This window comes from Alnus glutinosa, chromosome 1 (assembly GCF_958979055.1).
Source record: "Alnus glutinosa chromosome 1, dhAlnGlut1.1, whole genome shotgun sequence".
Taxonomy (NCBI): Eukaryota; Viridiplantae; Streptophyta; class Magnoliopsida; order Fagales; family Betulaceae; genus Alnus; species Alnus glutinosa.
The window spans coordinates 33,736,712-33,808,800 of NC_084886.1; the positions used below are offsets into that span (position 1 = coordinate 33,736,712).

The following is a 72,089-nucleotide window of genomic DNA, read 5'->3' on the forward strand; positions in this document are numbered from 1 at the left end:
GTCAGAGAAGGAAAGATGTACCTTTAGGGGAGTCGTGGATAGTGCACATTTTTCATCGCATGAAAAAAGAAACTATCCTACTTTTGCATATACAGGAAAACACTTAGCAGATATAGTCATAAACTCTCAATTATATCTAAGCAGAGTAGATTAATACACAAAGAATTGAGATATTAGGTGAAAACACATGCAATATCTGATATGCCAAGAAAAAAAAATATCCTGCAAATTCTCCCAATTTTTTATTTTTTTTTTAAAAAATAATGCAATATGGAAATGACGTCATATGCAAGGCAAGATCAAACCTAATGATGCCAATACAGAAAAACAGTCGCTCGACCTGCTTTTTCTGTCTTCCCCAAAAAGTACCTACAAAATTCTCTCAAGAGAAATAGGGGGCAAAAACAAAACTGGTTCCTAGATTGCATACAAAATACAACAAGAAGATAAGCAATCAAACCTGATGCCGTAGGATTAGGAACCAAATCCTAGGCATGAACACCTGATCCTGCTAGGCGCGTCTGTTCCCCTTCATGGGGTGACTGTCCTTCTTGACCCAAGTCTGCCTTCCTGTGGGTGGTTGCTGGCAGGACTTCATCATCCACTCCATCATGCTCTGCATCCAGATAGGTGGCTCATTGTGGTACTGATCTTCTTCCACCTTCTGAGGCCTTCTAAACTGCTTGGATTTGTTCTTGGAGTTGCCACTGTGATTGACTGGTACAAATTGCTGCTGAGGCCACTGATCCTGAGATGCCTGGTATCGCGGTGCTTGAGACCAAAGAGCTTGATATCTTGGTGCTTGATGATTAGGAGCCTGATACCATGGAGTCTGAAACTGGGCCATAGGTCTAGTGCCATACCCGAGACCAGTTTTGTCGGTTGGGCTCTTCTGTATAGACAGCATACGAGTCAGCTTTTCATCAGTGACTCTTTCTAGTGGGAGCTGCGTCTCTAGTAGCTTTTCCTCGAGCTCTTGAATTCTATGCAACAACGTACTTTTCTCAGTTTGCAAGCTGTTCAAATCATGAAAGTGCTGCTTACGACCTTCCCTCAGCTTCTCATACTCTATGTAGAGTGTCTTGTAAGCCTCCTTGAGCTCTTCCCCATTATCACTATGCTCCGAATAATAAGAGTCTTCCTCCTCAACGTGTGGGGCTACAAAGGCCAGAAATTTCTCAAACTCTGGAGCTTCTTCTTCTAACTCATCACTTAGAGTCACATTGTAAGCTTCCCCCTTGCCCTTCTTAAGATTTCCGTAATCGGCTCGAATATGCCCAAAACCTGAGCATTCAAAACATCTGGGCCCTCTGGGATCCTTCTTTTCTTCTTCCCCAGGTTCAGCTTCTCTGGGAGCTTTCTTCACCTTTTCAGAAAACTTCTTTTTGAATCAGTCGTCTCTCATAAGTCTTCTGAAATTCTTGGCTAACATAGCCACAACTTTTTCTTCCTCCTCAGAGTCATCTTCAGATGAAGCTTCTACCTTCTTCTTGGAAGCCTTTAGGGCAATGGTCTTCAGCTTCTTGATCGGGGGCAGAGACAGCTCATACGTTTGAAGAGATCCCACCAACTCTTCAATTTTCATCTCTTCTAGATCTTTGCTTTCTTCAATGGTGGTCACCTTGATCTTGAAACGCTCAGGTAAAGATCTTAGAATTTTTCGGATGAGTTTTACATCTGAGACAGGCTTCCCAAGACTCACCATGGAGTTTCTCAGGTCACTCATCTTGGAGTAAAACTCTCCAAATATCTCCTCTTCTAACATCTTAATCTCTTCAAATTTTGAAATCAACATTTGAAGTTTGGCAGATTTTACAAGTTTAGTGCCTTCATATGTTGTTTCCAAAATTTGCCATGCTTCTTTGGCTGATTCGCAATTTGAAATTTTTGCAAATTCAGATGTGAAAGTGCTTGGCACAGAGCATGGAGGGCTTTATCATTTGAAAGACGTGCATTTTTCTGAAGGACTAGTTTGAGTGTTGCATCCTCTGGTTTAGTCCAACCAATTTCAACAATACTCCAACAGTCAATAGATTTCAGAAAGAACCGCATACGTGCCTTCCAATAGCCATAGTTCGTACCATCAAAGGCAGGAACATAATTAAGAGTTTGAGACATTTTAACAGAAAGAAGTCAAAATAATAACACTCAAGAATTGAATCTAAGTAGAGTGTACCAAGCTCTGATACCAATTGAAAAATGAAATTGACTTCTAAAATAAATGCCAGTGTGTGCTTAAAGTGTTAACAAAAATAACAATGCTGAAAATAAGTAACACAAGAATTTTTGTTAACGAAGTGGAAACTCAAGATGAGAAAAACCACTCCGGGGCAGCCAAACCCAAGATATCCACTATTCAGAAGACAAGACTAGATACAAGATAGTAACACTCACATACCCCTGATGCAGTGGTCGTACCTTGCTCTCTAACATGTAACCCAACACGAATGCCTCCCAACCAGGTCTCCTACCTGAAGGGGTCTTCAATGGAATCCTTTATTTTAGGGCCAACCCCTAAAATAGACTTCAAGTTTAGCACAGCAACATCACACATAGCAATTGCTCTAAAGAGAACAAATCAGCTCAATATCCTCACAAATAACTCTCTAAGCTCTAGTGGAATTCAATACCGGAAATTCTTGCAGTTCTCAATGCCCAGAGGCCTCTATTTATAGGCTGAGGGTTCAAATGGGAGACTGCCTTGATAAAGCTGGGCCCCGTCTGGACGGTGGTCATGGGCCATCTAGACGGACAACTGTGCGACAGAAATTTTGAGATTTTCGCTGAAAATCTTTCATGTTTGAGAGCCGCGTTCGGACGGTGAGGCACTGTCGTCCGGGCGGTCGCACGTCCGCTGCAAGTATATAGGGCTTCGTGCGTCTGGACCAAGGGGATGAACGTCCGGATGGTTGATCTTTTACACGCAATTTCCATATATGTTGGACGCGTGTCCGGACCATGGCAGACTGGCGTCCGGACGGGAATCCACGTCGTTCGGACGGTTGCAGCAATCTTCCCTTATTTGAACTTGGAAAGAAATCTGAAGCTAGTCGATCACTGAGAGTAGTCCGGACGGGTTGCTGAGACGTCTAGACGGATGCAAGCTGGAACAGAAGCTTCTCGATGCAGAGGAAGGTCCGGATGATAATCGACGTCGTCCGGACGAATGATGCTTTGTCTGTCGGGCTTCCGAACGGTATGGCACGTCATCCGGACGGCTGGAACTATGGACAGATGAGCGTTCGGACGGGATGGCAAGTCGTCCGGACGGCTGGCAGGGAACCGATTTTTCTTGACTTGCAAACAGTGCAGAATCTCTGGAACACTTCTGAATAGTGGAATCCCTATTAAAAAGCATCTTTACATACAAGTGATTTTGTCCAATCAGAATGTAGCCAATCACAAACTAACACTCTAAAATACTTATTAAGTGCTTTGACTGAAAGACTTATGTTTAAATATTATGTCACTGCGTTTCAATGTTTGAACATAAAGCTTAAATGTCAAAAAACTTATAAGTGATCACCTTTTAATATTAATGACTAAAAACGATGAATGAATGGATGTAAAAATAAACTGTTTTAATATTGGAAAAAGGACTGATGAATATATTATCTTCTTTGTATATATTTATTTTTGACAGAAAATGAGCTAAGTAATTACACTAAGGAGAGTAAGTATGGATGTACTTACTGAGGAATGGTTCTACGTTTCATTAGGACTGTGTGGTGTGCGTTCATTGCATGTGGTTGTTCATGCATTGCATGTTGTGTCCAATTAATATAACGGCTGATGAGATAGACATCAACAAGCTGATGTAGTAGCAAGTGGAAGGAAGGCTAGTCAGTGGACCCAGGGAGTTCATAGTGACCTAGGGGAGTCCAAAGTCCTAATATATAACTAATGCTGGGACCGGTAGGATTCTAGTAAAAACAGGTAAGACTTTAAGTGTGAGGCAAAGGACATGAACAGGTTCGAATACCTAAGAACGAGAGGTCTGAAGTAAGATGATCATAAAACACAAACTAAATGGTTACTACAATGCATATTCATACAACCCTTGCATTTATATTATTTATGAATTGTTATTAATCTGATGGTAACTTAGTTATGAAAATGGATGACTCACTTGTTTGTCTATGTAAATATGATCACGTCATATTTGCATAGTTATTGATGCAAATCTGGAGAATGAAGGCAAGGACCCATATTCCAATTTGATGGTTTTTGAAACCATTATCAAACTATTATGTGCTAGCTTAGAAATTACTAGTTGTATTTATGTGTGTCTTGTTTTATGGTATGTGAATATTTATAACAATGTCATGTTTGACATGTTTTATGTTATATGCTTATATGCAGTCTGTAGCACTAATTTTGATGCACCTAGTGTGCATATAGCATGTAAAGATAAACCTAAGTAACTTTTAATAAACTACTGAGGTATTTTAGTCAGCTCTAATGTGTTATGCTATCAATTCCTAAGTCTTTAGAAGAAAAAAATATATTTCGCTACGAGAGTTTATCTCTGATGTAGTAATGTCACGTGAAAACCGGAGGTTTCTACTTACGAATTTGCAAGCTCAAATTTAGGGCGTTACAAATACGGTTGGTCATCCAGTGACAACCGGATGACATCCCACAAACCGAAAGCCAACCGATAAGACGGAGACAAAGGCGAGTCTCTTCGGTATACCAGAGGAAATCAAAGATGTCGCAGTCTGGGGGGTCACAGCCAGTTGAAGTTGATACACAGTCACAACCACAATAGCTGAGTACAACTCAGTAGCGATCCAGTTCTAAATTCTATCTAGTTGTAATTTTTTTGATACATTAACACACTGTTGGTGTAATATGTTTTTATGATGGTGTAAACAATCTGGGTTAATTACTGTTTGGTGCAGAAGACCTTTAACTTTTTGACATTTCTGGGTTAGTTATTGTGATACCATTTTCTTAATGAACATGTAACTTTTTGTTGATGAACAGGTCACTTTATTGATGAACACATTTTGTTGTGATACCATTTTTATTGTGCTGACAATCTTATTGTGATACCATTTTATTGTTGTGCTGACAATCTGGATTACTTAGTTTTGTTGTGCGCATTAACACATTTTTTTGTGATACCATTTTTGTTGTACACACATTCGGGGTTATTTGTAAAAATATAGTAAAATTTAGGTACCAAAACTAGTACAATGACGAAACCTAAGTACTATGTGTGATACAATTCTAAAATCCAGGTACCAATAGTGATACTTAATTAATTCACACCAGTACCAAAACCGTAACTTTTGGACATTTTTTTGTGATGGCGTAAGTGAAATATTGATGGGGTACCATTTGTGAAAATACAGTAAAACTTAGGTACCAAAAACGGTACAATGATAAAACCTAAGTACTAATTGTGATACAATTCTAAAAACTAGGTACCAATAGTGATACTTATTTTATTCACACCGGTACCAAAATCGTAACTTTTGGACATTGATAAACCACATTGAATAAAATTAGTGCACAAAACCTAAACTAAACTTTTGGACATTTTGTGGACATACATCGTCAAATATTGATGGGGTACCATTTGTGAAAATACATTGAAACTTAGGTACCAAAAGTGGTACCTTGATAAAACCTAAGTACTATTTGTGTTACAATTCGAAAACGTAGGTACCAATAGTGATATTTATTTAATTCAGACCGGTACCAAAACAGTAACTTTAATAAACCACATTGAAAAAATTAGTGCCCAACTTAGGTACTAAAGTTACATAATTCCCATACATATACAAATCTCTTTTACAATTCATTTCATAAGTGCAATACAACCAATTAACAACATGGTAAGCCATGATAGGAACAAAGCATACATCAAAAATTTCTCTCTTACCCTATAGTTGACATTTTCCTTCTCTAGATAATTGATGATTTCTATGCGTTTATCATCCCTCTTCTGCAATTGCCTAACCCTTTCCATACAACTCTCCCTTTCATTCTCCAAGTCTTTCATCCTTGCCACCAAGTTACCATTTCATCCTCCAGGTCATTAACTTTCTTCATAATTTCTTATAAGACCTCCTCACCCCTTGCACAAGTTAGGTTATCCTTCCATTTGAAAAATTTGCATGCAGCTTTTGTCTGTATGTTGAAGTATATTAATAACTGACCTTAAACCCTACAGGAAGTACTTCAATCATAAAAAATGCTTACTCTTGAATTGTAGGTGGCACAACCCTAAAATCTTCTTCCAGGGTTATCCGTAGTCCAAGAGGTCTTCAAAGGTGCGGGTAAATCACAGTGACAATAATAGGACCCCTTTCCACGGGTCACCGACGAAGATCCAGAAGATGACTAAATCCAAAGAACAAACCGAACATTAATCTAAATCCAAAATGAAAACATGTTTTTTTAAAAACAAAAAATAAAAAAATTATCTACATTATCTAAATCCAAATGAAACAAATTTAAACAACCAACCATCTCTAAACCACGAGAAACTTCATTCCCTTTCCAATCTCGTAGGCGACTTGATACTATCTCCTCCAGAACAGCTGGAATCTTCCATGGGGAGCTAAAAATCGTCCTGATCTGCTGCAGATTCGGCATTTCGTTTGGGAAGAAACAGTCGTACAGGAGCTGGTTAGGAGTCGACAATTTTCAACATTTTTGGGTAATATCGTCCACGAGAAGCTAAATTCAGCATGATCTTGCGAAGATTCAGATTTGGGGCTGGGGAAGAACGGTCAACCGGAGCACTAGATCTAGTTATTGTTGGTTCTACAATTTGGGGGAAATGGCCGATGAACCCTAGATTTGGGATAGTGGCCGATTTTCTCAATGTTCAAATTATGTTAGGTCTTTGTAATCGTTTAATAAGTTTAATCCACGGTAAATAATTTTTGAAACAAAATGTTGTTTAATTAAACCTTTTTAATACAGAAATAATCGGACATATGTGGCATTACTTATACTGAGATAGCAGTTACGTAGCATCTGGTGTGGCCAGGAGGACAAGTGTCGCATTAATAAGGCACCATGTGGCAATGATGTGGCGGGACGTTAATTTTAGGACAAAAAATCTAACAGAGATACCAAATGAGTTTTTACCCCTAACTCATGTACCACTTATGATACAAATGAAAATTCAGATACTAAATTTAAAAACGTTTAAAACTCAAGTACCAATGGGGTATTTAACAATTTTAACAACACCACTCAGTAATTACAATACCATGAATAAGGGCAGAGTATCTTTCATTTATATTTGCTCAAATGATTGCTGGATTGCTGCCTTTACTAGATAATGGACTACTATATATGCTTCTCTTTTGACGTGCCTCACATATCGAAGACTTTTGAGCATCTTCTTCGCATCAACAATCAATTGCCCATATCGACTCTAAAATTGTCCTTCCTTCTGCAAGGCATGTGCTATCTCCAATGCATCATCCTCCAGTATGATATTCTGCATTTTCAAATCTCTGCTAAATTCTACATCCTTCTTTTCCATATATGCCTCTGCTACAAATAAGGGTTAGAAGAGCACATGATTGCCAATACATTCCCTCTTTGTTGTGTTTCACACATTTGGGAATCTGACAGCATTAAAAACCAAACAAACAAACAAAACAAAACCGCAGTTGCGGTCATCGAAGCTTTATTCAAATTTCCACTTCAGTTCATGCTATAAATTAATATACAAAAAAAAAAAAAAAAAAAAAGAAAAGAAAAGAAAAAAGAATCCCATAAAAAGGAAAACCAATGGAAATAAAACTAAGATATTACAATCATTTGAATTGCTATTCACAACATACCAAATTCTAGATGAAACACAATGGAACAAGTCAACTTCGTCAAGGACACCCTGATGCCCCCAATGAGTCAATTGTATTGTTAGCTACACCTTCACAAGGCCCTGTACACAGACTCCCCTAATTTCTCCTTCCAATAATTTGTTCCGAGCAAAAGATCATATGTATACAATTTATCCAATGAATGCCTTTGAGCCAAACATTCCAAGCTAGAAGCTAATTAGATACCTAAAAACTGGAAGGAAGCACGTAATTCTTGAAGCAAACATTAAACTCAAGACGATTCGCGCTTCATCCAGCAGCAACCTCCATAACTATTACTCGATGTTTGTTTCCTCAAAACGAAAATGAAATTCTTAATTGCTTGAACTATCTTTGGGTTTTCTGCTCTTTCATCTCCATCTCCTTTACACTGTCTACTATGTATTGGATCTTCTTTGATAGGCTCTCATTGTGCTCCTCAATGTGGTCGAATATCATGTCCAGATGCCTTTTATAGGTTGCAGCTCGCTTTTTCTCTATGGCCAGTTGCTGGGATAGTTCCCGAATCTTATCATGTTCATTCTGTAAAAGCAAAATACATAAAAGGTTTAGTTATGATAAACTAAAATCTGGTGACTTCAAGGAGAAAGACAAGGAAATATAGCATCCATACAATCCATGCTGTTCATTTCATTCAAAATGAGTATTATGTATTCATGATTCAATGAGTTTGCTTTTTTTTTTTTTTTTTTTTTCTTCTGGTAAGTGAGCTTAACTTTTTAATGCATGATCTCCAATTTCTTACCTCCAATTGGGGCAACAACTCCATCTCAGGCATGGATTTGTGCCTTCAAAAGTTGAAATACCAACAAAAGTCACAGATTGCAGTAAGATAATTAATTAGTAATTCATGTTATCATAAATTTTCTAGCCAGTTTAGGCAAACACAAGAAAAATGTCCATAACGCATCAATTTAACATGTTTATATAAGAAAACTATAATAAAGACGAGAATTTGATTTTAATCTAGTCCCCTTATAAGTCATCTCAGTAACTGTAATAACTATCTTAAGATGCCCCACAACCTTTTATTCAATCTCCATCAAACATGTTATCCTGGAAAATTCAGATTTATAAAACCTAAAAGCCCTATAAGCATAAACAGGATACTAATAAAAGTGCCTTAGATGACAATTCTGAAATTCAAAGCAAAATTTATTGAATATAATTGGACTTTGAATGAATCCCCAAGGCTTGTACTGACCTATGTATTAATACTTAGGTTTCCAATGCAAATCCCACTCTGCTGTACTTTTAAGTTCAACCAATAACCATATAAAGAGCCTTCAAAGCAAATAACAAAAAATCCCACGTCCCTATGATACCTATTACATGTATATACATTTTTTTACAAGTATTATACTACAAAGGATATGCTACACTATGCGAAACAGAAATCCAATTATCAGGCTCAATAAAATCAACTTCAGTTCTTCATCCAACCAAAGAAATCCTTATAACTCATTATGAGGAATAATTTTTTTTTGATAATAGGGGTATCCGGGGCTTCGCCCAGACTAGATATCCGGGACACCGTGCAAAGCGCCTCCTTTATATGGGTCGGGTAAAACTCAGACGTGGCCCTAAAGAATTGTTTGCACTCAAAGGTAGTCTAACCTTAGACCTGATGCTTTATAAGGCACCATGGCCAAGTGACTTACCACTCAGGCCAACCAAAGAAATCCTTATAAATCATTATGAGGAATAATGATAACACAATGTCAGCTACGACAACAAAACATTAAGTTATCAACAACAAATTCAAGTTTAGATCTCAGATCTCAACTTGCATGACTGTTACCTTATTTATATTACATACATTACATGGACAGACTGATGTAAAGTCAGAATTTTGTTAATGAATTAATCAATGGCAATAATCTTTGAAAACACTTAAATTATTTTGTTTTGAAAATTTTCCATGAAACAGGTTCTTGGGAAAAACAAACTGAAGAATAACCAACTAAGAAGAAAATATGTGATAATTACCCTCCTAGAGTGGCAACTCTATTAGTTGACCACTATAGGTATATGAATTTATTATTATTATTATTATTATTATTATTTATAAGTAATGTGTATTCAATCAAAGCGCAGAAGGGCACAACCCTAGTACATAGGAAGTATACAAAAGAACTCATAAATCATAGATAAAGAAGAATATAATTATAAGAACTTCGAAAAATTAGAAGCAGGCACACTATGCCATGCCACTCTCCATATATACATGGTGTGTAGCATCGTCTTCTTTAATTTTAACAATCCATTCTTACGATCGTCAAGGCTCCTTGCATTCCGCTCTCTCCAAAGACACCACATCAAACACAAAGGAACCAGCCTCCATATGTTCAAAACATTACGGTTGCCCAATTGTCCCCTCCAACTCCCCAACAAATCGCTCACCTTGCGAGGCATAACCCAAGCAATGCCAAACAACTAAAAAATCGCATTCCACAACTCTGTGGCAACCTCACAATGAATGAGTAAATGATCTACAGACTCCACAAATCTTGCACAGACAACACCACTCCATCACAATAATATTCATCTTTCGTAAATTATCCAAAGTTAATATTTTCCCTAAAGTCATCGTTCACACAAGAACGCCACTCTTGGGGGAGCCTTAACTTTTCAAATACTATACCAAGAAAAAATGAAAATTCCAGGATTATATAATACTTAATAGTAAGACATCACTTCACATTATTTCCTTTTAGATGGAATCCAACAAATTGTATCCTTACCCCCATGCCTTACTCTTTGAGAATACAACTCAAAGAACTTAGAGACCACTTCTAGCTCCCAATCGTGTACATGGTTAATAAATATAATATTCCAATGAATGTTTCCATTATGGAACATCATATTTTCCGCCATCCATGCATCCTTACCACATGCAATAGTGAACAATTTGGGAAATAAGACCTTCAACGATTGTACTAAGACCATCAAGATCCTAACAAGTCCAACCACTCAACTGTAATGTAACACACCTTTTCTTAACCTCCTCAAGCCTTGTCCTTACCAGTCTTCTTCTAGTTGTTGTAGCAATCCCATAATCTTTTTGGGGCAATTAGCAATCCTAGCTTAATCCAAATTACTTCTTACCTGGGTATTTCATACACTTTTATTTCTCGACATGGGATGCACTCTTGGTCCATTAGGTCATATTTTCGGAGTTATTATGTTTTTGGGATTTTATGTGTGGATCATGTTAGTTATTTAGTTTGGGCTTAGTAGTCAAAACACAGGGTCCAAAACTTATTCAGAGTCCAAATGTTATTAAGGTTAAGTTTAGTTTTCTATAAACATTCACATAACATTGTCAATTGAAAAGATGACAAATTTTATGAAACTTTGCAGCAATTATGCTCTTAAGTTTTGTATGATGTAATCCTCCTCCGAGGTATGATATCAAGAAAACTCTAGGTGCGATGCTTAAGAAAATTCAGTGTGATAGCACACTACATTTCTACGGTGCGCTTCTTTGTTTTGGTTAATGGATCTCTATCCGGTTTCTTCAATAGTTTTCGTGGGCTAAGACAGGGCGATCTTCTATCTCCCCTTTTGTTTGTAGTGGTCATGGAGGCTTTGAGCAAAATGTTTTCTGTTACTGTTGACAGAGGTCGTCTTAGGCTTTTCACACTCCCACTCTAGATGGACATGTTACCTCCTTAGAACACCATCCTCTCCTTAACTATCATACTTAGATTCTATCACTAGTCTCTACAAAGCCTCACTCTTTGTAGCATAACGCCATAACCATTTACTCAGAAGGGCTCGATTAAACTGAATTAGGTTTCTAAACCTTAAACCACCTAATTTCATTGAAGTACAAATTCTTGACCAATTCACTAAATGGAACTTAAAACTCATTACCAATTTCCCTCCCATAAAAAAGTTTCTCTAAAGCTTTTCGAGCCTATTAGCCACTCCCACTTAAATAGGGAAAAGAAACAAATAATAAGTAGGCAAATTGCAAAGGGTGCTTTTTATCAAAGTCAATCTACCTCCCTTAGACAAATAAAGCCTTTTGCACCTTACGTTTTTTTAATAAAACGTTTTCTTACTTATCAAAAAAATAAATAAATAAAGCATTTTCCAACTAGCCAATCGACGTTCCATTTTTCAATTATGCCACTCCAAACAGATTTAACCTTGTAAGAAGCAACCAATGGCAAACCCAAGTACTTCATCGGCAAAGAAGAAACTCTACAACCAAGAACACGGGCCAAAAAAGTCAGAGTTCTTCAAAGCTTGCCTCACAAAAAATCAAAGTATCATCTACAAACAATAAATGGGACACTAACAACTCTTCATTATTCCTCGACCCCACCAAAAACCCAAACAAAAGTCCCCTATCCATTGTGGTAGTCATCATCCTACTCGGTGCTTCTATAACAACTGCAAACAATAATGGCAATAACGGATCCCCTTATCATCCACGAGAACTACTATAGAATCTAGACGGAGAACCATTAATAAGAATGGAAAACCACACCATAGAAATACAATGTGCTCCCCAAATCCATATCTCTTTCAACAAATATATCAAGAGCTCCCAATTAACATGATATACACCTTCTCCAAGTTCAATTTACACAACACTGTAGGATTCCCATATCTAATCTGAGTATCCAAACATTCATTAGCCACCAGAACTGAATTTAGAATTTGTCTAACTCTGATGGATTTTAGCATGTTTGCCAAAACCTGGGAGACAATTTTATATACTCTACCCACTAACCTAATGTCTACAACATCGGCCTTTTTTGGGATAAGGGATACAAAAGTTGCATATTTTTTATGAATAAAAATTTTATTAAAAAAAAGGGGCAAATCCCTCGTACATGAAGAGTATACAAGAGAGTTGACGCCTTAGCTGCTACTAAAATTTAGAAAACAGTTCGTTGGGGTGGGGCTTTTGTCAGCAGTTCGGTGGGATCCCACTGGGTGTAGCTTTGGTTTTTTTCTTGGGTTTGTGTTGGTTTTGTTTGGTTGTTTATGGGTTTCATCTGTATTTGGGTTTTGGTTTTGTTGTGAATTTTGTGTGTTGTGGGTGATCGGGTTCTTGTGGGTTTTTTTTTTTTTGGGTTCTTGATTGTGGTCTAGTGGGTTTGCTCCTTGTGGGTTTTTTTGGGTTCTCGTTTGTGAGTTAGTTGAGTAATTCATTTGTATACTTCCTATGTATTTTGGGGCGCCTTATGCTTTTTAATAAAGTTTTCTTAATTAAAAAAAAAAAAAAAAAAAATCTAGAAAAAAAATCAGATCTATCAGATTCCCCAAGGGATAATTGGGAACACATACAATAACCGAATCCAAAAGAGATCTCAGAAATGAGGATTTAAGAAAAAGCACATTGGTTTCGCTATCCTCAAAGAGCCGATGATTCATTTCTCTACAAAAGTTGCATTTAAACTCTTCCCAAACTTTCGTCAACTATGAAATGCCTAAAAACTACCAAAATGTCCTCTTTCAAAACCTCTCAGCACTTTCGAAAAAAGACCATAGAGAAACCATCAGGACCTAAAGCCTTTTTACCATTCAAATCCCTTACCACTTCCCACACCTCATTCTTCTCAAACACCATTTCCAACCAATCACTCTCATCTGCATCGATGGATATACATGAAAGGCCATCCAGTTTTGGTCGCCATAAACTCTTGTAAAATTGCATTATATTACTCCTTTATTTCTCTAGAGTCAGAAGTTATAGACCCATTGATAACTAAAAAATCCACTGAGTTATTTTTTCTATAAGAATTAGCCACCCAATGGAAAAAATTAATGTTTTTATCCCCCTCTCTCAACCACAAGGCCCTTGACTTTTGCCTCCAACTCACTCCCTCAGGAAGGATGAATCTCTCCAATTTCATAGAAATATTTTCCTTCCTCAACCTTTCAACCTCAGTTAAAGGTTGTCCCTTTGCAATAGAATCCAACTCCCGGATACCATCCATAAGATCTTTCTTTTTGCTCCCTACATTACCAAAACACTTTCTCATTCCATTTCTTTAAATCCGACTTCAAAGCTTTCAACTTACACACCAATACATAACTAGGAGATCATTGAAAACCATAAGACAACTACCATGTTGTCATGACATTTGAAATTAGGAACTGATTGATTGCACAAGAAATAATAGTGGTATATGCTCTCAGGTATTAGCCAGGGCAAGAGAGCCCTACTTGCATCAAGTGGAAACAGGTGTAGTCCAAGCCCTAGTACTAGACTCAAGTAACAGGTTAGAGCAATTATGTCAACTAGGTTGCTAATCAAAAACCGTGTATGAGTCCTTTACGCTATGATCTATCAAATTAAAATTGCTAATCTTCCTTCTGGAATGATTGCTTCTATCTACTGTTTGTATCAGGGAAGGACTTATCAAAAAAAAGTTTGTATCAGGGAAGGTAAAGATCGAGTTCCTAACCAAGAGAGGCAATGATAACTGAGAGGATCTTTTCTTTGGGATAATAAATGATAAATGAGAGGATCACAATTGAAATTCCCTTGCTCTTCATCAATGGCTCTCTTGAATATTTATACTTATAAAAAAAAAATGGCTCTCTTGAATATTTATGTACTTCAAATTTGTCAAAATTCTAGTTTCTACCTCCGAAAAGATTTCCTAGTTCAGATGTATTTCTTCCTTTCTCTTTGCTCAATTATCTGTATTTCTTCATGTACTGCTAAACAACTTCCTTTCTAGAATAGGCATAACAATGGCAATCAAAGAAGTGCATGGAGTAAGAACAATCTTCTTCTTTTTCTTTTTTCTTTTTTCTTTTTTTTTTTTTATGACGAGGAAATTATAGTCACAAGTGATCCAGAAAAAAACTACGGAATAGATAATGCATCCAGTCTTGATCAGTTGATCTTAACCACATTTTCTATCTTTTATACACTGATATAAAATGTGTCCTCCCGTAAATGAACCAGATACTCACGGAAAAACATAAATAATATTATAATAGTGTTCAAAACTATATGGATGCAATCTGAAGCTTGTTATTCAAGAAACAGAGTTAAACATGGTTTCAGGTAGGAATGGACCTAGGGGGCCACCCCCCCCCCCCCCCCCCCCCCCAAAGGTCTGTCCCTGGCAGCAAAGGTGATTGGCTGAGAGAATCTTGCAAGCTGATAACCCACCTATAGGTAGCAGCCTCCTTGAACTTGATCACCCCTTTTAGTTCAGGGCTTGTCTACTTTCCTCACAATTTCCTAGTCACAAAAGAGGGTCTATGATGGTTTCGTGGCCAAGAGAGGTCAGTTCTGTCCTTGCCTACTGTTCATGGAGTAAAGTAACAATTAGCCATCTTCATCCTCTGGCAATAAAATGGTTAGCAACACTTCATAATCCCAAAAATCTGCATATAATAGCAGTAGGGGGGCCTAGCCCCTAAAGGTCCATCATTGTAAAATCAAACTACTCTTCTCCTTCTCTCTCTCTTTTTTTTTTTTTCTTTTTTCTTTTCAATAAGTAGAATGAAATTATTTAAAAAAAAAAAAAAAAAAAAAGTTCTTAATAATTTGCCCTTGACTCTCTAGACTAAGCATATATCTACTTTCATAGAAAGAAAAAGTAATTTCACCCTCTTCACCCTAGGTCCCCTTTCCTTTTTTCCCTTTAAAAAATTATGAATGAATTTACAGATAAGGAAAAATAAGAATTCTTCTGAAAAATGAAAGAGAAATAAATCATTTTGATGAACATGTCTTAAATACTTTCTGCCATTTTTCTTTGTCAGTACCAATCAGAAATTTAACTAGTCCCCCATTTTGGCACAAGGAAAAATACATTAAAAAATATGTATTTATTAATGCCAAAAATCTTGGTCCAACACAAGCGCAATGTAAACCTCGGTTTATTTACACTTTGCTATGTTATGGACCATATATATGCTACATACATTTTGCCTACTCCGGATGATCTTTACCAATCAATGGTTACAAAAAAACATATGGAGATATCATCACTCACCAAGAACACTGCTCACATATTCTCCAGGACAGACCTACGGGGGGACCAAGGGGACTTTATTTTAGAAGTATATTAGATCCCCCTAGAAAAATATCCTGATTCGATCCCTGGTTTCAGGATATTGTAGCTTGGTGTAAATTCATAAACTCAATTATTTTAAAGGCCTTTGCAACCATAATGCGTAACATCTTTAAAACGTAATGTTTAAAAAAAAAAAAAAACTCAAAGAGACTTCTTGGGCTAAGTTTGAATTTTTGTATTTTAAATTTTGCTATCATTTCATTTGAAGGTAAAACGCAGCAGAGTTTACAACTTAAATTATGCCACCTTTTTTTTCACAAGTACAAAATTATTTCATTCCTTTGCCTAAACTTGGCTCAACATATAAGACCAAGACATCTCAAGAAAATCCAGTCACACTTGGGATTCCCCAAATTTTCCATTAAGATAGAACGACACTGGTCAACTATTTTGCTAAAGAATAGCGAATGACACTGATGACAAAAGTTGGTCTCTCTACATATCAAACATAAGACTAAATAATAGAAATCAGAACATAACGAATACCAATTCTAAATTAAGATAGAACGAGGACTGACCGGATATTGATCATAAATGCAATCCCTTCGACCTTTTCCAGGTGTCAATGGATGAGAATGCTCCTTTACAAATTTTGTAACAACCCATTTACCAGAACTTACTTTCCTCACCAAAATCATTGCTCTGCAACCGACCCTTGTCTCTGCCCTTTGCCTCACAATTTTTTCACGCTTGTCAGGCATTCTATATCCCTCCTTGTTACAAACAAGTGCCCGACCAATAGCAGATCCGTCACGCCTCGATCGAGAAAGTTTGCTTACACGGATAACAAATCCCAGGCGTGTGGCATATGCATTATAAAATGCATGTGCAGCTGCTTCAGATTCAAACTCCTGACCCACATAGGGCTCATCTGATGGAACCATTGATACTGAAGGAATTGCAGCAAGAACCAAGTCCGATCCAGAAGAGTCTTGATTCATTTTCTCATCCCGATCCGGTGCAAATGCCCCTTCAACAGAACTTCCACCAGTTCCGTTTTCATCACCGACCCTACGATCCTCCACCCCAGCAGAATTTCCAACCATCTCACCATTAATATCGTCATCAACACCAAACTCCACTGCAGTAAGAAAATTTTTTATGATTTTTCTGCATCCAGGTGATATTTCACAAACCAAGACAGAATCTGGCTCCCTCTCAGGTAGCCAGGCAGAATGAGGAAAGAACCTGTAAACAAGTATGACTTCATGCATGCATTTTCTCCCGTTCATGCTTTCATGAAGAAAAAAAAAATGGAAAAGAAAACCTGCCCTACTCATCTGAACAGGGCCCAGAAAATGTACAGAACCAACCAGATTTCTTTTTCAGATTTTATCTTTTGAAACAAAACCTTGCATAACAAGCATTAGAAATTCATTCGTATTTTCTTTTCCTCTGGTTCCTAAGAAACCAAAAGATCATAATTACGAATTTCTTTTTTTCCTTTTCTTTTTTAGTTTGCTGCATGATGTACCATAGCACAGAGGCTTTATAAACTAAAACGAAAGACAGGCTTCAGAACTTATTTAACAAAAACAAAGACAGCCAAATAATTGTCACAATTCATTTGAGTTGAATTCTCTTTGAGTTATTTATTTTTTTCCTTTCAGGTACAACATTCAAAAAATGAAAGATACAAATTCGTGCTTCATTTTTTCTGATTTTTTAGAACAAAATCAAGTATCAAGTTCACAACTTACGAGCCACCACCATACCAAAAAAAAAAATGAAAAACCAATGATATCTTATCGATACTAAACTCCAACCACTGACTGATCATTTTTACCAGATAAATTCCAGAAAACTAAATTATTTGTTTGATATGTCAATTTGATTCTCAACCAAGAAAAAAAGAAAAGAAAAGAAATAGAAGATACAATCAAATTAACTACTAAATTACCAAATTCAAAATTTCTTTCAACTTTTCTTTTCCTACATACACTGAGCCACGAAACAGAGCCTTAATTCAAATTTTTTCCCGTGACCCAACTGAAGTGTACTATCCAAAATACAAAAAACCTGATCAAAAATTAATGGTATAACTATAGTTGCCAAAAAGAGGGTGGGAGAAATTGAAATATGAAATTTTCACCCCCTAAAAAACAGAAAGTTCAATTTTCAGCTTGCTTTCCGTTTCAATATATTTGTTTGGAACCAAACAGAGGATTCATCAACAATCTACGGTTAAAAAATGATAACGAATTGGTCCAATTTGCTCTGAATAAAACAACCATTTATTAACCGCCAAAAAAAAAAAAAAAGAACAAAAAACCCTAAATCTCAAACAAAAAATTGTCTAATTAAAAGAATAAAATATTAATCCATAAAAATAAATTATTAAAACATAAAACTTACTGAAAATTCTCGACGATCCTGGTTCAACGAGACAGAGACTCAGAAAGAGAGAGAGCGAGAGAGAGAGTTGGGCTTCGGAACCCCAGAGAGTGAGAGAGAGAGAGAAAAAGGAGCGGTTCAGGCTGTAAATATGGGGTCTCAAGAGTTGGTGACGTGCCGAAAATCTATTGGCTTTCTTAGAAAATAAAAAGTCAATATCTCAAGTCAAAACTATGGTTCACCGCCGCGTGTCCAGTTGAGTGGACTTGGGCTCGTGGGATTATTGCTGGGATTTGTAACCCGCCCGGTCCACGACAGGCTGAACCGGTTTAGGAGTATAATAGAGTTTTTCTCTGGGCGTGTACGTGATTATGGCGAAAGCCTTGTTTCCTAAGCTCCGTAGAGCTGCTTCACTGCTCAGAGTCTCATCTCCCAACTCGTTTCTCGTCAGGTACTCTCTCTATCTCTCTGTTTCGCATCCAGGGCAATTTTCAAGAAATTTTTTTATTTTTTTATTTTTGGTATTTCTTTTGGTCTGTTTCTTCTTCTTCCAAACGCCATTAAACCCTTTAATGGTTGTGGGAAAATTGACCTGGGTGATGGATAAATCATTGCCCCCTTTGCCCCTTACTACACGTTATGGTTTTCACTATTCTGCTTTAGGCTTTGAAGTTTCACGCTTTCCTGCTAATTTTTTGTCTCCTTTCCAGGTCGACTTTGGAAGCCCAAGAATCAATTTTTAGTGTAACCAAGCACTTTCTTCCACTCAACCAGCCAAGTCCTTCGTGGGTTTCCAGGAACTTGAGCCATGGTTCGGTGAATCTTGTGATATCACAAGGAAATCCCAGGTTTGAAACGCATGAGGTGAATCCTCCGAAGAAGCACAAATGGCTGACCAAGAAGAGGCTGAAGATGCAGAGGATGAGGGAGAAGCAGAAGAGAAAAGCGGCCAATAAGAGAGACCCGCGTTGTCTCGGCGTCAAGGGGAAGAAGAAGAGGAAGTTTTCCAATGCTGAGGAGAGAATTAAGTACAAGCTTGAAAAGGTGATAAGTCTAATCATGACATAATGTTTTTGCTGCAGAAAACCTTTTATTATTATTATTATTATAATTTTACTGAATTTATGGTATCTCGGTTGTTTATATTGAAGCCTGAATCATATGCTTGTTGTGTCATCATAATTTTATTTCTAATTTTGAATTTCTCTGCAACTTCATGCTTTTGGGTTATATCCTTACCATGACTTCGGGAAAAAGTGATAATCCTTGCTTGGGTGCTACATGGTTTATTTAGGAAGAAATATAGTAGAACCTTTTTTTGTACCACCCCAATCCCATATTGGAAAGATGAGTAAACCATATAGAGGGAGTGGTTTATAAAGACATTTATGGGTGGTAAGTCTCATATTGCTTACTTACTAGATGAAACTAGACTTTATAAGTAATTTTAGGAAAAGTTTGAATTGACTAGTCATTTTAAGCTGATAATGCAGATGAAGCTGGCGCTTTTCCCTGGGCCATTACAAATGGTATCAAAGCCACCTAGTAATGCCATATGGTATTGTTAGCGCCGCATGACATGGCCTCGACGAGGACGGCAGAGGTTTAAGGGGGGCATTTCTAACACCCCGATCCCATATTGGGAAGATTAGTCATATAAAGGGGGTAATGTATAAAGACTCATGGGTGTTAAGTCCCACATTGCTTACTTACTCGGTAAAACTGGACTTCATAAGTGATTTTGTGGAATATCCAAATTGACTAGTCATTTTAGGGTGATAGCGTAGATGTAACTAGCTCTTTTTCCTGAGCCATTACATTTTCCTTTCCGTGGTAAGTTTTGAAGGAGAGTGGAATAATTGTGTAGATTTAGGATATTAGTGGCCAAGAAAAATAGTCTTTTTGACTGGGAACAGTCTAGTGGTCCTCTTCTGTCCAGCAAGACATCCAATATGTACTTGTTGGACACCCTAGTTTTAGCCATTTCACCAGTATCCTTTTTTAATTTGTTTGTTGGGTTGGATGTGCATTTGAGGAGTCTTAAACTCAAGTTTTAAAGTCAAATTTACTAAGTTAATTTTTTATTTTTTATTTTTTTTATAAGTAAATTTACTAAGTTAAATTATGTTAGTCACTCCCCAGATTGTTGTGCTTAATATCACACAAAAAACATTATCACAATTTTCATTTTTCCCAAAAACTAAAAAGGTGGGACTCTTATCCAGAGAGCATTTTCTGTCTTTAAGTTGCGGCTTAAAGAAAGAAATCTACTGATAGTGTGTATCTAAAGATGGTTTGTTTGCATGGATTTTGGTATGTTTCATACAAAGGTTGATTTCTTAGCCTAGAAAGGACCTTCATCCATGGATTTTTTTTGGAGAAATTTATCCTGTATTAGGATTTAGACGCCTATGCAATGTCTTCTATCTTTGTATTCTTTCTTGGTTTTTCAGTATCTGTACTCTCCCTGTTCTTAATATTTTTTATTTCTTGTAATGGAGAATATAAAGAAAGAGTAGGGGAAATCAATGGTGAGCTAGATCAATTAGTTTTAGGAAATAGATAATAATACCATCTTTTTCAAATGACAAATTCCAGGAGAAGAAATAATACTATAATTTCATTGTGAATGCAATTGTTTAGAAATTGCAAGAAACAATAACCAGGAATGAAAAATAGAGGAAATGAGTTTTTTCAAACTTAAATGAGTTCCGAGGATATGACTTGATTCTCAATTTTCTTGTATGTTGCTATAGTCTTATTCTTCCCATTGATCTTAATGTCAGCTTTGGTTGATTCTTTTCACTTCAGGCCAAGATTAAGGAAGCTTTGCTGATTGAAAGACTGAAGCGGTATGAAGTTCCTAAAGCTCAAGGTCCTGTGGTAAAACCCCATGACCTGAGTGGTGAGGAGCGGTTTTATATGAAAAAAATGGCCCAAAAGAGGTCTAATTATGTACCGATTGGCAGAAGAGGAATATTTGGAGGTGTTATTCTTAATATGCATATGCATTGGAAGAAACATGAAACTGTTAAGGTCATTTGCAAGCCTTGTAAACCTGGGCAAGTACATGAGTATGCACATGAAATTGCTAGATTGAGTGGTGGGATCCCCATTCAGATTGTGGGAGATGACACCATAATATTTTATCGAGGAAAGGACTACATTCAGCCACAAGTTATGTCACCTATAGATACATTATCCAAGAAAAAGGTGTGTTTTCCAACTTCCAATCTTCTCAGATGTTTTGTTTCTTTATTTTCTCAATTATATACTGTAGCACACTTTTAGCTGTCTTCCTTTTAGTTCCGATCCATGTGACCAGGAAACTCTACTGTAGCTATATCAAACAATACTTGTCATGCATGTATCATTACAAACAATTTGGGTTTAGTGGCACATTCTGCCACTCCAATCTAGAGAGCCATGTATACTAGTATTTTGTCAAATTGTAAATCTTTACTGTTCACATCCTTTTTGTTGTCTCGTTGCCTTTGAGAACCTTTCTTCTACATACAAAAGTGCACTCTCTCCTACAGCCATGGGTGTATGATAGTTATTTTGTATACATTACTTGAACCACACATGTGCATTGATTTATTAATCATGTGGAGGAGTCTAGTACTAGCTATGACATTTAGTTTTATTATGACTTTTTTAAGGCCCCTCAATGGTTCTCAAAATTCTTTAACTTCTTAAGCTACAAGTTTTGTTACCTATGCAACCTTGGGAATGATCTAGTTGATTGCTCTGTCATGTTTTGTTGTTGACTTTAGATGTTACTGAGTGATCCTTTACTATTTTTACTTTTATTAAAAAATTAAATTGTGGATCCCAAAGGGTTGGCTCAAGTGGTAAGGGCCTTGGTCTTTGTGGTAGTTCCATAAGGTCTAAGGTTCGAATCCCTTTGGGTGCAAACAATTCTTTAGGGCCCGCTCGACGGCGAAGCTGGAGTATTACCCGATCTATGTGGAGGGAGTGCTTTACACGGGTCCATGGTTTACCTGAAAGGGGTGGGTACATAAAACGGTCATGCCTTGGAGGGGTTCCTTGTCATAAAAAAAAATTAAATTGTGCATTCATGTTCATTTAACACAACTATTTTCTAAGCACGGTGAGGTTTAAATCTTCAGACTTATTAGCCTGAAATCTGAATGATCTAGAATTCCAATCCAATTCCTTATATCAACTAATGGGGGCACCAGGATGGAAGAGATAAACCACCCTTCTTACTTTTTTCTCTCCATCTCCAGAAAGCACAATGCTTTGTCCTTCAGTCCAAGACGTGTATTCTCCTTTCAATTAGAGTGATTATTAATATTAGGCTCATCCGGTGACTTATCAAACAAAAAACAAAAATTAGGCTCATCCAGTGGGGGTACAAAGAGAAGTATAGTCAGTCAAATATAGTTTTAGTTAATTCCTCGATCCTCGATTACTTACCATAACAATCAATCAGAATTATTGAGTAGGTTATAAATGTTACTCCTTCCATCCTACAAGAGGAAGTTTGTAAAACGATATACATTTTATTGAAGCAAAATAAACATAACAAACTTCCAAAAATTCTCTTCGGTTGACTATGTGTTTTCAGAACTATCCCTTTCATCTGTTACTATTTCAGTTGTAAGGTTATCCCATGACATGACCTTTCAGGATAAAAGTGAATTGGCCCCAGGTTTGTTCTGCCATTCTATTTGTAAGCTTCGTTGCCCGAACATGATTGGTGCTGACCACACTAGGTGCTCCCATGGTAGCAAGAGAGGCCAAGAATATTCTTATGTTAATTTCGCTGCACTAAAATGCTTGCCATTTACAAACTTTTATACATCATGGGATAGAGTGTAGCTTCACAAAATAAATAGGTAAATAATAACAACTTCAATTCTTTTGCTTACTGAAGACTATTTTGAAGTCCTACAATGCTTTTGTTCAAGGTAGGCAAATCCTTATTCTATTCTTATTGCAAATGAATCTCTGGATAGTAGAATCAGATATGGTGAGCCTCTACAAACTGGATATTGAGAAGGCATATGATCATGCTGATTGGGATTTCTTATTTTACTTGTTGAGGAGGTGTAGTTTTAGGGAGAAATGGTGCTCTTGGATAGCACATTGTATTTCTTTGGTGCGTTTTTCCGTTTTGGTGAATGGAATTTTTAGTAGCTCCTGTGGTTTGAAATATGGTTTAACGACTAAGGTAAAAGCGTTAGTCACATTTGCTCTATCACCCAAAATGACTAGTCAATTTGGAGCTTCCCTAGAATTATTTATAAAGTTCAATTTCACCTAATAAGGAATGTGGAACTTAGTACCCATGAGTCTCTTTATAAACCATCAAACTCTATGTGGGCTTCTTATCTTTCCAATATGGGACTAAGGTGTTAAAAACTCCCCCTCAAACCCCTAACGTTCTTGTCAGGACACGTCATGCAGTGGTCTCGTACCACATCGCGTTACTAGGTAGCTCTAATACTATTTGTAACGACCCAGAGAAAAGTTTAACCACATCTATGCTATCACCCCAATATGAATAGTCAATTTGGAGCTTCTCTATAATCATTTATAAAGTTCAGTTTCACCTAGTAACTTAGTACCAACGAATGTCTCTTTATAAACCACCTACTCTATATGGGCTTCTCATCTTCCTAATATGGGACTAGGGTATTACACAGGGTGATCCTTTGTTGCCTTTTCTCTTTGTTATTGTAATGGAGGCATTAAGTAGAATGCTTTCTGCAGCTGTTACTAGGGGATTCCTCTCAGGCTTTTTTGTCGGTTCTAGGCACTCTGGTGTAGTTGACATCTCACATCTGTTGTTTGCAGATAGTTTGGTTTTTGTGGGGCTAAGTCTGACCACCTTAGCTTTCTGTGTACTTTATTTGTATTTTTCAAATATGTCTCTGATTTGAAGATTAATCTGGCTAAGTCGAAATTGGTTCCGATGGGTATTGTGGATAATGTGGATGGGTTGGCGGGCATTGTGGGCTGCAAGGTTTCTCCGCCATGTCAGGAATATGGAGTACATTCACAAGAGTCAGTAATTTTTCGAAGGTGAACTTGAGCACGATGATTCCTTTTCCAATGACTTTGGTTCGAATGTTGTAACCCATTTTCACCTCAATCGCATCATCAATCACTTCATAAGTCTTATAAAGTCTTCTATCCTTCGAGATATGGATAGTAGCCCTAGTGTCAAGCCACCATCCATTCTCGAATGTCACGTGATTGGCTTTAGTCACGTTCGTTCACAACATTCACTTCTTTTCTATACCGACATTGATAGGAGTGATACACATGTTTATTGCACACAAAACAAAGTTCGTTCTTTTTATTATTTTGGAATTTGGGACTAGGACCATTTTTCTTTTTATTGTTCATGCCTTGAAATTTATTCTTCTGATTATTCTTGTCAACATCTACGACGTTCAATTTAGATTTTACATCAAAGGAATCATTTCTATCTCTATTCCTAGAATCTTCTTCAATGCGTAAATGGCGTTGAAGAGATTTTAAAGAATATTTTCTATTATCATGTTTGAACTTTTTCTTGTAGTCATTCCAAGATTAAGGCAATTTGTTTATAATTGCTCAAACAAAGAAACGTTCAGTAATTTCAACTCACATTATTTTAAGATCTCCAATGATAAGCAATATTTCATAAACTTGGGCTAAAACTAGCTTATTGTTAGACATCTTAAAATCCATAAAATTAGAAATGATAGAAACTTCAATACCTGCCTCTTCGATTTTGTACTTAGTCTCCATGTTTTTCCAAAGTTCTTTTGCTGATGAAGATGTCTAGTACAGATCATAGATGGAATTTGATAGGGTGTTGAGGATGTCTTTTGCAAAGGAAATGGTCCTCCTTTCGCTTCCTCTGCTTGACCTTTAGCTCGTCATCGTCTTCTGGAGTGGGCTTTGGATTTTCCTCCAAATCATCCTCAAGAATGTAAGCAAGCTTTAGTGTAGTGAGGAAGGAGAACATCTTTTGTTGCCAATGAGTGAAGTTTTGTCTATCTAAGTGGTCAAGACGAACGAAATCTTGGTTCATCACTTTAATTGATGACAATGCCTCCATAATAACAAAGCACATTCTAAATTGTTGAAATATTATGAATTAAGGAGGAAAATATGAAGTCAAAATAAAATTGGGACTTCAAGGCTCGATCACAACGACGATAGCTTTAGAATATGTTTTTTCCCCTTTCTAAGTTCTAAGGGATTTGACAAAATAGTTCACAAGATACGATGAAGCCCAAATGTTACTCTAGAATAGCACTTTCTAGAGTAACAAGAAAACATCCTTGTGGAGATAATATTACAAAAGAGATATGTAGGAGAATAGAAAGAAGTTATGAGATTTTTTTGTCTTTGCATATGACCAAAGGGTCATATTTATAGTGATTTTGGACGCATCCAATGGTCCAAAATCGTTTGATCCACTGGTCACGAATTGTAACCGCCAAATCCAATTTAATAGACACTTCAAATAGCGTATTAAACTCTTCCAATGGATAGAAAACGTTCAGGTTTTCTTTCATTTCGCACTTGAAACAACTAGATTGATCGACCGAGCCTAAGGCTTTGTCGACCAAGCTTCTCTTGAGCCTTCTACCAAGGCTCTAAGGTTTTTGTATGAAGCCGTAATGCATTGAGCTCAGTCGACGAGAGTAGTCTTAGTCAACTTTTTAATTTCCAAAATAAATTAGAGCTCCTCAATTGCTCCTTGCTTTGATGTGCATGTGCAAAGTGCAAAATGCGCCTTAAAGCGCCCAAAGCCCATTGCTCGTGCGCCTGTTGCGTACACGGGCGGCTAGCTCGCTTCTCACTAAATTTATTGTGAAGTGTGGAGGATTCCTTATAAACTAGTTGACATCTTTGTATTTTTATTTTTTTTTATTAGTTATTTCAATTCAATTCATTAAAGGCGCAGAGAGGCGCAACTCTAATACATGGGAAGAATACAAAAGTGCCCCTAAAAGGATGGAACAGAGAATAAATTTAAAAAGTCTACATAAGTAAAAACATTCAAGCAATGAAGGGACGCTATCCAAATATATAATGTATTGAGCAAACGCTTCCGTATCTCCACCATTGATGTCTCTACATCTTCAAAGAGCCGCGCATTCCGCTCCTGCCAAATACACCACACTAAACACAGAGGAACTAACCGCCAAGCTTCTTTAGCAGGAACATACCCAACCGACGCACCCCAACTAATCAACAACTCAAGCACCGTTCGCAGCATAACCTACTCAACCCCAAATAAAGTAAAAATGTAACTCCACAGATCACGGGCAACTTCACAGTGAAGCAACAAATGATCAATAGTCTCCCCACTCTTTTTACACATGCAACACCACTCAATCACTACGACATTCCTCTTACGCAAATTGTCATGCGTCAAAATTTTACCTAAAGCTACTAGCCATACAAAGAAAGCCACCATTGTCGGAGCTTTAACACGCCAGATACTCTTCTACGGAAATGATGGGCCATCTTTCCTAATAAGCACTTCATAATAGGACCTCACTTCAAATAAACCCCTTTTGGGTTCCAAACTAACTTGTCACCCTCTCCATGTCAAACCGGAGTGGAGTAAAGCTGCTCGAAGAAAGAAAGAACAGTTCGCGGCATAATCTTTGTATTTAGTTAATGTGGGACAAAACTTTTCTTCCTACACTTCAAAATTTTGGTTTTCCCTAAAAAAAAATTGGATTGACTTGAGAGATGTAAATCTTTCAATTAATTGCACATAAAACTTATAGATATAAAATGGATGTCATAATTATTTGAAATACCCATAAATCAATAATTTTATTTATTTATTTTAATTAATTGATTATGGGGCTTTAGGTGCTATAAGGCGCACTTTGTACATGCGCGTTGGAGCGAGGAGCAATTGATTAAGGCTAGTTTCGGTCGACTGAGCTTGACGCATCACGGCTCCTTATAAAAACCCGAGAGCCTCGGTAGAAGGCTTGGGAGAAGCTTGGTCTACCGAGACTAAGGCTCAGTCGACCGAATTATTCGTTTCTAGTTGAAAATTAAAGAAAATTTGAGCAATTTCTAATCGTTGGATTAGTTTAATAAAGTGTATTAAATTGGATTTGGTGGTTACGATTTGTGACCATTGGATCAAACAATTTTGGACCATTGGATGTGTCCAAAATCACTCTAAATTTGACCTTTTGGTCATAAGCAAAGACACATTATCTCATAGCTTCTTTTTTCTTTTTCTTTTTTATAAGTAATAATCAGTCTTATTAAAAGCGTAAAGGCTCCCCTAAGTACACCGGAAGTATACAAAAGGAAACACCTAACTAGAAAAAGAAAAACAAACAAGAAAATCGACAAAACTAAGCGACAATGGGGACACAAAAGCCACTATCCAAAGATACAAAGTATGAAAAAACAAACCTAAAATATCCTCCAAGGATCTCTCCAAATCCTTAAAACACCTATTATTTCTTTCCTTCATAGCTTCTTTCTATTCTCCTATATATCTCTTTTGTGCTATTCTCTCCATAAGGGTGTTTTCTTGTCACTCTAGAAAGTGTTATTCTAGAGTAACATTGGACTTCATTGTATCCTGGGAATTATCTTGTCAAATCCCTTAACACTTAGAAAGGTGACAAAATGCGTTCTAAAGATATCGCCATTGAGATCGAGCCTTGAAGTCCCAATTTTATCTTGCCTCAATATTTTCCTCTTTAATTCATAATATTTCCAACAGTTTAGAACATATTTTATTCCTATGGAGGCATTTTCTTCAATTAAAGTGCCGAACCAAGACTTCGTTCGTCATGATCGCTTTGACGAACAAAACTTCACTCGTTGGCAACAAAAGATGTTCTTCCTCACCACACTGAAACTTGCTTAAATTCATGACAATGATTTAGGGGAAATTCCGGAACCCACTCCAAAAAGACAATGACGAGCTAAAGGAGAAGCTGAAGGAAGATGATTTCCTTTGGCAATGGACACATCCTCAACGCTCTGTCAAATTTCATCTATAATTTGTACCAGACATTTTCATCGGCAAAAGATCTTTGGAAAAGCTTGGAGCCTAAGCACAAAATCGAAGAGGTAGGTATTGAAGTGTCTAATATTTCTAATTTTAAAATGTCTAACGATCAGCTAGTTTTAACCCAAGTTTATGAAATATTGCTTATCGTTGGAGATCTTAAAACAATGTAGTTGAAATTGCTGAGCGTTTCTTAGTTTGAGCAATTATAAACAAAGTGCCTTAATCTGGAATGACTACAAGAAAAAGCTCAAACATGATAATAGAAAATATTCTTTAAATCTCTTCAATGACATTTATGCATTGAAGAAGATTCTAGGAATAGAGATAAAAATGATTCTTCTTATGTAAAATCTAGAGTGAACGTCATAGACTTTACCAAGAATAATCAGAAGAATAAATTTCAGGACAAGAACGATAAAAAGTTAAAGAAAAATGGCCCTAATCCCCAAATACCAAAACAATAAAAATAAAGAACATTGTTTCGTGTACAGCAAGCACGTGCATCGCTCCTGTCAATGTTGGTATAGGAAAGAAGCAGCGAATGCCGTGAACGAAGAGCTTGTTGCAATGGTAACTGAAGCCAATCGCATGACCACCGAGAGTGGATAGTGGCTCGACACTGAGGCTACTATCCATATCTTAAAGGATAGAAGTCCTTTTAAGACTTATGAAGTGATTGGTGATGGGACTGAGGTGAAAATGGGTAACAACATTTGAACCAAAGTCATTGGAAAAGGAACCATTGTGCTTAAGTTCACCTCCGGAAAAGCATTGATTCTTGTGAATGTACTCCGTGTACTTGACATGGCAAAGAATATAATGTCCGATGATATTTTGAACAACAGAGGCGTGATCAAATTGAATGTAAAGGAAGAAAATTCACTTTACATTGTGTCCTCTTTAAATTTATGGCATGCTAAAGATTTTTTTTTTTGATAGGTAATAGCAATTTATTGAAAAGCGCTAAGGGGCGCAACCCTTATACACGGGAAGTATACAAGAGAGCCCTTAAGCGGGTCGAACAGAAAGTAAATTTAAGAAGTCTACAAAAGTAAAGACACTCAAACTACGATAAGGCGCTATCCAAGAGTATAAAGTGTTGAGCAGCCGCTTCCTTAGCTCCACCATAGGTGTCTCTACATCTTCAAACAGACGAGCATTCCGCTCCCTCCAAATACACCACAACAAGCATAGAGGAGCTAACCGCCAAACCTCTTTCGCCTGCCGACTCCCAATAGCCGCTCCCCAACTAATCAATAACTCCAACACCGAATGTGGCATAACCCACTCAACCCCAAATAAATTAAGAACGTAGCTCCACAGGGCCCGAGCTACCTCACAATGAAGCAACAAGTGATCAATAGACTCCCCACTTTTCTTGCAAAGACAACACCACTCCATTACTATAACATTCCTCTTTCGCAAGTTATCATGAGTCAAAATTTTGCCCAAAGCTGCTGACCATACGAAGAAAGCCACCCTAGATGGAGCCTTAACACGCCAAATATTTTTCCAAGGAAAAGAAGGAAGAGAAGGGCCATCTTCCCTACAGAGCTCTACATAGAAGGAACTCACCTCAAATAAACCTTTTTTAGAGGGATTCCACACTAATCTGTCACCCTCACCATGCCGAATCGAAGTAGAATATAATCGGTCGAAGAGAGAGAGAACCATATCCATCTCCCAATCCTGGATATGTCTAGTGAAAAGAACATTCCACTGAACTACACCATTAAGGACCACCAAATTATCCGCAACCATCGCGTCTTTGTTCCTTACAATACAAAAGAGAGCTGGAAAGCATTGCTTCAAGGAACTATCCCCACACCAGCGGTCATGCCAAAAACTAATATTAGCTCCACTCCCCACTTCAAAACGAACAAAATTGCGGAAATCCTCCCACCCCCTCCTAATATGTTTCCATACACCCACTCCAAAGGAACCCAAGACCTCTTTCGAGCACCACCCGCCCTTGAGACTTTGAAATTTGGTATCAATCACCAAACGCCATAAAGCCTCCCTCTCCCTACCATATCTCCATAACCATTTACCCAAGAGCGCTCGATTGAATTGGATGAGATTGTGAACTCCCAACCCACCTGCGAATAAAGGTGTACAAATCTTCTTCCAACTCACTAGATGGAACTTTTTCTCATCACCAATGCCTCCCCAAAGAAAATCCTTTTGGATTTTATCAAGACGATTAGCCACCCTCACTGGCATAGGAAACAAAGATAGGTAATAAGTTGGAATGTTGGAGAGCGAACTTTTGATAAGAGTCAACCGGGCACCCTTCGACAAGTACATCCGCTTCCAACCTGCCAACCTCCTTTCCATTTTTTCAATAACACCATTCCAAATAGAATTAGACTTGTAAGAAGCACCCAACGGCAAACCCAAGTAAGACATAGGCATAGAGGCAACCCTACATCCAAGAAGATTGGCCAACCTTTCAACCTCCTCTACCCCACCAATTGGGACAATTTTTGATTTTCCTAGATTAATTCTCAACCCAGAAGCAGCCTCGAATCCTAAGAAGATACATCTCAGGTGGCGAATTTGTTCTTCTTGGGCACCACAAAAGATCAAAGTATCATCAGCGAACAGCAGGTGGTTCACAACAAGTGCCTCTGAATCACTGGAACCCACTGAGAACCCTGTCAAATTACCCTGGTCCAATGCGGCAGTCAACATCCGACTCAACGCCTCCATAACCACCACAAACAACAACGGAGAAAGAGGATCTCCTTGACGCAATCCCCGAGAGCTATTAAAGAAACCCGAAGGGGTTCCATTAACAAGAATGGAGAATCTCACCGTTGAAATACAAAAACGTATCCAATCCCTCCATTTTTCCCTCAAACCGCATCTTTGAAGCAAATATAGCAAGAAATCCCAATTCACATGATCATAAGCCTTCTCCAAATCTAGCTTACACAGGAGTCCAGGTTCCCCCGATCGAATATGACTATCCACACATTCATTTGCAATAAGCACAGAGTCTAAAATTTGTCGACCTCCGATAAACGCATTCTGAGTGTTGGAGATAATCTTGCCCACAACGGACTTAAATCTGTTGGCAAGAACCTTAGAGATAATCTTGTAAACCCCCCCAACCAAACTAATAGGGCGAAAATCTCTGACATCCATGGCACCAGTCTTCTTAGGAATCAAAGAGACAAAAGTAGCATTCAAGCTCTTTTCAAACTTTCCACGAGAATGAAATTCTGCAAAAACATCCATAATGTCAGTTTTTATAAAATCCCAGCACTTCTGAAAGAAAGCCGCAGTGAAACCGTCAGGACCCGGCGCCTTGTCACCATTCATATCCCTGATTACCTCCCACACCTCCTTCTCCTCAAAAGCTCTTTCTAACCAAATGCTCTCCTCCGCCTCAATGGATAAAAAAGATAGGCCCTCCACCCTAGGCCGCCACGAGCAATTCTCCAAGTACAAATTACTGTAGAAATGAACTAAGTGCTCCTTAATCTCCACAGGATTTCTGGAAGTTATACCATTAATACTCATAGAGTCCACATGGTTGAATTTACGATGTGAGTTGGCCACCCTGTGAAAGAATTTTGTGTTCTTATCCCCCTCCTTTAACCACAAAGCTCTAGACTTTTGCCTCCAGCTTGTTTCCTCAAAAAGAAGGGTCTTCTCCATCTCTCTCGCCATATCTACCCTTCGGACTTTATCATCCTCCTCTAGGCCACGTTGTTCTTCGATTAACTCCAGCTCTCGAATGCCCTCCAGTAATTCTTTCTTCTTTTTCCCTAAATCACCAAACACTTCTTCATTCCATTTCTTCAAATCAGCCTTCAAGGCCTTCAGTTTATTGGCCAAAACAAAGCTAGGAAGACCCGAAAACTCGTACGACATCCACCACTTTTTCACCCAAAGAAAAGGGATAGACTATTTTGACACATATGCTCTTGTTGCACGTATATCCACTTATTAGAGTTTTAATTTCTCTTGCTACTCTTAATCATTTAGTTCACCAAATAGATGTAAAAATGGCGTTTTTGATTGGTGATCTAGATGAAGAGATTTATATTGGACAACCTAAAGGATTTGTTTTGCCAGGTCATGAAAAGAAAGTTTGTAAATTGATCAAGTTTTTATATAGTTTAAAACATGCTCCTAAACATTGGCATGAGGAATTTGATAAAATAGTTTTAGCTCATGGATTTAGAGTGAATGATGCAGATAAATGTGTATTATAAATCTAGTGCGATTATTTGTTTGTATGTGGATGAACTGTTAATATTTGGCAGTAACTTTCAATGTGTAGAAGAAACTAAAAAGTTTCTTTCTTCTAACTTTGGCATGAAGGATGTGGGAGAGACTGATGTGATCGTAGGGATCAATATTGTGAGAATAGTTTATGTTTTATCCTTGACACAATCTCATTACATTGAGAAAGTGATCAAGAAGTATGATCATGAAGACTAAAAGCCAGTCTCAACTCCATATGATCCTATTCTAAAGTTAAGAGAAAATACAGGAAGATGTAAATCACAACTAGAGTATGCTAATGCGATTAGGGGTCTAATGTATGCTATGCATTGCACTAGACCCTATAAAGCATTTGCTATTGGAATGCTAAATAGATTTACTAGCAATCCAAGTAAAGAACATTGGGATGCCATCTCTAGAGTTCTAAGATACTTGAAGGGGCCTATGAATTATGGTATTCATTATTAATGAGAACTTGTTGTATTAGAAGGATACAATGATGCTAGTTGGAATAATGTAGAATCAAATTTGAAGTCTAAAGTGGATGGATCTTTACATTAGAAGGAGTTGTGATCTCATAGGGATCAAAGAAGCAAACTTGTATAATTAATTCCACAATGGAATCTGAGTTTATTGCTTTAGCAGTTGCATGTAAAGAAGCAGAATGGCTTTGGAATTTGTTGGTAGGCGTACCACTTTGGAGAAAGCCATTTCTTGCTTTGACGATTTATTGTGATAGTGGAGCAACCTTGCGAGTAGCAAGCAAGACATACAACAATAAATCAAGGCATATTAGCCTGAAGCACAATTATGTACATGAGTTACTCAATAATGGAGTAATCACAGTTGAATATGTGAAATCAATTTATGTAACGACCTAGAGAAAAGCGCTAGCAATATCTGAGCTATCACCCCAAAATGACTAGTTAAATTAGAGCCTCCCTAGAATTCCTTATAAAGTCCAGATTAACCTAATAACTAGGCATTGTGCAGTTCTACAATAGTTTGTTTTCCGAGCGACACAATTGGAGGCCTAGATTTGGATACCCTTTCTTTTCAATCCATTGGGGAGGAAGAAGCCATCTGGTTGGAAAGACCTTTCAAGGAAGATGAGGTATTTGAGGTGATAAAAGCTATGAATAGTGATAAGGCCATGGGCATTGATGGTTTTACTATGGTGTTTTTCCAAACTTGTTTGGTTTTACTATGGCATTTTTCCAAACTTGTTTGGAGGTTCTTAAAGTAGATATCATGAGTGGTTTTCATGAGTTTCACGCTAAAGGTTTGTTTGGAGAAAAAAAAAAAAAAAACTCCAATGCCACCTTTATTACTTTTATTTCGAAGAAACATGGAGCCGTTGATATTAGAGACTTTCAACCTATTAGCTTAGTGGGTGGAGTGTACAAAATTACTGCTAAAGTCCTAGCGAACAGGTTGAAAATGGAAGTGGAGAAGAAGCTTGGGGCTATGGATCTTAAAGATTTTCAGCCTATTAGTCTTGTAAGTGGCGTTTACAAGATCATTGCAAAAGTTCTTGCTAATAGACTCAAAAGGGTTGTGGAGAAGATCATCTCGAATCCCCAAAATGCTTTTGTGATAGGAAGGCAAATTCTTGATTTTGTTCTTATAGCTAATGAGTGTTTGGATAGTCGCATCAAATCAGGTGATCCAGGGTTACTTTGTAAACTAGATATTGAGAAGGCTTATGATCATGTTAACTGGGATTTCTTATTTTATATGTTGAGAAGATGTGGCTTCGGGGAGAGATAGTGTTCTTGGATAGTGCATTGGTGAATGGCACCCCTTCTGGGTTTTTCAGCAGCTCTCGTGCTCTTAGACAGGGTGACCCTCTGTCGCTTCTCTTGTTTGTCATAGTGATGGAGGCCCTTAGTAAGTTGTTCCCTATTATTGTTCAAAGGGGTTTCCTCTCTGGCTTCTCTATGGGCACTGGCAGCAATGGAATGATTAACATTTCTCATATGTTATTCACAGACAATACTTTAGTTTTTTGAGGGGCTAATCCTGATCATCTTCTCTATCTTCGTATGTTATTACTGTCCTTTGAAGCTGTTTCAGGTTTGAAGATTAATTTGGACAAGTCAGTTTTGGTTTCTGTGGGTCATGTGGATAATATGGATGATTTGGCTGGCATATTGGGCTGTGGAGTTTCTTCTCTTCCTTTGAAGTACCTTGGACTTCCGTTGGGAGCCCCTTTTAAGGCTAAGTCCAGCTTGGATGAGGTAGTTGGTAAGATTGAGAGGCGGTTGGCTAGCTGGAAGCGGTTGTATTTGTCGAAGGGTGGCAAAGTTACCCTTATAAAAAGCACTCTCTCTAATCTTCCTACGTACTTCCTTTCTCTATTCCCTATTCCCTCTAGTGTTGCTAGTCGCATAGAGAAGTTGCATTGAGATTTCTTGTGGGGAGGTATAGGTGAAGAATTTAAATTCCATCTGGTTAATTGGTCCAAGGTTTGTTCTCCTATTTCTAATGGTGGTTTGGGCATTCGGAATTTGAGGATCTTCAATAAGGCTCTTTTAGGGAAGTGGTTGCGGCGTTATGCCCATGAGAGAGAGGCTTGGTGGAAAACTGTTGTGGATGCAAAGTATGGTTCTACTAGGGCTGGTTGGTGTTCTTTAGACCCCCTTGGGTCACACTGAGTGGTGCTTTGGAAGAATATTAGGAAGGGGTGGAGTTTGCTTTGTAGCCATACCAGACTCATTTTGGGAAATGGGTCTAGGATCCGTTTCTGAGACAATGTGTGGTGTGGCGAGGTGCCCCTTAAGGTAGCTTTCCCAGTTTTGTATGACATAGCGTGTGACAAGGATGCACTTGTTGCAAACCATTTGGTTGTGGGGAGCGGATCCTATCAGTGGGATGTTAGATTCTTTCGAGCGGCCCACGACTGGGAGGTGGATATTTTGGCCTCCTTTTTCTCTTTGTTGTACTCAACTAGAGTGGATGGTGATAGGGAAGACCGGCTCTGGCGGTCTCCTTCTCATAAAGGGAAATTTGATGTTAGATCTTTCTACAAGGTTCTTGCTTGCAAAGAGGATATTCATTTTCCCTGGAAAAGTAAATGGCGGACCGAGGTTCCTTTGAAAGTGGCTTTCTTCGCTTGGACGGCAGCGCAAGGAAAGATCCTCACCTTGGACAATCTCAGAAAGAAGCGTGTCATCGTGATTGATAGATGTTGTATGTGCAAAATGAATGGGGAGTCTGTGGACCATCTTCTTCTCCATTGCGAGGTTGCATCCGCTCTATTGAACGCTATCTTCAGTTGCTTCAGTCTGTCTTGGGTTATGCCTCTTCAGGTGGTAGATTTATTTACTTGCTGGTGGACGGATGGTCGCTCCCAGAGTGCGGTCGTGTGGAAGATGGTCCCTTGTGGCCTTTTGTGGTGCCTGTGGAGGGAACGCAATGATAAACAGTTCGAGGACAAAGAAAGAACTATTGAGGAACTCATTTCCTTTTTCTTTCATTCTTTGTACTCTTGGTCGGCTGCGTTTCTCGCTCCTTTAGTGTTTAGTTTTAACGATTTCCTTGTTTTGTTTTCTTCTTCCTCTTAGATGCCTTTCTTGTATACTTCTTGTGTACTTGATTGCGCTTTGTGCTTTTTATTGATATTTCTCGTACTTATAAAAAAAATAAAAAATTAAAAAAAAAATTCTAGATTTTGTTCTCATTACCAATGAGTGCCTTAATAGCAGGATTAGATCTAGTGATCTAAGTGTGCTATGTAAGCTGAATATTGAAAAGACTTATGATCACGTAAATTGGGATTTTTTGCTGTATATGCTGAGGAAATGTGGTTTTGGGAAGAATGGTGTTATTGGATAGTGCATTTTATCTCTTCGTGCACTTTGCTGTTTTGGTGAACAGCAATCTGATGGGCTTCTTTAGTAGTTCCCATGATTTGAGATAGGGAGACCCTTTGTCTCCCTTGGTGTTCATTATTATTATAAAGGCATTAAGTAGAATGATTTCTGCTATGGTAAACGGGGGTCTATTTTCAGGCTTTTCGGTGGGATCCAAGAATGTTGGCGCCCTCAACATTTCCTACCTTTGTTTGTGAATGATACTTTGATTTTTTGCAAGGAAAATCCAGATCATCTTTGCAATTTGCATTGTTTGTTCCTTTGCTTTGAAGCGGTTTCAAGGTTGAGGATTAATCTGGCTAAATTAGAGTTGGTCCCTGTTGGCAAATGTCAACAATGTGGAAGGTTTGGCTAGCATTTTGGGTTGTAGGGTCTCATCTCTACCTATGAAATATCTATAGGCACAACTGCAGAAAATTCATAACAAAATTGGGAAATCCATGTAAAATTAAGCTTAAGAGACATTCTCCTCCTTCAGTTTCGCGAGCTCTTGCCTTACCAGTCCAGCCCTCTGCATATAAATATTTAATAGATCCATCAGAATAGAGAGTTCAAAAAAGGCTAATGGTTTCAAAGCTAAAATGAATAGCAAATAAGTAATCATCCAAAATGTATCTATCATGGGAAAGAATGCAAAAGGAAGAAGGCCAAAAGTAATAATGAGACAGCATAATCTATATAGGATGACATTATTAAGAAAATAGAGCGTTGTTTTGCAAGAACGAAGATGATGTATTTGACAAAGGGTGGGAGGGTGACCTTGATGAAAAGTACTTTATCTAACTTGCCTACTTCATGTCTCTTTTTCTTCTCACGGTTGGTGTTGCCAACTGAATTGAGAAGTTACAGCAATACTTTTTGTGGGTTGGTATCGGTGATAAGTTCAAATTTTATTTGGTTAGCTAGCTTAAAGTGTGTTCTCCGGTCTCTGAAGAAGGGTTGGGGGTCCGTAATTTACTTTTGTTCAAGCGAGCGTTGTTGGGGAAGTGACTTTGGCATTATGTTTATGTTCATGAGAGAGAGGCCTTATGGAAGGTGGTTGTGGATTCTAAATATGGCAGCATGTGGGATGGGTGGTGTTCTAATAAGGTTCATGGGGTGTATGGGGTGGGCTATGGAACAATATCAAAAGGGGTTGGGTGGAGTTTTCTAATCATACTAGATATGAGGTCGATGATGGCTCCAAAGTTAGATTTTGGTATGACATGTGATGTGGGAATCATGCCCTCTAGGCAACTTGCCGGACTTGTTCAGTTTAGCCCATTGCAAGGATGCTTCAATGGTAGATCTTTTGGAGTTTTCCAGTAACTCTTATGAATGGAATGTTAGCTTTCTCAAAGCGGCTCACAACTGGGAGGTGGATTTCTTTGCCTTGTTCTTCAATTTGTTTTACTTCTTTAGATTGAGATGAATGGAATGTTATACTTCAAAAGAGAGCTTTTTTATGTTAAATCATACTACAATGTCTTTGTCCCCCACGTTAGCACTCATTTCCCATTGAGAGTGGTTTTCTTTGCTCAGTCGGTTGCCTTAAGGAAGATTCTAACCATGGATAATCTCAAAAAGTGGCTTGTCATCGTGGTTGATTGGTAGTGTTTGTGTAAGAAGAGTGGGAAGTCAGTGAAGCACCTTTTACTACATTGTGAGATGGCTAATGCCCTATGGAATTCTATATTCAGCCTTGTAGGGTTGGCCTGGGTTATGCCTCATCGAGTGGTAAATCTTTTTGCTTGCTAGAAGGGCTTTTTGGTATGGTTTCGTCTTGCCTTATGTGGTGTCCTTGTAGAAAGCGAAATGATCATAGTTTCAAAGACCATGAATGGATGGTAACAGATTTAAAGGATTTTTTCTTTAAGATCTTTATCACTGGACAGCTGCCTTTGACTTAAATATTTCCAGCTTTCATGTTTTTCTTAATCTTTTTTCTTCTACTAGCTAGGTGTTTCTTGTATATACTTCATGTGTATTTGGGTTGCACTTTTTAATAAATTGCATTGAATGCTCGTGGAATATCTCCAGTTAAGTTCAAGCTCCACTGTGGATTAGCTTTCTAGGGATGGCATACTTGCAATTTAAGGAAAACATTACAGGAAGATGCTAGGAAGACCACCAGGGTGTAGTTACACAAGGATTGTTTTCTTTTAAGGTTGGGTTCAAAGCAGTTTTAACTTGATAGGCATTCCTTGGAATGCTGTACAATTCAGATGGCACATTATTGAGTATGCAGCAGTGAAGTCACTTAAAACAGTATTCTCACTGTAACCTTCACACCTCTGCATGGTAATAAAGTCGGTACTTTCTTTTTATCAGTCTGTCAGTACTTTCTTGGTATCAGTTTGTCATGGTTTGCAACTCGTACATAATCTGCCTTTCAAGGCATTGCTTCTAGGATCAGCTTTTTAAGGAGGTTGCTACTTGCTAGGGCTTGGATTTATCAAACTGTTCAAACTAGGCAGTTTGTTTCTAACGGATGTGGTAGACAATAAGATGCCTGATTTTCTGCTAATTTTGGGCATGAATTAAGAGGTTAACTTTACTCAGATTCCCTTGTTCTTATACATTACTTACTCCTATAGATGTCTATACTCTTGCTTAAAAAGGGCCTGGTATGCCTCCAAAATATAGTCTATCTGTAAGTCAGTTGTCTTCTCTGTTTCCAGTTCCCACAACAGTTGATGCTTAGTGTGTGATTTCATTGCTACCTTAACTTAGCATGCATGTTGGAAGCCCCCCGCCCCCTCCTTCCCAAAAAAGGAAAAGAAAAAGAAAAAGAAGTGTTTACACATGTTTAAACAACCCTACTGACAAAATTAGCTGTAGTTTTGGTCCCCTTGAGGCAAACCTTGTAGATCTGTCCCTGGGGTAAACCAAGGTTGGTGACCCTTTTGGTTAGTCTTTTACCTTCCACGTTTCCAATCTACATTGAATCTTCCTAACCATGGAGTTGTGTGGCCAACCCTCTAATGCTAAATGGGCATACACTATCACGCGAGTTCATTGTTCGACAGCAAAATGATTGATCGAAGGGTTCGTTGTGTTGTAACTTTTGGTTGACTTGATTTTTTCTTCACTGGCTATTATTAGGGCTCTATCTCACTTGTTGTTGATGGTTTAATTATTATCCATTCTACTCCAAATTTTTTTCTTGTTAATTGTTTGTGTTAGTGAACTGCTTCTGTCATGAATCCTGTAAAACAACATATGGCGGCTGATCTTAGATAAAGCTGAAGCTGATTAAAAGTCTGTTTTGTCCGGTTTTCAGGCATTGGAAAAATCAAAGTATGAGCAATCACTGGAATCAGTAAGGGGCTTCATTGCCATTGCTGAGAAGGAATTAGAGCTGTACTACAGGCACATTGCCCTTTATGGTGACCCAAACGATAGAAATCCCATTTCCATGTTGGACAGTCCAACAATTAAAGACTCCAAGGAATCAGGGAAACTTGAAAAGAAAAGCCTTGATTCAACCAGTAGTTGCTTTCATGCAGGTCTTTCAGATTTGGAAGCTGATTCCACTCGTGTATCAGAAACTGAAGATAATGTTGAAGATGAGGACTTCCGGATAAATGAATCAGATTCTGAAGATGAAGAAAGAGAAGAAATACAAGACACTGTATTGGGCCCCCCATCATCATCAATGATCAAAGATAAATATGATTCTGACTATAAATATTTTCTAAAAAACAACAAATTATAGATGGAAAAAGTTAATTTAGATTCCATATTCTCTCTCTCTCTCTCTCTCTCTCTCTCTCTCTCTCTCTCTTGGTTTTATAACCATCTAAATAATTTTGGAACATATTATAGCCTTTCCTTTTTACAACCCACCTAAGATTCCACCTCCACTTTATTCTGTAAACTCTATTTTAACGTAAACACTACCAAACTATTCTCTCTAATCTTAAAAGAATTTGCCTAAAACTTTGTTCCTTCTCATCTTTCAAAATTTTGGTACAACCATCAAGACTTCAATTATTTGGGGAAACATGGATTCTCCGAAGTCCAAAGCACTTTTTTCTTCAAAAAGTCTGGCCGTCTAGACTACAACTAATCTTATTGCTTTCTGACTGTTAATCTAACGAATCTTCACTTAATCCTTTAAATAACCATCATTTTCACACCAAACACTTGGAAAATGAAATGATGGTGTCACGTATAGTTTTGAGCACCGAATAAAGCCAATTTTTAAAACCTAACAAATCAAATGAAAACTTATGGGATAAATATGATTTTTTTTTCTTTTCTTTTCTTTCCTTCATATTATGTATACATGTTTAATAATTCAGGATAAAATAATAATAATAGGTGTCGCAATTAAACTGCATCATCAAACCAATTATTTATGTAAGAGGAAAGAAAAAAAAAAAAAAAGTACTTCTAAAATATAGAACAATATTCATTTCTAAAAGAGGAGAAATGATAAGAGGGGACACTTGAGTGTCCCCTCTCTCCCTCTTTCTTTAAAAAAATGAATTTTAATCAAAAAGAAAAAAAAAATGATAAAGGAGTGTACCTTTTGATTAAAAAAAAAAAAGACACCTGTAAAATTCTATAATGGTGGCCTTTTTCTCCCATGCTAAAAAAATAAGGAGGTTTCTTTCCTGGTCAAAATCGTTTAGTTATTGAAATTATGAAGCTTATTATGATTACTCAAGCTTATTATACGGTGGAATTGGCTCCACTGTAGCTGATGGGCAGCATGGATGGTTATAGAATTTTATAGAGGCTTGGAGCTTGAACGGGTTATGTTAGAAACAGACGCTTTGGAAATAATACATACTCTGCAAAGGGAACGAAGCTGTTACAGCAAGTACGAGCAATTGATAAATGACACAAAATTTATGATGAACAGTTTTCAGTTATGTTATGTGGAGCATGCAAAAACAGAGGCTAAAGATTTTTTAATAGAAGCATGATGGTTTTTTTAATCAAAGATGTGAATGGAAATATGAAAGGATTTTAAATTAATCATTTTATAACTTCTTGCCCCCCACCCAAAAAAAAAAAAAAAAAAAGATAATTTAATCTCCTTTTAAAAACACATCTATTGATAAGATTTGTTTTATTTATTTATTCTTTCTGGATGGCTCTTTAAGATATACGAAAAGAGAGTCACACTATTATCATTTATGAATAAAAATATAAAATAAATAATTAGTAAGTGACCCAGGCGATAATTGGGAGGCTAAATAGATTCTTTTCTTTTCTTTTCTGAAATCATGATTGATGCGTATTCTCTTGCAAAACAAAAATAAAAAATAAAATAAAATAAATTTTAATGTTGCAGTTTATTGAACTATATATATAACATTTTAATAATTTATAAAAGTCAAGTAATGTTGGACTACATGTTGGCCAGGAAAAAAATTGTAAGCTCAGTTAATGTGAATATACTTATTTGCTATAAGTTTTTTTTTTTTTCTTTTTTTTTTAGTATAAAAATGTTTTGAAAATTTTTTTAATTTGTAAAAATAACAAATAGGTCCCTGCATCCCACTTTCATCTTATTTTTTGATGAAAACTATTAAATGCCACATATGCACCAATTCATTCATAATAAGAAATTTATAAAATACATTTAAAAAAAAAAAAAAAAAAACTCTGCACCAACGATGCTTGCACGCCATGGAGAGGCTCTACAGCACAATGGTGAGCTCGGCATCAATGGCACCCAAGGGCGGACGTACAATATTGGTTATTGGGGGGACTGACAACCCCAAAGAATTTGAAAACTCTTATAAAAATATTACTTTTTATATTATGATCCCGTCACATGCTTAACTCTTCACTCTTCATATAATAGGTCTTCTCTTATGTCAAATCTTTCTAATTTTATTTATATATATATATATATATATATATATATATATATATATATATATATATATATATATAGCAAATTATGAACGTGGTGGTGGAGGTGTTATTGTGTGAGGTAAAGATTAAAGGGTACGGTCAGCCTCAGGCTGCATAATTTCAATTGCTGCTCTAAATCAAGGTTAGTTACAGCAAAAGCACCCTGTTTATACATATAGAGAAAATTTTGACTACGTTCATAAACATGAAAACAAAGCATCTAACAAAACAATGTCATATATATGATTAAGAATTTTTTTTTTTTTTTTATTTTTATCCAATATTCATCTATGACTTGTTTAACTGTTGCTTTGGCTGAACTATGTGCAGTAGAATTTGCGTCTCTTTTAATGAGGCTAATTTGCTAGATTTGCATCAAATGTTAAAACAGCTTTTGGTACGGTGTGAACGGCACGTTCTTGGATTTTCTTCACACCCTCACAATCACTGCAAAACAACTAAAATTAAAAGACTCTATTGGGGGTTTCACTACAATGCCTAAATTAGTCTCTACGAAAAAAATATGCTTAATGCATAAAATAATCAATCTATCTTTTATACCTGATATAGGCCGGGGCCTATTTATAAGTTAAGAAGTGACGTCAAACCTAAATTAGGTTTTCAACTCCAACTTAACCTAGGAGTGCCGTCAAAATCTGATTTGGACTTGAATTCCTTACTAGACCTGAATTGGGATTCTTTCCCAATTCGTCTTGTAGTAGGATTCGATCTCAGATCTTTAGAGATTAGATTTGGACCAAGAGTATTATTTCAATTCAACTGAGAGTAGGACTGTTCGATCATCAGATTCTTTGAGCAGTCCTAATTGGACCCAAATTATGACTCTTATCTCAATTCGACTTGGAGTAGGGTTTTAATCCGGATTTCATAGGATGAGACCTAGTCCCATAATTTCAGGGGTTTAGACCCGACCATATCTTGTTGTGGATCAAGGAGCGGACATCTTTGACATCTTCTGTGATGAGATTGATACTTGAGTTCCCAAAATGTGCTTGTCTCGAGACGTGTCCATTCTCGAGACTCCATCTGGATGAGTCGCCTGTCATTTATCCTCGAAAAATAACCTTTTTGAGGACAATCAATTTAGGTGCCTATCTCTCAGGACATGCTTATTCGAGAATCTTGCTATTTTTGGCTTGAGGCCCACATTTCTCCATGGGCCGGTGTTGGCGTTAAGGACCGATCCTTTTCAAATGGGCAGGTGAGAATGGGATTATTCCCAACATTAAGCACCCCACATATGTCCACCACAAGTTATTCATATCTACTCCAATTCCATCCCATGAATTTCACAATATTTACTACTTGAAGCGCATTACCTTTCACAATGATATACATATTCGACATGCATCTCCCCATTCCTTAAAAATTAGAGTTGAAAAGCTCTTTCAAGAAGTGTTTGAGCCCCTAGTTTGCTAGGTGAAGTGGAAAGGAAGAAGATGTTTAAGTGCCATCTAAGATGGAAATTAACAACTCTCTCTCTCTCTCTCTCTCTCTCTCTCTCTCTCACACATATGTCAAACAGATAATTCACACCATATATATTTTGTTAATCTTGAGGTGACATGTCACCATTAATTAGTAATTGTTATCATTATATTAATTTATATATGATCAACAGTCTCAGTTATTGTATGATTACATATGAGCAGGGGTTTGTTTATGAGTGGCTTTCATTAACGCATACAATTATTTATTAAGGCACCAACTCTGCGAGTGAAGGTCCCATAAATGATAAAACCTAATAAGTGGTTAAACGTGGATATCTTCCCTTCAAAGACACGCTATTCATCTTCGTGCGGCCCTTGTCAGTGGATCAATTCTTCATTATCTTAATTTGTGTTTATGTCTTGTTTGACTTCAAATTTTAATGGGGTTGACTTTATTTTTTACTATCCACCCCCCCACCCCCCCCTCTTTTTTTTTTTACTATTACTGCATCTATAGTTGATATATTTATATGGGATTTTTTTTCCTTCTTAATATTAGCTTGTCCATAAATATTTTTGTAAATTTAGATTTTTTTTTTTGGAGAGGCCGGGGGGGGGGGGGGGGGGGGGGGGGGGGGGGGAATTGGATAGTTAGGTGGTATTGGTGGAATGTGGAGATCGGATGGTTAGTTGTTGTTGGTGGGTGTATTTATTTTTATCCTAGCTGACCAATAAATGATTTTATGGTATAATATTTTTGACAGGAAACAATCAAGAAAAAAAAAAAAAAAATCAGATTCTTATAATTTGATCAACACACTACTTAAACAAAGGAATCGATAGACTCTTGGAAGAACCCTAATATTGCTTTGGTGGACTCAATTCTCATAAATTGGTTAGAACCATCCTTTCGTTTGAAGAACACTAACGAGCTTTTTTTTGTTAAGTATATATTTTTGGGCCTTATAAGAGTTTTTCAATTCAATTGGATGATTAGTAAATCCAACCATAACATTTTTTGAGATGCGTGTCTTTGGACCAGCAAATGAGCATTGCTTGGATTTTCCGAGGGTTATGTACTCCAAAGATTATCCAACGGTCTTTAGGAACCTAAAATATAATAATAACTTTGTTAATAATAAAAATAAATTGCAATATTTAGTTAGAGAGATCCGACAATGATTTGTATTACGTATCCATATAAATAATAAAACTACGGAAGCTATATATTTTGTATACATGAGTTATTTATGGCCTTGAGCATCACGCATGCTTTTTATATCCCATATAAACCTATTTTCCTCTGCAAAATTTCTCTTTATTATATATATATATATATATAACCACGTGTGTCACTTTATGACTTTTTTTTTTTTTCCCCTCTATAAAGCACATATTTTTTAACATAGAATTCCTCATTTTATACTCCACTTAAAAAAAAAAATCTTGAAACCTTTTTGTTGTTTCTACTAAAATAAATAAAAAATAAACATATAACTAATTTGGTAATAAATTAACGAAATTATATTTGTAAAAGCTTAACAATCAATCTCTCTACACTCAACTTTTTTTTTTTTGAGAGACACTCAACATTTTATTTGATTGTATAATAACTCTGTGTCAGTCTTACAGATAGGTTTGGATAACGACAAAATAACAAAATCTCTATATCCAATTTCTAATACTCGGAATTTATGAATTATCCATACCAATTTCCCAATTTTTTTTTTTAATAAATAAATAATTTTATTCATTGATAGTTGAGCCACACGTGGGTGGGTCCAATAAATAAATAAAAAGTTTTTTTTTTTTTGAATCAAATAAATAAAAAGTTAGTACGATATGACCCATCATAATAATGAGCGGTCGGGATTAACGCAATTAGGTAGGATAAATCTAATTTAATAAGAGAAAAAATTATACGCACAATTAACAGACATAAATTACAAATATTTGAACTGTGTCTGATTAATCAATAATTATAAAGTTATTTTTTAAAATAATAATAATAATAATAATTTGTTCTCCTAATTCATATGTGACTCTGGATCCACCATCCCGGAGTCTGCCTTTAAATAGGCCCCAAAACCTCTTCTTCTTCTTCTCTCTCTCTCTCTCTCTGTCTGTCTGTGAAAGATCAAGATCGAATAGGAAAAGAGTGTTTGATGGCTTCTTCGGTGAGCAATGGAGTGCCCGAGACTGGGAGCGGGTTGATAGTGAGTTTCGGGGAGATGCTGATAGACTTCGTGCCGACGGAGTCGGGGGTGTCGCTGGCGGAGGCGCCCGGATTCCTCAAGGCGCCAGGGGGGGCACCCGCCAACGTGGCGATCGCCGTGTCAAGGCTGGGCGGGAAGGCGTCTTTCGTCGGCAAGCTCGGCGAAGACGATTTCGGCCGTATGCTCGCCGGGATCCTCGACCAGAACGGCGTCGATGGCCGCGGCATCAACTTTGACCAGGGCGCCCGCACCGCCCTCGCCTTTGTCACTCTGCGCGCCGACGGCGAGCGCGAGTTCATGTTCTACCGCAACCCCAGCGCCGACATGCTCCTCCGCCCCGACGAGCTCAACGTCGAGCTCATCAGATCCGTACGCTCTCTCTCTCTGTGAAAATTACTATTATTTTTTGAGATTTTCCGGGAAAATTTGTTTCCTATTTCTCATCATGATTTCCGGAGTGGACGCGCTAATGTAACGCCCCGTTCCCCGAGATCTTGCGATCTGCCACGTCAACATTCACACGCTGGCACAGTGAATGGTGGGTCCCTCGCATAGATCTAGGATTCCACAAACAACGCACATGGATCCCGGCTCACGTGCCGCTAATAACATATCTCATGTGGGAATGGTAATTCAGTAGGCCACGTCAGCCGATGGGGCCCATCCTTTTTCATCTGTCGTCGCGCTTATTTATCTGTGATTTGATTTTGTTTAACGTTGGTCTGGCAAAGTCACGCGCTTTTGCCGGCGAGTCGGATTAGTTCGGCTCACAACACGGTGGCGTGCAGAATATCCAACTTTGACTTTCTACGGGCTTTTCCTTAATTTCTATTCGCACATACTTTTGACCGACCTGTGCACGTGCCTTCCCCCCACTCTCACACGATACACGCGCTTTAGTATTATTTCTTTGGCTGCACGTAGCTATTTTGGGTCTAATTTTGGAAGAAGGAAAAATATTGAATTTGTCTATATTATAATCGCACTTTTGGCCTTTATTAGGGAATACCTATTGCTAAAATCAAGGGTCGTATTACCAAAAGGAAAAAAAAAATCATTGGTCATAATCAACCAAAAAAGATAGATTATAAATTGTTTTTTTTTTCCTGAAATTAAGTATAACAAGATTTTGAATTATTTTATTGGACCATGTATTTATTGTGTCGTGCAATACAAAGATGTGAACTTTATATAAGGATTAGGTGATGGGGTGGTACTTTATGCAATTTCAGAAATTTTAATGTAAGCGATATGATTCTGATTGTTTTTTTTTTTTTTTTTTTTTTTTTTTGAAAGGGATTCTGATTGTTAATGTTTGGTTAAAGGGTGCTTTTGGTTTTTTCTTTTTCTTTTTCCTGAAAAGTGTTTTTATTTTGAGTTGTTTAGTACTATTTTTGTATTGAAAAGAGAGGACAAAAGGGGAGAAGGAAAAAAAGTATTAGTAAACAAAGTCTATATTGACGTATCATGTGTCTAGTGTAAGATGCACGCGCCAGGTATTGACTCGCTACTTGCCTTCGAATCGTTTTTTTTTTTAAATCATATTAAGCAGTTTGGCAACCAGGGTTTAGTTAATCGAGTCCAATAATATCTGTATAATAATTACTGGTAGAATCAAGTCTAATTATATTTGTATTTGTTATCATAGGCTAAAGTATTTCACTACGGATCGATAAGCTTGATCGTGGAGCCATGTAGATCAGCACACCTGAAGGCAATGCAGGTGGCCAGAGATGCTGGTGCCCTACTCTCCTACGACCCGAATCTCCGGCTGCCGTTGTGGCCCTCGCCTGAGGAGGCCCGTGAGCAGATAATGAGCATATGGGACAAGGCAGATGTGATCAAGGTGAGTGATGTGGAGCTGGAGTTCCTCACAAGTAGTGATAAGATTGATGATGCCTCAGCATTGTCATTGTGGCACCCCAACCTGAAGCTCCTCCTCGTCACTCTTGGTGACATGGGCTGTAGATACTACACCAAGGTATGTTGGTTGCATCTAACTTCATTTAATTACTGCTTTCTGAGTTTTTTTGCTATTGAATTTTGACTGTTAGCTACTGTCCAAAAAAATTGTGGACTTTAGGTACTTGGGCAAGGTAGGTGTGGTCACTGTGGTGGGTAGGTGATGATTTTGAAGGATAAACTTCCACGCGCACAAATGGCATCTTAGGCATGCGAAGCTCTGTCTTGTTAGTGGGCCCTAGGTGATTCTTTTATATTCTCTCACATCTAAATGCCAAAGCCCACCAAACAAATTGCCTTCACTTTGACTCGGATTGGCAAGCTCTAGTAATCTAAAACAATGTGTTTGGGCCAACATTTTTAGATCATGGTTAAATTGGGTGTCAGTGCAAGCTCTAGTAATCTAAAACAATGTGTTTAGGCCAACATTTTTAGATCATGGTTAAATTGGGTGTCAGTGTGTGTTGTTGATTTTTGACCCAATCTTTACAGACTGTAGCTACAGCCCTTGGTCTGACTTCTTCATGTTATAGAAACAGTGATAATTACATAAGGGGGTGCATTCCTTTTGTGATATATATAGAAGCAGTGTTAGATGAGCTTTACACAAAATAAGTAAAAGACTAGATAAACTTAAAGAGTGTTCAACAAATACCGCAGTTTCTAATCAATTCTCGTGGACCTTGCCAAATGCCAATGGATATACTGTTTTATTTTATGTTTTCTTTTTTATTTTTAGTTTGCCTGTTCTTTTCTTTGGTCGTACTGCATGTGGGCATGCTTAGCATATAATGTCATCTGAGATTTTAAAAAACGAAGTCACTGACTGTCACCTAACCATACAGATACAGCGCCAATACCAATGTGGGATTCTTATTTATTTTTGTATCTGTGGGTGTGTTGCCGCATTTTAGATTTTTATAGTAAGGAAGATTTTGCATTATTTAAATCTAAGCTTGAAGCTTACTGTGGTCATTATGCAGCAATTATTTTAATATTTTAATCAGGTTTATTTTCTGTTTGTTTTACATGAACCTAAGCATGACGAACATTTGGTAAGACTTGTCTGTCTTTAACTCGTATCGATTAATGAGAATATGCAGCAACCCACTAGCTTAATTATTTTTAACGAGTGGAAGTAAATTGCTTAACCAGAACATTTTGTTTTCTCAACACTTTGGTGATTTCTTTGCTGTTTTTTGCATAAACATAGAATTTCCATGGAGCAGTAGAGGCTTTTCATGTCACCGCAGTGGATACAACTGGTGCTGGAGATTCATTTGTTGGTGCCCTACTCTGCAAGATTGTTGATGACCAATCCATACTTGAAGTAAGTACTCCTTTCATTCCTCAATTTTGAATTAATATAGGGTCATCTTTAATAGATTTTTTTTTTTTCTCCCCTCGTACAACTGATGCTATAACATATAGTCAGTCACACTTCCTAAATATCTGCCTGCCTTGCTTTGTGGGTGCAGGATGAACAAAGATTGAGGCGAGTGCTGAAATTCGCAAATGCATGTGGAGCCATTACAACTACCAAAAAGGGAGCAATCCCTGCCCTTCCAACTGAGCCTGAAGTTATCACCCTGCTTGAAGCATAGATAACATTGTTGCATCTCTTTCTTCCAACTCTTTTTTTTTTCCCCCTTTGGAGGACCTTTTTTCTTCGTGTTTTCTTTCTAGGTGCTGTTTTCAGCTGTGAATTAAAGAGGGTTTCCACTCTCATTTTTAAGTTGCGCATCAGGGTCTTGATCTTGCATCTGACTTACACCCGTATTACCTGCTGGTAATCTTGGGAAGACGGCTTGGTTTTTGAGCAAATAAAGTTTTTATTATGTTTGGCAATCTTTTTGGCATTATTTGACTAGTTTATTCCTTCAAAATGATCCTTATTTAAAATTATCCATATTTACTTCAAAAAAAAAAAAAAGAAAGAAAGAAAGAAAGAGAGAAAAGAGTTATAATCTTGTCATGGAACCTAGGAGAGAGAAGAGATGCTTAAGGTAGTATATTATTACAAAACAATGGCTTGTGGGTAGCATTCGCTAACTTCCATCTCCAAAGACCTCCAAACTTGTTTACATCTTCCCCACTTTTCCTGCATGTTAGCCAGAAATGCCTCTGCCCATTGTTCACTACGTCCTCCCATGCTCAGATCGTAAGGCACCGAAAAACTAGTCAAAACAAATATGAGAAAAGGGAAAGGATCAACATGTTTATGAATGCTTCATAATAACAGCAATTACTGTCATACTTATCAGTAACAACCATCATGATCATATGCGCCTTTGCACATGTCATGAACTCCAGCCAATTAACTCTTTTTCAGCTTTCACCAGAGAGGATTCCCACTACTGTCACCACTTTTACAGGGTGGACATCCACAAATACACACAATTAAAGGTAAAAGAAATAATTCAGAACTCCCATATAACCTTCATACAGGTAGCACGACCACCTTATTAAAAACACATCTAACTTATAAAAAAAAAAAAAAAAAAAAAACACATCTAATACTGTGGCCTAGAATTATAGATTTCAACCAAATGGACAAGGAGCTAAACACTTTTATTTCAAAAAGTCCACCTAATCAGATTTATCACCAAGAAGGTAAAGAGTTGACGCTGGGCAGCTCCTGCTTCATGAGTAGCCCCAAAGATATTTCATTTGGGATCCTACTAATGAGATTGGAATCAAGTTTTTGCCTGGCATGCCTCGTGTTCAGAAATTGGGTCGGATATCAAAAATACTATTGCCGACATATTGTTCAACCGGATAACACGGCATACCAATGCTCTCAATTCCCATCTCAAGTACAAAAATTTTGAGGACAAGGTAACTAGTTGTTAAGCCCTTCCTATATGTCACTATTGCCTCTCTCTCTCTGCCCCCTGATCCTCCGATGTATATAACCCATATCACCAATTTCTCTGCACCTATAGCTGTCTTATACATTTTCTTTTCTAAATATTTCTATCAGTTAAAACGACATTAACAGAAGATCTAGTGGAAGATTACCTCAATAGCTCTTCCAGCTGAGATCCTTTATTGGGAGCAGAATTCCTGCAAGAGCTCAAACTTTAACATCAACATGCCATATGTCCCAGTCTAAATGAAAATTATACTCTAGTTTTTAGTTGCTAGTAACAAAGAAAGCCATACACTACTTTCAATAAAGCAATTGAGAGGAAGACTACAGGCCGTAAATGTTAAGCTTGGAATTTTATTATATTTAGCCATCATGACACCAAAATACCCTAGGTTTTCATAAATTAAACTTGGGTGCCAGGAAGGTATTTTCCCCAACTTCTTAAGATGAAGATGATTGAAAATAGTATAATGTACAACTTTTCTTATGGAATTCTTGCAAGTCCCACAAAATTAAGAAAGAAAAATTGTTTTGACAAGATTACCCTTTTTTATATACCAACAGAGGACTTTTTTTTTTAAAAAAAAAAAAAAAAAAAAAAAAAAAAAAAAAAAAAAAAAAAAACTTCTAGGGCAGGGTAGCTTGCAATGTTAGCCCAAACAGTTTCATTGATTATTGTGGTGCTGACCAGTAGAAATCATCCTTTAAGTTGCCACTGGACACAACCTGAGACTTGAAAATTGGGAACAACATACCTGGTGATAGATATTTTGAAGAGACGAAGAGACTTGGTGGAAAGATTATAAATAGCATCAGCAATGTGCTCCTTGCCGAACAAGTACACTACTGGATAACCAAGAAGCCATCTGAAGCAAATTAGTTAACCAGCGTTACTTTCTGATGATAACATGGTTCTAATCGAAAGACCAGGAAAAAATGCTACTAGAATATAGCATATATTAGGATAAAATTTAAGGAGAAAAACAATCTCACAAGCTTATCCTTTGGGGCTCTAAGCATAAAGCTAACTGCTCAATTTTACAAGAGTCATTTTTTTTTTCCCCGAAAAATAATCATAAGTTTATTAAAAACAATATGAAATGGTGTCATCCAAGTACACAGGTTGTGCCCCATGTTAACAGTGTTAACAGCTGGCTAGTTAATTCGGACAGTTCTACTCATGGATTACTTTTAGATGAGCTGCAACAGAAATTTATATTTTGTAGAGCAACTATTTTACATTTGAAGAGGACACTTTATAGACATCTACGGATATACATATTTAAGTACCAAAATACATGCAGGAACTTCTAGTACGCCGAAATACAGTAGAATATAATTCAGACACTTTATTACAAAGCACTTATTAATGCATTTACTTCTCATGCCTCTGCAATAAGTCTAGATGTAAAATAAATCCCTATTCCAGAAACTTGCACATAACTCTCTAAAAAAAGTCCTCACCCCATCATTCTGAATGGTGAAACTATGGGCAGAAAAACAGTGGGTTGAAGGTTTCCCTGAACCATCAATCTTAAATTTCTTGCTGGTTTGTCATATTTTTCATGTCATTTTCGATATTAAAGTAGCATTCAAGATATTGACTAATATTAGAGCCAAACTTCTAAATTTCTGGATTCTAAGGTCTTCTCTCTTTATAAATTTTCATTTATCCAAAAAGATAACTTGGAAAAATAAAATGTTGTTAACTAACAACATCCATTAAGATCGGTCCTCTTGATTCCAGCAATTACTTCTCCCAACGAGCATAAAGCAACATTAAATGGTATTTTGAGGCTTGCATCAGATTTAAGCATTCTTATAAATTTATAGAAACATCCATTTATAGGTTTAGGCCATTTTAAGGGGTAGCCAACGACTTTGTGGCCAACCTTTTCAAGCCAAATCAATAATCCAACCACAAAGGAGGCCAAAAATGAAACTGGCTGAGCAGTCCGGGTAACACAACTTTACAATAAAGATAAGAATTTGGTCTACATAATAACTTGAAATGCAGAATTCCCCAAACATCAAAAGCAATTCCCATGGTCAATGAAACTTCAAAAGCAATTCCCATGGTCAATGAAACTAAAACCCACCACAACTTGCTTCCTAAAAGCCAGGAACATTATACATTTTCAACAGGACAAAACTAGGTTAGGGCTGCACAATCCATGGATGGAAAAGGCCGAGATGTGAGATGCAGGTGGTGATAATCACCCCCATGTATCTGCTAGCGCCCTTGACAGGCACTCCAGGCCTCCAAAAAAAAAAAGACATCCCATGAATATACATGACAGGTTATGGTGACATGAGTAGAATGAGCATAGGAATGAGCCCAACCACAGCTCTCTATAGTTTTTAACTGCTTAATCATATGCATAAATAAGAGCCAAGGTGGGCCTTGGCTGCAAAGATTTGAAAAGTAATGTAACTATTCTTCTTTGCAATAGTAATCGTCATTCTGAATCAAACAATGCCATCTAGATGTGCTATATTAATTGTATTATGACTCTGGAATCAACTTTTACTTGGCTGAATCCCTAAAATTGAAATTGATTAACCTACTTCACATGGTAAATTGAACAGCGGTATACATTTTGAGCAGTAAAGAATCAAACTATTCATTTTTTTTTTTTTTTTAAAAAAAACACTATAAAATATCAGTATTTTTATAGCATACGAATTTCTCTATTATAACACACACACACACACACACACACACACACACACTTATTTATGTGTATTTTATAATGATCTACCACAGCCCCCTTGTGATCAATTCCTATTTCCACCCACCCAGGGGTAAGCATGTTCTATAAAGGTGAGTTTAGGAGGTTACCCATTTAAAGTTGGCACAGTGACCTGTGTATCTTGCATGCAGCTACTAAGATCAATAAAGGCAGAAGAAGATTGAGAAGTCATAAGCTCATTTGTTGAAGACTTGGCATCAGCCATGTTATCTGCCCTGTGACATGGCAGGAGATCATCTTTCATTCCATCTTGAGGAAATAACAAAGAGAAAGACTTCTGAATTGATACAAGCTGCATTCCTATTGGGCTTTTTTCTGCTTGTGTTATCATCTGGCACAAAGATGAAAAGAGAGCCTTCACCAAAGAGTAAGAGGGGAGCATGCCTAAAATACAAGGTAAAGACTACGGACAATACAAGCCTGCAGCAGGAACCAACCTTTGGAGGATCATGTTCAAGGTCCACAAAAACCAGCTGCGCTTCTGAGCTCAAGCTTAACCTAACATGCTCAGCAAGTCCTCTTACATGTATCAAATATATCATATCTTCTATAACCATTACTCTCAAATGCTCAAAAATGGGTGACTCCTGCATATATTTATATTAAGTTAAAGTATATTAATTTTTTAACAAACAAGATCCTCCGACTAAGCAAAAGGAAAGGGGAAAAATGTTATTATGAGATATCACAAGCATGATCATTGCATCTAACAAGATTTCACCTAAATGAACTGTCTTGGTGCTCTTTTATAGTAGTTAGTTCTTTAGTGCTCTTGTTTTCTTGTATACTCTTCGTGTACGAGGATTTTCCTCTTTTTTCAATAAAACTTATTATTATTCATCAAAAAAAATGTTTAAACAAACAGTTTGTTGACCAAAAATGTGACTCCATCTTGACTCTCTCTTCTTTTTTCTTTTTCTTTTTTTTTTTTTTAATTTATAAGAAATTGAAATATTATTAAAAAGCGAAAAGCACAACCCAGGTACACAGGAAATATACAAGAGAAACACCTAGCTAGAAGGAGAAAAAAGAACAAGAAAATCATGAAAACTAAGCAAATTATCCAGAAGTAAAGAGTATTAAAGAAAATCAGCTCGACTCAAATTTCAAAAGGCAAAAAGAGAGAGTGGCCCGACCAAATTATAGACGATTAGTTTTGCTTAGTAACACAACCAAATTACCAATCACATTTTAATATGGAGAAGATTATTGAGTTTAACTTTGTAATATGTTTATTATTAGTGATTAGTTATCATGATTTTCTTGTTCTTTTTGCCCCTACCACCTAGGTGGCTTCTCTTGTATACTTACTGTCTATACGGGGGCTCCTTATGCTTTTTAATGATATCTCGATTAATTATCAAAAAAATATTTATGGAGGCAGAACAAGCTTAATGGGTGTAAATTGTGGAATTATAAAATGTTATTTCAAATACTTCATAACCAGATCATGATTCCATAATAAGATGCCAAATAGTTTCACCTATTTAATTTGACATCAAGATTCAAAATTCCTAGAAATAAGAAAAATCATTGGGTGTGCAGGCAAAACACAAAAAGAATTGTAAAAAAAAAAAAAAAAAAGATCATTGATTTTTATCTACCATTTCACTTTCTCCCTCTCCCCCTTTTCATGGGGCCCTGCCAAGCACATGCACATGTGCATGCTCTCTCTCTCTCTCTCTTCAAGAAGAAAAGGAAGAAAAAAAAAAAAAAGGGGTGCCATTATCCTTTTTCTTCTCATGCGTCTCAGACCTCTTTGTAGCAAATGACAAGAATTTTATAGGAACCATCCCCCAATCATCATCATAGGAGTATCACAGTGAAGAATTACCTAGCATGCTATGTGCTCTTGTTCGAGATTACATGACATACTTTCTAGGTGATTTTTTCCGCAAATTCAAAACATGAGAGCCATAAAAGAGAAGAAATTTAAAAAATTAGTCAGCACTAATTTCTGAACAGTGATGAAAACAATGTGAAAGTTCATAAATTAGCATCACCAGGAGTCCTCTAAGTAATTGTAAAACAAGGACATTTTCTTGCATTTTCTTAAACTTATTGCTAATTAACAGTTTTGAGGGTGCTCCAATTGCTGTTTTTCACTCCGAGATAGGATTCTGGTCTGGAATGTCTTTGCATATTTTTCCTAAACACAAAATGTTAAAGTTTAGCATGTCCGTCCTTGACTCAGAAAACACTGAAATTGATTTTCGGAGAGCACAAGTAAATAGATGTCCCAAGTAAGGAAATTCCATAAGTATGTGTTTAGTTATTGTTCGAATTAAAATGATAACTGCTGCATTTGGTGAATAATTGAGAAAGAATGAAGAAATTGGCATAAAAGTCAGACATAGCATCGAAATGAATTGATGAACTATGAGATTGTGGCTGTGATGCAGCAATGACAGATTGATTTGCTGTTACTTCAGAACTTCGTAGATTCCAAAATTTATCCTGTGGCTCATGTGCAACATCATATTGGGTCAAGTCTTATATGATTTTGAAGGTCAAGCCATTTGAGGTTATTATTTCACCAGTTATACTCAATCTTCTAATAGGGGCAGGTATTTAATTTTATGGAATTTTTCTGAATTAAGGATTTTTGGTAAGTGAGTCCCATCTAGATACTTTTAGGAGTTTCTAAGGTCTCAGCATATTTTCTATTTTTCTTTACAGCACACTGGTACTGTTCACATCCCCTGAACAATCAGAAACTTTTTGCTTTTCTTCCTTCTCTTAACCCCAAGATAGACTATTTTCCTATACCCCTCAAAACCTTAAAAGCCTAGAATTTTCCAATCATTCTCATCAGAAGTTGTCCCTTTAAACATCCAAGTCATTTCTCGAATTTCAAGATCCTTTCACCCATCAAAATTAAATTTTCGAGCCATAACCCACTCTACAAAGCCGCCTTTCTTCTAAAATCCAGACCCCAGATCTACAAATTCTCCTAACACTAAACTTATCACAAGCACAAGTAGACAGATCCTCTAAATCTCTCCTACATCAGGCAGTGACCAAACGTAAAACAGAATTTACCAACAATCCTAAAAAGGTAGTACAATGTAAAACCTTTTGAATAAGTTTCATAAGTTGACATAGTCGCTCCTGTAGTTCAGGCATCTTTCCACCGTAGTCTATCATTACAGCTGGCCTCATTCCTGTACACAAAGCTAGTATATCTGCCAGAAAATATTCCAAAATCACGACTTAAAATGCACAAGAAGAAATTAGTAAAAATTATATATTACTTAAACACATACCCATCAAATAAAAAACCAAAACAAGAAAAATGTTAAGAAAAGAGCAAAGTCCATACACTTCAGCAACGTTAAATACATTAAAATAATCGGTTATCAAACATGAAAACAGTGCAGACTCATTGCAGATTATATTGGCTCCATAACAAATAACAATTCACATCAATGGGATATCACAAGCATCATAAAAGGAAAAGAAACTGAAATTTGGATCATATGGCATGTTTGGCTCTGAAAACGTTCTAGCATTTCATTTCAGAATCTGTCATTTTCACATGAATAACCAATTCTTTTCCAATAAAGAAGAAAAGATATTAAGGATATGTTCAATAACCCAACACACCCTAAAGCTTTCCCACTATTTGGACAACTGGGAAAGTCAAAACTCCACACAAATGAGCAAGATAAAACCACTTGGCTTGAGTTTGGATGGGGTTTCATATTTTGCAAGCTGAAACAAAACAGTATAATACCCATAACCGAAATTGAGCCTCAAAACTGAAAAAATAATTTTCTTTTAAAATTATACCCAGAAATTAAAATGAAAAAGATAATAAAGATGATGATCAGAACAGTGAGGAACTTAAAGAAAAAAATAAATAAATAAAAAAGGAAAACCAAAATGAGAAAAACAGTTGGGGGGGAGAGAGAATGGAAAAGAACCAATTTCGAGTCGGCGCTTCGTTGAAAATTTGAGACGCCATTTGATAAGAGAAAGAGAGGAGTCCAACACCTTCAGGGCTTCATCCATTTCTGCAACCTCCATTTGTGATGAGCCTTAATGTAATTTTTAGAAAGAAAGTGGTTGATTTTGGTACTTCAGGGCTCCAGCTCGTTTGTAATAATTTGTACTGAAGGATATCCTCTTCATTAAACATTCCAAGTTTAAATACAAGCCAACACAAGGCCTAACTGCATACATAACTGTAAAGTATCGAGAAAAGCGCTAAACGCATTTGTGTTATTATTTTAAAAAATTTATCAATTTGAAGCTTTTTTAGGATCTCTTATAAAGTTTAGTTTCATCTAATAACTGAATAATATATAACTTAACACCTATGAATATATTTATAAACCATTTATTGTATGTGGACTACTCATTTTTTTTCTAATATGAGACCAGGGTGTTACAAACATGTTATTAACTCCTGCTATATCTTGGCCCCGTTTGAAAACCACTTTCCCCTCCCCTCCCCTCCCCTCCCCTCCATTTCACTTCTCCCAAAAACATCAACTTCAAAACATTCTTAATTTTTTTCACTTTTTATATCACATCAACACTTTCTTATTACTTTTTAAATAAAAAACTCACTACAATACAATTTTTTTTTTTTCACTTTTTCATATAAATTATATCAACTTTATATCACATCAATTTTAATTTTCAATCATTCAAAAAAAAAATCCAAGGGGAGGGGAGGGCAAGGGGGTTTTCAAACGGGCCCTTATGGCAAAGTAATTCGGTATGCAACTGGGCCCACCCTCTTGGTTATTTCAAACGGTCCAGTGTAACAAGGCCTCGACTTCCCTTTCTCTCAAATCTCATTATGTTCTTCATAAGGGATACCTTCAGGAATACTTTATCCCCTACTTAAGAAATTTTGAAAACTACCATTCGTCTCCATCATGACTCTCTTTTCTGAACCCCTTCTACCACTGGAGCTTTTTCTACTAAATATGCCCACCATCTTCTCACCTCTTCCCTCCCCTCCACCACCTCTCATCTCCCCAAATCTTGTTGAAAATCTTTATGGAAGCTAAATCTTAATCATCGTTTATAGCTGTTTTTATGGAAAATGTTTTGGAATATTATTCTAACTAAATTTCCGATTTCACAAACGATACCTTCCACCAACTAGGATACCTCTTGTTCCCTGTGCTTTTCTCCAGTAGATTCCCTTCTCCATTTCTTTTTCTCTTGTCCTATAGTTTGAGTGGTTTAGCGTCAATCTTTTTGGCTTATGGATATTCTTGCTTTACATATTACTAATATGATAGATTGGCTGCTTATTATTTTCAATCCATAAACTATTGGTATTCCTAAACCAGATTCTCATATGTTTCAAATCTTTGCTGTGATGGCATGTGATCAACTTTAGTTTTCAAGGAATAAGGCACATCATGATGATTTTTGTTAGTATTTTATGTTGGTAACATTCTGGTTGACAAAAACACTTTATGTAAATGTTGCATTTTAAACAGGTTTTATCCGTTTTATTCAGAGTCTTCAAATTATATGGATAGTGTTCGTTTCGAGCCATGTGACTGGTCACAAATTTCTAAAAGATGTCCATGAAGTTTCCATGCAATTTTCAAGTCAGATTAACCGGTTCTTGTGCAACCGTCCAGACGAGTCTTTAAAGGCGTCCGGACGCCCTGCAATGTCTAGAAGCTTCAGCGTTGAAGACGTCTGGACGACAGAGCAACACCGTCCGGACGCTAGGTTAAGCTACTCCAAGTTCTACACGGAGTTGGATTTCAATCAACACTGTTTGGGAAGTTTCTGCAAGACGTCCGGACAACATGGCAACACGTCCGGATGCTACCCAGTGTTCCAGAATATTCCAAGTATCCTTTACGGATGCGGAAAGGAGTGACAATGAAGACCGTCCAGACGCTCGGCCAAGCCGTCTGGAGTGGTCCTATTATGGGAAGAATCGTGCTATTCTGGAAAGGTGGTCGCAAAAGACCGTCCGGATGAGGCTAACTTCCGTCCGGGCTCCAACTCGCCAGAGTCCGAGTTTGAGCAGAATTAAGTTTTCTGTAAGCCTATAAATAGATGGCTCTAGGTTTGTTATTTGTAAGAATTCAGTATAGAATTCCATAGAGCTTAGAGAGAATGTTTAAGGAGAATTGAAGATCCACTAACTCTCTAGCCGTTGCCGGTGTGTGCTATTTGTTCGTGTGAAGTTTATCTTAGGGGACGGCCCTAAGGTAAAAGATTCTATCAAAGATCCCTTCAAGTAGGAGACTTGGTTGGGAAGCGTTCACGATGGGCTTCGTGTTATAATTAAAGGTATGACTACTGCAATAGGTTTTGTGAGTACAAGTGATTTGTAACTTACTTTATCTTTGGATAGTGAATTTCCTGGATTTGGCTGCCCCAGAGTGGTTTTTCTCTTCACAGAGTTTCCACTTCTACAACAAATATCTTGTCTCTTTTTATTTTCTGCATTTAAGATATTTTGTTGCACACAAACACACACTTGGTATTTAGAAGTCAAATATTTATTTTTCAATCGTGTTCCCAATGCTCTTGTTATTTCCGCAACAATCAACAAACTTGTCTTGGAACATCACTCAGCTTGGTCTTCTATATTGGTCCGAAACCCTGAGGTTTGGACGAAGCCTTGTTCCCCTTTTTACAAGATCAATTATAATACAGCTATACATGACTCATTTTCAGCTCAAGCAGCGATCATTAGAAATTCATATGGAGTCGTTATCAAATGCAGTTCTCTTATCAGCCCTCCATGTGCGGCAATTTATGGTGAAGCTCTAGTTGCTTTCTTAGCTGTTCAATTAGCTCTCTCTTTACAGATATCTTCTTTTATCTTAGAAGGGGTCGGGGTTCTCTTACAGTTACACTGGCTCTTCAAAATCCAGCAATCACTCAAGAATGGCGTATTGCTTCCACCATCTCACACATTCATTCCATCATTCCTCATGCAATTAGCTAGTCATGTTAACCGAAGTACAAACTTCTATGCCCATCACGTGGCAAATTGGGCCGCAACTAGACTCCATTTTGGCTGCATTCCCATTTTATCTGCTCTTTCAGGATCCTCTCCTCTGTTTTGGAAATGAATCATCTTCCTCTTTTTTAGTTCCTTAGTGTTTTTCTTCCACTTTTTGTTTTGTACTTAAAAAAAAAAAGAAAAAAGAAAGTGAACTTTCTAAAATACCCTTAGATGTGCTAAGAAATATGGGTTCAAATTGAAGGGAACTTAGGAAGTTCAATGGATAAATGCTTTCAATTTTTAAAACCTTCATCTATTTTGGGACAACCGAAAGGGGAAAGCCCACTATCTCTATCTTTATGTATGACGGAGGGATTATATTCTTTTCCAAATCAAAATATGTGATTGCCTTTCTGTAATACCCCGAAATATCATGCTTAGGATAGTAATGCATAGACATTAATATTTGCATGTGGATTAATAGTTGTGGATTAATATAATCGATCGAGCGGCTTAATAGTTGTGGATTAATATAATCGATCGAGCGGCTTAATAGTAATAAGTAAATAAAATTGATCGAGCGATTTTTACAGTGTAAATATCGAACTCAATCGATCGACTTTATTATACAGTGTGTTGCAGATTACGTAAAAACTCAAATCTGGATTTTCTTCCTTCAATTCTTAAACCCAATGCGTGTGGACGATTTTAGATGATTAAAAACCCATTTAGTTAGTCTAGTTAGTCCAGTTTGATTGAAAAGGAACTAGATATGGTAGTACTATTTAATTATGACGTTAAATATGAAATATAATCTAATATAAGATATTTTGTAATCTTGCTAAGATTTTCTCTTTATTGTTGTCAATAATCCAGCCATTGAATGAGGTTGTACTGGTTTAATCTCAACCTTTCAAGATTGTTATATAAGGATGCATGGGTGATCGGTTTTCACGAAGAAAAGCCAAAGTTTCAGCAAACTATCTCTCTTTCTCTCGTAAACTTACTGTTTTTCTTCCCTGTTCTAGTGCAGAAACTTTGAGCACGAAAATCTCATTGTTTCACCATGCTTTTCGTACACCTAGTAAGCTAAATTAAAGCCTAAACTTGCCCTCTTTTCACCCCAAAATCAGTAAGAACCAAGTGAGAATCAGCCCCTGTTTTTAGACCAAAAAACAGAGCACCCATTGATGGAATTTTCTGGTTTGGACAGCAACTCATTATCTTCATTTGAGTCACTTTAGAGCAGCAGGAGTAAGAAGTTTCTCTCCTAAATTTCTCAAAGAATAAGTAATCATTTCCTGTTTTAAACTGTGACTTTTTTTCTCCTTTGAAGAAACAATAACTGGTTATATATATATATATATACACATTTATGGACTTCTTTTGTTGTTAACAGAAGCTTTCAAGACAAAAACCAGCAAGCAAAATCAGTAAGTTGAAACTTGTATAAGGCATGAGTGTGATGGAGAGATTGTAAAATTACTAGCTTATGATAAAGCATATATATATATATATATATATATATATATATATATATATATATATATATATATATATATATATATATATATATATATATATATAGTGTTTGTGTGTGATTTTGATAAAAGTATGTGAGTTGATAAAGAGAGATGGATGTGTGTATGTGTGTGCTGTAATGATTGTGTATGTGTGTGTGTTCAAAAGAAGTAAAGATATGTGTTTTGTGTGTGTTGTGAGTGAGAACCGTGAATGTGTGAGTGAGTTTTGGAGTGATGGAGTTTTTGTGTGAAGGAAAAAGTGTTTGATAAGAAAAAAGAAAAAAAAGAAAAAGAGAGTGGCGGTGTGTATGTGTGCCGTGGAGACCATGTGTGTGGGTGAGTCATTTTAATATATATATATATATATATATATAAAGAATTAATTTAATTATGGTGGTGTTATTACACTACCTAATATTTTAAGTTGATAAATGGCATACAATATCCTAGTTAAAAGGACAAAATATAAATACCGTTATGCCATTCATTTTTATAAATGGAATTATTTTTTTAGATAAGGCTCTATTGATATGACTATTATACTTAAATCTGTAGCTCCTGTAATGGAAGATAATTTCCTAAGAATAAGTGTAGTAATAATAGTAAATATTTTCGTAAGGCCTTTTCTAATTCATTATTATTGCATGATTATGATTAATGCAGTTTCTATGGATAATCTTTGGAGCGAAAACAACAAGTATTTTTGTACTTACTGAGGGTGATGCTGGTGGATTTTTCTATAATATTATGTTTACTACTTTATTTAGTTGGTTGCGCATGTGAATTTACATGTTTTCTATTTTTAACTAAACTGGTTAATAACAAAGCTGGTATGCAGCGGGGGAGTTGATGGCTGGCAGTGGAACCTTTGGCTTTCGTGACACCTAATAAATAAACGGGCTATGACCTTTGGCTCTTAGTCTGCTGGGACCTTTGGATTCCAGTAACAAACAAATAAGCTTTAAGTGAGGGGAACCGTTGGCTTCCACAACACGCTGATATGGACCGTTGATTCCATCACGAGAGGAGTGTAAAAGATAATAATTAAACTTTGCATTTAAAACTGTCATATTACTGCTTCATGATTATGTTTATGTTTAATCTATGTCTATGATTCGCGACCATAGAATATATATTGCGTATACATGTGATTATGGAGCTATATTGCATTGTGTTGCATTTCATAAATAAATCAGCATTCATATTATATTATGGAAAACAACGAACTCACTTAGGTATTTTGTATTGTTGTTTTCTCTCTGTGTTATTTATTAATACAGATTATGAAGAGGAAGAATATCAGGATTATCCGGACCCTTAGATGGATCTTGATACTAGTATATGAGGCTAGACCGCCTCCTTTTTGTAAACTACTATGACGTAGTTCATTAACTTAGTATCAGAGACAATATTATATTTCTGCTGCTATGTAATTATTAAACTATAGTTATTTTGACATGTACAATTATATGCGCCCTGTGAGGCATAACTGCTATTTTTTGTATAAATATGCTGACACACTTTAAATATCTATTTTAAGGTATTTTAGTTAGAAGTTCTAAGGTGTTATTTAATTTCAAGTCTGTTATGTATATTCCGTTGTCAATAATTAATTCTGATAAGATCGTAATGTCACGTGAAGATAAAAAAGAAAGAAAGAAGAGAATATTCACTTACACTTTTTGTAATAGCGGGGCGTTACACTTTCTTCTAACAATCGTTGAGAATAACATATACATATCTAAAATGCTACCTACAACTACAGTTATCGCTCAACTAAGCTTTAATCTTATTTAACCTAGCTTATAACCCGCTCGATGAGCGGGATTATTAGTATTCAAATTTTTTTTTTTCACTCATTTAACTAATTGTTACCAATATATATATATATATATATATATATATATATAATGTTTATAAGATATTTTTGAACAACAATTTTTTACTCAATAGTATAAACGCACGTACTAAATAAATTTAAACATTTATAAAGTTTAATGCTTATAAATTGGAACATGTTAAATAATTGTTCCCATAGATGTTTAAAATGAAATGAACTATGTTGGTGTACAAACATAAAAAAAACTATAAAAACCAATCATAATACATTATAAAACCTTGAAAGCTAATGTCGGTCATCAATTAAGAATGTAAACAATATGCATTACCAAAAAAAAAAAAAAAATCGTCATACCTTATAATAAAAACAATGATAAGAAACTCTCTCTCTCTCTCTCTCCATCGTTTGTCTAAAAATGAAATTAGAGTAAGGCACATAAACGAAAAAAAAAAAAAATTCTGAAAAAAAAAAAACAGTAAGAAGAATACATGGTTTAATATAAATATCAAAGCATTAATACAAAATAAGTAGGAATTTCTTAGTGTGATATCTATTATATTTCAATACAAATAAAAAACAAATAATTATGAACATTAGAAAAAAAAAAAATACAAAGAAAAATAAACAGCTTTTTTATGAAAATTTATTCCAATTATATTTTAGACACAAATTCCTCAAATTGGTATACATGGTTTAAAAATAAATAGTATAAAGGAAAAATATAAAACGTTGGGTCTCACCTTATAAAATTTCCGTACTTTAAAAAAATGGTTGAAATTGGAGTAAGACACAAATGAAAAAGAAAAAACAATAAGAAGAATACATGGTTTAATAAAATATCAAAGCATTAATACAAAATTAGTAAGAATTTCTTAGTGTGATATCTATTATATTTCAATACAAATAAAAACAAATAATTATGAACATTAGAAAAAAAGAATACAAAGAAAAATAAACATTTTTTTTTTATGAAAATTTATTCCAATAATATTTCGGCCACAAATTCCTCAAATCGGTATACATGGTTTAAAAATAAAAAGTATAAAGGAAAAAAAAAAAAGTAAGAAGAATACATGGTTTAATATAAAAGTATCAAAGTATTAATACAAAATTAATAGGAATCTCTTAGTGTGATACATATTATATTTCAAATACAAATAAAATACAAATAATTATGATCATTAGGAAGAAAAATACCGACAAAAATAAACATTTTTTTTAATGAAAATTTATTTCAATAATATTCCTGCCACAGATTCCTCAAATCTAACATATGGATTTCAGCTAATTTCTTTTGATTTCCAGATCCACGCCCAAAAGGACCCGCAATTCACGCGTGCGCTACAATGATGAAACACTGAATCACAACCCCCTCTGAGCTCCTTCCAAATTTCCAATGGCGAATAATCCCAACAAAGGCACTCTTTTTGTTTTCACCTTAGCTTCGGTTTCTAAGGTTATTGGTAAACTCCAAAGAAAAAAAAAAAAGAAAAAAAGAAAAAAAAAAAAAAGAGTTGGTTGGAATAAGTAAAGATGATGGGACGTTCCATAAATTTATCATTCAAAATTTGAGCAAAGCAAGAAAAGTAAGTAATTTGTAATAAGAAAAGCAAGTGACTGCAAAAAGCCCACAACACGGAAACGTGCGTCCCCAGTCTTAAGCCATGCGCCATGATCACTGTACAATGCAACGTTCAATTCTTCTTTGAAAACCCACTATCACATTATTTCCAATTTTACTCTTAATCCTTAAAGACAAATTTTAACTCTCTCTCAAGGCTCTCGCTTAACTAAAGAGCTGTCTCCTCCCTCTTCGATCAGTATGTTCCAGAAGCAGAAGAAAGCTTTGACCAGATATTTCATTTCACCTCTCTCGCATGACTAAGCTCGGGAGACCCAGATTAGGAAATGGAGCAAAACGCCCATGTCAAGTCGTCCTCCTCAAGAGTGTCGCCTCTTCTTCAGTTCTTCATAAACTAAACACAGCAAATAGTCTATGAAAGGTCTTATATATGCACAGAAATGTCTGTGACAGTGTTGGAGTAGCATCTCAAACAGAGAGCGAAGACCCCCCAGCTTTAGGCGACTCCCATCAAGAACAAAGCATTTGAAAAAATGTTCTGATCTCGAGCTTTCGCACATGCCGTTAGTGGCTGTGGCTTCGGGTTTGTTTCTTAGTAAGTTTCTGACCTCTAAATCTTGCAAAGCTTAGCATATGATTTGTTTGTTTTCTCTTGAAATTTTAGTGTTTTGAATTTCGTTAGTGAAAACTCAGAGATACAAATAGGAGGCACATTCACGGCAAAATACATAATTTTAAATACATAATTATCATATAAACATAAAACCACAAAAGAATATAAAAGAAATCTAAAACAAAGAAAACTTACTCAGGAGTGTGGGAGACGGCACAGAAGAGTAAACAGAGAGAAGGGATTTTAAATCTAATTTACTGGGGCAAGTAGAGAGACAATGTAAATGAAGAAACAGAGCGAAGGTGGTGAGTTTTAAGAGGATGTGAATCGAATTTGGATGGTTTTAAATCCAGTAACAGGAAAACAAACGTTTAAAAAAACATGAATGCAGAAATCAAAACGCACGGCCCATAATTTGCATGGTTTAAAAGTCTTTAACACAGAAACAGTCAAGATATCAAAACGCACGACTCAAAGACTAAGAACGTTCACTGAAACGCACATTTAGACATTTCCGGTTCAGTGACTAAAAATCACGGTTCATGCCACATGTCCAGAGTTTAGGCTCTAACTTAAGGAAAACTCAGCTTATATATATATATATATATATATATTTTAGATATATATATATATATATATATATATATATATATATATATATATATATATATATATATATATATATATATATATATATATATATATATTTTAGGTCTCTATTTACTATTTTCCACTTCATTTTGAAATTTTGATTTAATATGTGAAAAATCTTTCATTGTTGATGGACATCTCAAGGTCCTTCCTTGTATAAAAGTCATAAAGAACAAATTGAAGGTTGTTCTGTTTCCGTTCCTTCACAGGGTAAACACACATTCTGTTTTCCTCTAGTTGACCCATTTCTTCCTTGTATAGTAGTTACATCTTTTTCGCTTATTTTCCTTGTCTTCACGTTGTTCTTGCTGGCTTCTCGTTGGGTCTTCAGGGGAAGTAGGTGTCTATTTTTTCTAATATTTATGTTATTGTAATTGTTGGGGAAATATTTGTCCCCTATTTAAAATAGGGCCAGATTAGCCCTCGGGTTGGATCTCGGACTCATGGTTCCCGATTAGTCCCCGGATCCTGAAACTAGGCCAAATGCTTCGGTCTTCAATATTTTCTAGACTAGTCAAATCAAGTTAGAGATGATATTAGATATCTACATAAAGCCCCGCGCTTGATAAGGACAAAATGGGCATATGTCGTACAGGATCATAAAAAAGGGGGTAACTGAACTATTTTACACCAGGATTTATTGTCACGCCCCCGTTTTGGGATATAAGGGAAACGCGAACTTGAGCTATAAAACATCTCTATAATTTAAAACATGTACACAATTTCCCAGGAATAGCGCATAGCTATATTTCATTATAAGAACATATACATATTAGTAGTTCTTTAGTTATTACATCATATTTTCAGAAATTCAAAATAAATATGCACAATACAAAAGTTTGGCCGGTTTTTATTGATCTATTGCTCTTAGGGGTGGGGTCTATGCCATCCATAACAAAAAGACTCTGGTCTACAGTGTTATCTGAAAAGATTTGGTGAAAGAAGGGGGTGAGTTCAACAACTCAGTAAGGAAAACACAACAATAATAGTGTAATTTTCTTTTCAGGAATTCTAAATAGAATTCAAATAATTTAGCAATTAAAGAAACAATTAAACGACATACAATTCTATCAAATGTAAAATGGTGCATGAATCAATTATGCTATGTGTAAGTTTTATCCACCCTTGGTCCAATATCCGCTAATTAACCATGAGCGGCGCACGTTTGGCTCGTCTCAAAAGACGACTATGAGCCCATCCTGTCGTCACATGGGAGAGCCGTACCGGGTTGGGAACTTCCCTAGGTGAAGGCCACCCCGGCTGGTAGCACACACTTTCGTGCTTCTGTGTGTTTGCCATGCTACCCTATGAAACTATAAAACTGTGGAATCCGGATATCTATGACATGGTGCCGCGGGGGTAAAACTGTGTGCACGTGAAACATGTACTATGAAATCAACCTTTGCTCATATATAACATATGCCTTTGAAAACTATGATTCATAACATATACTATGATGACATCTTTTGCTCATATGGTGCATATGTAACACATATACTATGATATCATCAACTTTATTCATATGGTGCACATACTTTGGAAACTATGATTTCACATGTATCAAATATAAACGAAGTATGATCACATGAGATTTCAATCACATCATATGACAAAAGCATTATTATAATGGCGATATAAAAAGACAAGTAATATTAAAGGAGCTAAAAGAATTTAGAAAATCCCCAACTTTTTCTTTTAAAAAAAAGTTTTATTAAAACTTTGTCGGGGTTTTGAGGTAGTGTTTCCCTTACCTGATATCTTCAGAGCAATATTTTAGCTACCTTCTACCTAAATAAGTTGCAAAAAAAGAAGTTTAGAGAAATATTCTGAGATTTGAAACCTAACACTTAAACTAAGGTATCCTCTCCTTATTATTAATTTTCTTTCATCGATTAATTAAACATACATATATTATTTTTATAACAGATAAACATAATAGCTTTCCAAATATAAATAATGAGTTTTATGTATCAAAACAAATTAATAAAACAATAACTTTTTTTTATTCTTATAAAATTCGGACAGAATAATGGCATTAGTATCAATAACATCTAAAATACTTTAAAATATTAGGGCGACGTAATAGCGCTTTTGTAAAAATATTTATTTTTACTCGGACATCACAACAGCGTGATTTATTATTTAAATACGCCACTTAAAATTCTCTATTTAAAAACAACATAAAACACAAAAACAATAGAGTACTTTTAAACTCATAAAACCATAAACATTTAAAATACTAATAACTTTTAAAATCATGAAATAGATAAACAAAGCTAAATAATAAACTTGTCAAAAGTATATTTTTTAAAAGGTAGAAAAGGCTTTTTTTTTTTTTCTTTTTTTTTTATTATATGTTGACCGAGAGAGTCATTCCTTTCTCTCCATGTTTCTTTTTGTTTTATTATATATCTCTCTCTTTTCTTTAGTGTCTTCTTTCCCTTTTTTTTGTTTTCTTTGCTCTTGTTTCTTTTTATCACTTTTTGACCTTGTTGACCGAAAGAGGAAGGGGAGAACTTCCAGAGAATTCTCCTCCCTTCTATCCTTTTCCAATCTTGTCTTTTTACTTTCTTTTCTTTACTCACGCAGCCGGTTCCATACATAAACACATAGAGAAGAAGACAAAGAAGCAAGAGAGAGCTTACAAGAAGAAGAAAATCCTGGAGATATCTTCCTCTATTCTTTTCTGTGTGTGCCGTGAGAGATTAGAGGAAGGAGCTATTGCTTTTGCTTTTGGAGGCTGCTGTCCGAACAAGAAGGGAAGAGGATCCTTTATTTTCTGTTGGACTGAAATAAAGAAAGAGAGTCTAAAGAAGAGAAGAAAACTAAAGAAGCGAAGAAGAGGAGGGCTGCTCTCTCTTTCTTTTTCTTTTATTTCAGCGACAGAGGGAGAGCTTGCAGAAAAGAGAAAAACTGAGGAAGAAGAGAAGAGAAGAGAAGAGAATGCAGAGGGAAAAGGAGGAGTGCTGTCCGTTAATGGGCTGCTCTACTTTTATGCACAAACGGATGGCTTGGATTATTTTGGGTAGAATTGATCAAGGGTTGGGAGTGGATCAGCGTGGGCAGCAAGAAGAATCAAAGGGTGGAATTTATACTTGGGCAGCACGTTTAGATCCATGGCCGAGAATCACCCTTGAGCAGCAAGTTTGGTTAAACACCGCTTGAGCAACACGTTTGAGCTTCAAGAGATAAGATATTTGTAAAAAAAATCAATTGAAGGGAAACCATATGCTGAAACGTGAGAGAGGACTAAATTAATGTGGGATGGGCTGAGCTTCACGTGTGGACTGGGCTGGGCTTTTAAGGAATAGAAATGGGCCCACTAATATATCAATTTTCGTCCAAAACAGATAGTAGTTGTTTGCGTGGGTGTTTTCATATCCTTAACGAAGTCCAAAAATTATAAAATTTTGAGAGTAGCTAGAGGACTTCAAGACGAGCGTTTTGACTTTAGAATTGACCAAAACGGAGTTTGTTTGACCCTATTTTCACAATTTCAAAATTTAAGGTCAGTTTGAACTTAAATTAAAACAATAAAGGTTCTTTAGTAAATGAATATTTATATCCATATTTAAAATACGGGGTATTACATTTATTATCGTCTAGAGGTCTCTCTTTCTCTCTCTCTTCTAGATATATAGATACTTGACTGACTTGTTCGTCGGAGGAAGCCTTGCCGGCCAACCCCTGGCGGGTCTTTGCTGTTTTGCAGGCCAAGACACGGACGAAGGGACGTCTCTAATGATGCCACCTCACGGGACAAAAATTGCATCATCTTCAATCATCTTCCTCTTTACATGAAAAAGATTTTCTTTTTTTCTTTTTTCTTTTTTTTCCCTAACAACAAAAGCTAGAAAAGTGGTTCACAAGTTCTCTAAATATGTACAGCTTTTATCTTCTTTCTGTTAATGAATGGCCTATGGGAAGAAAGGGGCTCGGAACTATGAATTGGGGTACCACATGTTTACCAGACCCTTTTCCAAATGGGTTATGGTGCAGCTTTGGGCCCTTGTCAGCTTGCCAGACCACCTTGTTTTATTGGTTGGACATTGTTCTTTCAAGACCTGCATGTTGTTATTGTGGGCAGAATCTTGCCTTAGCAATCAATCATAAGGCTTGGATATATAGGCTTGATGAAGTTTTTCTCGGTACAAGTACAAGTGTTGGTTGATTCCACCTTGAATTATCCTTCTGTTCAGTTGCAGAAGCTGCCTGAACTTCCTCGTGGCCGGTCCTTTTCGAATTCCATATTGTGACTTCAATTTTTGTTATTTAGTTATACTTTTGGTGTTGTCTCCATTTCTTGACACAATGTTGAAATCAAATCATTTAATTTTCTTAATATCTCAGCACTCGCTTCTCCTTTATTTCCATTTTCTTTTCTCGGCCTGCACATTTTTCTAAAACCTTTTCATTTGTTGCCTGGTTTAGCCCAGAAACATTTTCATGTGTGTGGCTGTCCTCGGGAAGATAATATGGGGATGCTCGTGCTATGCTTTAATGCCTTGGACCTGCTTATGCATGGGTATCTTCTTAGTGAAGACGATGAAGAGAGTCCTATTTGCAGAAGTGAGGAGTTATGACTCGAGCAACCACCACTATCTCTTGCTCTTTGTTGCTTTGGCTCAGTTCCCATTTTTCACACATGGCTTGGCAACACTAATTAGTGTTAATTGGCTTATATAACTTGCTTTAGTTAGAAACAGTTTGTGTTCATAGCTGTTCTTAAAATGTTGTAGGCAATTTTCTCGATTTTATATCAACTGCCTGTTCTTAATTTGCTCCCAGAAAGATTCAACAATTATGAAAGTTTCTCTTTTTGGCTTGTTTTCTGTCTGTGGTGCTATCGGAAATGTAACATGTAACATTGGAAGTAGGAAGACACCTAACCAGAAATTCATCAATGAATAGAAGATGGGTACATGGTTTTCATATTCATAATGATATTTTATTTTATTTATTGAAAGTTAGAAGTTATATATTTTCCTGATGATTTCTGCCGTAGCATTTTGATGTGATGGGTACATGGTTCTCTCATTTGCTGCCATTGGTCTGCCTAAGGCATTCTGAAAATGGCCTTTGCCCTCCGCGGCACAACGGTATGATGGTCGGACACCTAAGGCAATTCCTTGACAGACTGCCCCTAACCCTCCTCGTGTGAGTAATGAACTCCGGTGGAAGATGTCCTGACAAAAAGTTGTTATCCAAGTAGAGGATTCTCCACGATCGCTCCAGTCTTTCCCCATATTCCCTTGGTATCGGACCGGAGAACTGATTATGTGCGAAGTTAATTTGGGTCAAGTTCTGAATTGTGACCAACTTGGTAGGCAAACGGCCGTGGAACTGGTTGTTTTCTGCATCAAGCACTTGAAGTTGCGTCTCTCTTCCGGAAATTTTGAATGTCTCTATTCCGTCGAAGCGGTTGTT

The 72,089-nt window shown here is 36.5% G+C and overlaps 5 protein-coding genes and 1 long non-coding RNA gene across 6 annotated transcripts in view; 2 read left to right on the forward strand and 4 right to left on the reverse strand.

The window, feature by feature from the left end:
* Positions 1-7,751: 7,751 nt before the first annotated feature.
* LOC133878861 (protein FAR1-RELATED SEQUENCE 5-like) lies at positions 7,752-18,393 on the reverse strand. The gene is made up of 3 exons (XM_062317419.1): positions 18,275-18,393; positions 16,438-17,000; positions 7,752-8,378 (listed from the first exon to the last, which is right to left on the reverse strand). Coding segments are annotated over exons 1-3 (759 nt in total). The 5' UTR covers positions 18,276-18,393; the 3' UTR covers positions 7,752-8,183.
* A 211-nt stretch (positions 18,394-18,604) lies between these two features.
* LOC133878872 (uncharacterized CRM domain-containing protein At3g25440, chloroplastic) lies at positions 18,605-40,124 on the forward strand. The gene is made up of 4 exons (XM_062317430.1): positions 18,605-18,704; positions 18,964-19,297; positions 21,065-21,466; positions 39,663-40,124. Exons 1-4 carry the CDS (start codon positions 18,625-18,627, stop codon positions 40,095-40,097), a joined length of 1,251 nt encoding a protein of 416 aa, XP_062173414.1. The 5' UTR covers positions 18,605-18,624; the 3' UTR covers positions 40,098-40,124.
* A 5,639-nt stretch (positions 40,125-45,763) lies between these two features.
* On the forward strand, positions 45,764-49,733 carry LOC133878883 (probable fructokinase-1). Its single transcript, XM_062317442.1, has 4 exons — positions 45,764-46,292; positions 47,572-47,904; positions 49,099-49,215; positions 49,364-49,733. Exons 1-4 carry the CDS (start codon positions 45,873-45,875, stop codon positions 49,487-49,489), a joined length of 996 nt encoding a protein of 331 aa, XP_062173426.1. The 5' UTR covers positions 45,764-45,872; the 3' UTR covers positions 49,490-49,733.
* Positions 49,734-49,761: 28 nt separating this feature from the next.
* LOC133878888 (uncharacterized) lies at positions 49,762-57,641 on the reverse strand. The gene is made up of 7 exons (XM_062317450.1): positions 57,437-57,641; positions 56,586-56,695; positions 53,948-54,097; positions 53,600-53,841; positions 51,513-51,623; positions 50,907-50,951; positions 49,762-50,062 (listed from the first exon to the last, which is right to left on the reverse strand). Exons 1-7 carry the CDS (start codon positions 57,537-57,539, stop codon positions 49,903-49,905), a joined length of 921 nt encoding a protein of 306 aa, XP_062173434.1. The 5' UTR covers positions 57,540-57,641; the 3' UTR covers positions 49,762-49,902.
* A 9,139-nt stretch (positions 57,642-66,780) lies between these two features.
* Positions 66,781-69,805, reverse strand: LOC133858789 (uncharacterized). The gene is made up of 3 exons (XR_009898594.1): positions 69,308-69,805; positions 68,414-68,450; positions 66,781-67,584 (listed from the first exon to the last, which is right to left on the reverse strand). It is a non-coding gene; the product is annotated as an uncharacterized LOC133858789 (long non-coding RNA).
* A 1,891-nt stretch (positions 69,806-71,696) lies between these two features.
* The window catches only part of LOC133859216 (probable LRR receptor-like serine/threonine-protein kinase At4g36180), a 1,239-nt gene continuing 846 nt past the window's right edge, over positions 71,697-72,089 (reverse strand). Inside the window, exon 1 of the mRNA XM_062294547.1 lies at positions 71,697-72,089. This exon is cut by the window's right edge and continues 846 nt beyond it. Coding sequence (XP_062150531.1) covers positions 71,697-72,089 — 393 coding nt within the window.

Coding starts and splice junctions, on each gene's coding strand:
- LOC133878861 (XM_062317419.1), bottom strand. Junction 8,379..16,437: donor GCATTTATGATCAATATCCG/GTCAGTCCTCGT, acceptor TTGCTTTTACAG/AATGAACATGATAAGATTCG.
- LOC133878872 (XM_062317430.1), top strand. CDS start 18,625: ATGGCGAAAGCCTTGTTTCCTAAGCTCCGTAGAGCTGCTTCACTGCTC. Junction 18,705..18,963: donor CCCAACTCGTTTCTCGTCAG/GTACTCTCTCTA, acceptor TCTCCTTTCCAG/GTCGACTTTGGAAGCCCAAG. Junction 21,467..39,662: donor ATACATTATCCAAGAAAAAG/GTGTGTTTTCCA, acceptor TCCGGTTTTCAG/GCATTGGAAAAATCAAAGTA.
- LOC133878883 (XM_062317442.1), top strand. CDS start 45,873: ATGGCTTCTTCGGTGAGCAATGGAGTGCCCGAGACTGGGAGCGGGTTG. Junction 46,293..47,571: donor ACGTCGAGCTCATCAGATCC/GTACGCTCTCTC, acceptor TTGTTATCATAG/GCTAAAGTATTTCACTACGG. Junction 47,905..49,098: donor GCTGTAGATACTACACCAAG/GTATGTTGGTTG, acceptor GCATAAACATAG/AATTTCCATGGAGCAGTAGA.
- LOC133878888 (XM_062317450.1), bottom strand. CDS start 57,539: ATGGAGGTTGCAGAAATGGATGAAGCCCTGAAGGTGTTGGACTCCTCT. Junction 51,624..53,599: donor ACTGTGCCAACTTTAAATGG/GTAACCTCCTAA, acceptor AATTTGCTTCAG/ATGGCTTCTTGGTTATCCAG. Junction 50,063..50,906: donor CAGCTGGAAGAGCTATTGAG/GTAATCTTCCAC, acceptor TGTTTTGACTAG/TTTTTCGGTGCCTTACGATC.